Below are 72,089 nucleotides of genomic sequence, written 5' to 3' on the forward strand. Positions count from 1 at the left end.
CATATGTGTATATGTGCATATTTAACTGATTTTTTGGTATAATTCAGTTGTCATCACTCATTGTCATGAGTTCTCTGCAATACTGTTATGGCTTACCAAGGCCCTTATTGGGTTGCGGCTGCTTTGGCACATCTGTATTTCTTTGTAATACTGTAGTAAATGATAAAAATGGTTGGAAAAAGCAGGATGCTTCCAGAAAATGGGGTCTTTGCACTACCCGTATTTTCTCTGATGATGAAAAAACGGACAACCAGGCATCGGCTTGATCTTGCATGGATCCCAGTCCATTAACCCCTCCCAACCTATTAATCCCTCCCAGTGCCACTCTGCAGTGCTGGGACCCAAATACCTCTCTGGTGTATGAACCATTTGCTTGATCTGCAGAGAAGACAATATTCTGTGCAGTACATAGTTTCCCAATGAGTCACTCTGCCCCAAATTTAACCTCCTAGATTTTATGGATTTTTTAAAGAAGTTTCTTTACAAAATATAATAGCACAGCCAAAGCTTTCATGAAGTATTTTCCAGCTGCTTAGTGGCCAAGCCTTCTGCCTAGTGTGTATTTCAGCCTAGCATACATTTGATAATCTATGCCAGTATCCAGTGTTGGTGGTCTTAAAATTCAACAACTGAGTGGAAAACTGTTAAATGCTTGGGCCTCAGAGCATGCCTAATTAATTCTTTGCAGGGTTTTAGTCCTTTAAAAAGTGTTTAAAACATGGATTCGCTGTATCATTGAATATTGCATGCTTCTGTGGAAATAAATTGCATCAGCTTGATTCCTTTGGTAGTTCAGAGAGTTATGGCTCTGCGCTCACTTGGGAAGTTTGCAGGAGTCTTTTGAAAGTTCAGGTTAAAACAGGGAAAAGTTGCTAATGATGTGGAGTAGCTCAGTGGCAAAGGGAGAGCCCAGACTGGCACCTGGGCACAGCGATCGGCCACGCTCAGAAGCAAGCTGTAAATCTGCCTTGCTCTCACCCCTACAAAAAGAATTTGCATTCAGCGTGTGGATTTTTTTTTTTAAACTTTAACCAGAAAATCATGCTTGTGTTTATTTTATTTCATGACTGCTTAAAGTGATTATAACAGCTTAATCCTGGAAAGCGCTACTAACTCCTGAGAAGCAGGTGAGGCAAGCTGAGCTTTCTTCTCTCCTGCCATCAAGCTCTGGGGTATCCCCAGAAACACCAAGCATCTTTCAACGTCTGGGCTTATGTGCTTCTTCCAAGAGAAATGTAGACGTGGATGGAGACAAACCAATGACTATGTTCTTAATGCAGAATTAAAGGGGCAAATGTCAATGCAAATATTTATTCCTCTCAGTCCATACCAGGACTTCTCCAGAAATCCCAAAGCAAGCTGGAAAGGGCAGCCACCATCTCACCTGTGTTTCCAACCTTGCAGGGTGTGGTGTGGTGTGCGTGGGTCTTGCCCATTAACAAGACTGTCTGTTGCGTTGTATAAAATATGAACAAAGCACTTCTACAAAAGGAAACGAAAAAAACGAATTCAACCTTCAAAACCAGAGTAGATCTGAACCTTAAAACTAATAAGCATGCTTTTCCTGAAGAGCAAAGGTACTACTTTTTCTATTAGTACAGTTCACAATACTTAAAAAAAAAAAAAAAGCGTTCCTATTATAAGAATTTTAATATTATCTACTGCTTTTCTGCAGAGGTGAGGAACACATCCATGGAGTTGAGCTGAGGAGGAAGAAAGTCACTGGAGAGGCACTCTGACCTTGCAAACTCCACAGCTGAAGAATTTGGAAAATGTTTGGCTGGGCACAGAGCAGCCCATCGGGAGCCAGGGCTGGGCATGGTGATGCTCTGCTGCAGCCACACAACGTTTTGCTGCCAATGGGACTGAGAATTGCACAGGATGCCTTCCAAATGGCAAACCACACTAACGTGCAAACATGCATTAGCATAAACGCAGCACTGCCAAATACAGCTAGCTAAAAAGCACACACCTAAATGTGGAATTGTGCATTAATCCCCCCTCTTCTTTTCTTTTCTTTCTTTTTTTTTTTTTTTTTTTTTTGAATATGCAAGTGCCCACTTTGTGTTGTAATTCCATGTGGTTGCACTGCGATCTGCAAGCAGTCCTCGCTGCTGGTATGTCATGCTGTGGTTTCATGGGGCACCCTCAGGCAGAACATCCCCACTGATGGACTCAGTTCTGACCTACACATCGCAAAAATAGAGGGCAACCGATTTTCTTGGCCACTCCATACAGGTTTCACTGGTATTCCATGTTTGTTAAATGGAAACCAATTGAAATTGCACTTATTGGAGATTAATTATGTGATAGATATATTGCACTTTGTATTTAATTAACCGTTTTGTGTTCAATAGAAGGAGGTCACTTTGCTACAGTAGTTGTGTACCGCTAACCCGCTGTGACAGTGAGGAAGAGAGAACTGCTGTATTATTTAACAGCCACACCAGCCTGCAATGTTTAAGAAACAGCAATACGGAAGATATAATCGCTTATTGTAATTTGAAGTACTTTATACTCAGGTTCATCAGTCCACGTGCACTGGCAGTTGCTTGAAAGTATAGTTAGAATTTCACCCAACTCTCTCCAGTTCCCTCGGCTGTGGGCGGCTTCTCTGCTATACCCATATGTGCACAGTTGCCTTCATAACACTGGTTTAGAAATTAATTTGCCAATGTGGTTGAGGAAATCAGCGTTTTCCTCTATCCTCCTTTTAGGTGGGTCATGGCTAAGGCTGAGGTCTAAAAATCGGCACTTGAATTTTCACTGTAGTTTAAATTTCCTCCCCTAGACTGCTGGCATGCCACAGGAATATAGTTATTGCCCTACAGAAATTGCAGTTTTACTGGTCTGGCATCCTGTTGCTGGCAGTGATCTACAGCAGATGCTCCAGCAGCAGACAAAAGCATTGGGAGCCAAATGGCAACAGAATTCTGCGCAGGGTTGTCCTCATGCCCCAGGACACTGGAAGGGGACTGAGTGCCATATACTGCCTGCCTTTGTGCAGCAGTAAGGAGATCCCCATTCCAGGTGTGTAGGAAGGATGTGCAGGTGCTGACAGCTGAGCTCTGTGCCTTGCTGGATGCGGACATGCTGATGTAACTGTGTGTGTGTGGGATGATCGCATTGCTCTGAGAGCACCGGGGTTTTGAAAGGGTCACCAATATTTTAATACATCGCTTGGACCCCCGGGGTTTGTATGGGCTTTATTCTGCACGGTGCTTTGGCAGACACAACTGAAGATAGCACAGAGCCATGGGCTCTGGAATGGTGATATCTGTGGGCTCAGGTTTGCTCGTCCCATGCACAGCATGCTTTAAGCTCTCTCTCGGCACCACGAGTGCCCATGACCCGTGCTCGCTGCTCACCGCACTGAAGTGAGCAGCCATGTGTTTTTTTTGAAGCTGTCCTTCTCTGTCTCAATAGCTGTTTGTCATGTTCCCTTAATGCCACAGCTGTTTGGCTACTCCAGGTCATCTGCTTTTATTAGTCCCTTTTCTGCCACCCCCTGAAACTCACACCGGCCGCCCGAAGATCCTTATCTGCGTCCCAGAATAGCACTTCTCTCCCTTCTCTTCTCTCAGTGACTGGGAAGCCGCAGTGTTTACCCCTTTTTCCCCAAATTCTGCTGGGCCATGAAGGCTGGCATTGCTGCCCTGACAGCGGGCATCCTGGGCAGCACGGCCATGCTGCTCTTCCTGCTCGCCTTTGGGACGGACTACTGGCTGCTGGCTGCGGACATGTGTGGGGTCATCGGGGATGGAAACAACACGCACCAGTCCAGAGAGGTAAATACACAACCAGGTTATTCTAGGGAAGAGAGAGCTTTCGTTTAAATAATTTGCTCTACAACTGTCGAAAAGCGGCACAGCTACCTTCAATTTAGGTGTTGGCAGCTTTAGATCCATGCTTATTTAAAGTGACCTGTTAATGCAAAAAGTCATCCTGAGCTCCCTTGGATGCCCCGTCTCTGGAGGTGCTCAGGGCCAGGTTGCATGGGCCTGATCCAATGGGGGGCAGCCAGGCCACGGCGCGGGGTTGGGACAGGATGGGCTTTGAGGTTCCTTCCAACTCAAGCCATTCTATGATTCTGTGAGTGTTTTGACACTAAAAATGTCTGGAAAACATGAAAACAGTGCTTCTGTATTCTGGCAGATATGAATGTTAGGGAATGAAAGGCAAAAATGTAAGAGCTTTACTTGTTGACAGCCTTTGCCTCGAAAAACAAAAGATATCTCCTGATATTTTCTATTAAAAGATTTCTCCACCTCATTTGTTCATTTAAAAGTAGCTCATATTTTAAAGTGTAGAGCTTGGCAAGCATTTACATCTGAAGTGAGAGAGCTGTGTTACAGACAGCAAACAGGAGCGAGCAGCAGGTGCATGGCAGAGCCAGCAGTGGTTCCTGCCCATCTCACGTGGAGAGGTCTATTGTCAAATTAGGATTTGTGTAGGGTTTCTGTTAGCAAGAAAGATGATTTTGAATGTTTCCTGTTTTTATGACAGGTGTTCTAGTGCTTAGTACTCCTATCACATGTTTATAGATCCTTTTGAAAGTGTGCTGTGAGCTGAACTTGCTGCTGTCTGCCTGCCCAAGCAATCGAAGCCGGCTGCATTCCCGGAGCCATCCGCTCTTCTGAAATATTTCTGAGCTGATCAATGCGTGGCCGCAATTAAAAAATGACAGGAGGTTCCTTGTTGCGTGCAGACTTTTTGTTACTCCAAAGTTCAATCCAATTAGGTTTGATGTTTTCTGGTGTGGTGAGTCACACTGGGTAAGCATCATGATGCCAGCAAGAAATGCTGTCATTTCAGAATCCCATTGTCAATTGTGGGGCACTGTTTGAGTCATGTTTCCAAATGACTTTTTCCACTACTAATACTACAGGAAAAAAAAAAAGAAATAGATAAAACTGCCTGGCAAAAGACAGCGTCTTTTTTGTCTAAAGCAGTGCAATAGAACCCCAAAGGAGACAGAGCCACAGCCAGAGGAGTGCAGCTCTGGTTCCCTGCTAAGGAAATGACAGTGTTAATTGTTTTGGATTTTGTTAGTGCTGCTGTCCTTTAGAGCGAAAGGCAGGGATGGCATGCAGCATGACACAGACACCTCAGAGGTGTCAGGAATGATCTTGGCCGTATGTTTCTTTGCTGGTTGCTGAGGCATGATGATTCCAGTACCATCAGGAAGAAGTGGGCATTGCTCCTCTTCTTTCCTCTGAGCTGTTTGTTTCTATTTCAGATGCTATTTCTATGATTCTTAGTTTAGGCACTGGTGGGTTTTACCTTATCTGTCTTTTTCTAAACTGGCAAACTCTATCCCTAATGGATAAGAAGGGTTGTTATCTGCCATGCAGCAGTTAAATGTGCACCAAGTCTGCAGAAAGCCAGTGGGGTCTGCATGACACCATTGCCATAGCTGGCATTTTATCCTGAAAGTAAAAGGAGAATCAGAACTCTGAAAGTGGTCATAACTTGATCTATGAGGACTTCAAGGTGAGGGAGCATCTCCCAATACCTCCTTGCTGAGTCCCATCTCCTTTCCCCAGTGCACTGCCATTCCTATGCAGAGCTTCTCCATCCTCTACAAAATAGAACTTTCTAACAGCTGTGTCTTTTTAACCAAACTGAGCATGAGAAAGATAAAATGGATTTTGGATATGGCTTCAATAATTTGGTTTTCGGTAATTAGTTTATGACTCAGCACTGCAATATTCTCCCTTCTGGAACGACCCAGACCTTGCATTTGCAGTCTGGTCTGTGGTTTGCACTTAGACCAAAAAAAGAGAACATTTGTCAGCATACTGAACTGGGCCATGCGAAAACTGGTGCGGTGAAAGAGTAATTCCCATCTGACATCAGGTTATCATAATCTCTGCAGGTTCAGCAGCAGGAGGAAAGCAGGAAACTTTTGGAGTGGTGAGCAGGGGCTGGGTGTGAGTGACAGCACCGGGCTGCCTTCTGAGGTCAGGTGAGACCTTGCATGGATCCTGCAGAGTGTGATGGCATCTGACCTGTTGTGTTGGTCACCTCTGAAATAGCTTACCTGGATCCACCTGCTTCCAACTGGTTACAACAGCAATAGTGCTTCCTTAGGGAAATTATTTAAGAAGTGGTATCCTTGGCATACTTTTCCAGCTCCGGCAATCAGTGCTTTAATGTCTTTGGAGTGAGAAGATTGTCTGCGAGGATCTGCGGGATCCTTTTTATCAGGATAGCTGTGATTATAGAAATTATTTCAAGGGACTAAAGTATTTGTTTTGTAGCTGTGATACGGAAGAAAATTGAGGGCAGCAGCTATTCCTTGACTCCTCCAAAACCAACTTAAACAGCAGCAATGAACCCACAACCATCCGAGCTAAACACACGTGCTGTGACCAACCTCACATCAGCTTTTCCTCCACTCCCCACAGGCAGACACACTGACAGAGGCTGGGACGCAGATCCTCACTTTCCATCACGAGGGCTTCTTCTGGCGGTGCTGGTTCTTCGGCGAGGGCCAGTCCACGACCATCTGGACCTTCTGGTACAGTGAGTACCACGCTGTGCCTCTTGGTGCTGCTGCCAGTCTGATGCCTCTGCACTGTGTTTTGTTCCACACTTTTTTTTTTCTTTTCATTCTCATCATCTCTCCAAAAACAACTAACTTGGGGCATTCTTCATGGGTTCTTTTTTTGGACTTGGATTTTGCTCTCATTGGACACCATCACACAGGAACACCATGGTGCCAATTAAAATATCATCCATGAAGATCATCCACCAGCAGGGTTGACTTTGCTCCCATGCACCATGATATTTATATCAAGCTAAGGTGTGATGAATTTGAACCCATGCTCACCTTGTCCTTAGCACTGCTCTTCAATTCCTGTTTTTTACAGAAAATCTGTTTTACCCCCACTAGATCAGGCTGCCCAGGGCCCCATCCAACCATGAGACCTCTAGGTGCTCCCCTTTTGGTTGAGCATTCCCCCTCCTACTGTTTTCAAGCTAGAAGAAGTCAGGAAGCACCCAGGAGTGGGCAGGGGTAGCCCATACAGAACCAAGTGGGTCTGTGCTCCTGGGCACACAAGACCTTTGCTTTCAGATCTTGCCTGTTTTGCTTTTTAAGGTCATAGAAGTCACAAACGTGAGGATTTCACTGCAAAGAAGCAGAGTGATGCAAAATCATTATTTTCTGAAAGCATGTTCATGTTTAAGAAAAAATCGAAGAAGGTGAAACATATTAAGAGGCAAAAAAAAAAAAAAAAATGTCTGCCAAGGTTTTCAACATTGCAAAGGCCCTGACCCTCTGCTCGCTCTGCTCAGAGATGCTTACAGGCTCATGGAGCAGCAGGATAACCCTACTGAGGGATGTGGCTGAAAATAATGCAGGTTCCCACAATCTGTTTATTCCCCGGTGGTTAAAATTTCAGATGGTTTTGCTGTCCCTCTGCCCCTGACCTCTGTTTTCTGTAGAACTGTTACTGCCACTGTTCAGTAGAACAGCGCAGAGTTTTTCACACGGAATTTTTTTGATGAAAAAGGCTGAGAGAGGGAGCTTGCTATCTAACATTATACAGGAATACATTATACAATACAGTGTTACCTGAAGTAAAATGACTCTTTCTGATAGCTGGCAAATTTTTATTACTTCTTTAGGTATTTATTATAATAGGATTGATCATGGCAAATTAATTTGCTGCTCTCGTGGATGTAATAATTAATTCAATAGGTATTCCATAGTCAATTTAGCATGAACTAATGTCCACCTATTATAAAGTGTTCCTTTGAGCTGGGGAACATATTTAAATAAGTGTCCAATCATTAATTAATTCATTTAACATTCATTCTATTACTGTTAATCACGATAAGTCTCAGTGGTATTAATATTGATGGGGCACGTCCATTCTAATTGTGCTTTCCTTTCTTACCAACCGAGGAAAGGAAAGGTACCCTGGCTCTGGTACCCAAACCCCTTCTCCCCTTGCAGGTGGTTTCTGGAGCAAAATAGCAATGGGAATATTGATGTCAGTTTGCCATCTGAACAGCTTAACTGTAGTTTTGCACAAAATTAAAGCAAATCTTTTGTTGTTTTGCAGCCAGCCAAGCACACCCCAAGCATTGCATGCACGGCTACCTGTTCCCCATGCCCATCGTCCTGGGGCCTTTCCCACATCCCTCCTATGACACGACTGCAGGTGGGTCACTTCCCAGCTCCATTTTCAAGCCGTGGGGCCGGGAAGCATGTTGTGTGCTATGTGTGTCCTATTGCCAATCCTCATGGCCAACCATGACCAGGGAAGCCCCTTGCAAAGTGGCCTCGAGTGGCTTCCTGGGAGAGCGCCAGCATTGATTTGTTGCGAGACAAAATAAACAAACACTGGAAAATCAGTTAAAGACCAAATTGTCGGAAGATCCATCGCACTTATTTTTAATACCTCGAATACGACACAGTTGGAAAGCTCTCCTTTCAACTGGTTCCCTTTTTATTTATGTTTCTCTGTATTTTCAGAGTTCTTTAATGAATCAGCTGCTGCTAGGAATTTTAATTTGCTAAATTGGTGGCAGCAGCTAGAATTAATTCCATGATCTTTTTGGAAATGAATTGATTTCTTTAAATAGTGTGCATCACTCTGCATTGCCTCTGGGGATCCGGGGCAGGCATACTGCACAAACAAACATCTTGACCTTTTCCTTAGCCTTTAGCAGTACCTTTTTTTTTTTATTTTTTATACTTTTTTTTTTTACGAGAAATTAATTAAAAAAAAAATATTTGTCAGTAGGAGCATGTGAGGGAGAGCATCTCACTCCTTTGCTGTGCCGGATCCCTGCCTCCAGGAGCAAGCTGAAATGTGAAATAGATGGCAGAAAGAGAAGCCCATTGTGGGCTGTGTATGGCAGGCACATGGGCAAATGTTGGCTTATTTTTCTGCTTAGGAGGGAGTGGTACAACTCCAGTTTTTGAATGATCTCAATGGTAAACACAGGGATTTTTCTGTGCTAAATAAAGAGCCCTTCAGCCATCTGTCGCTGCCCATCAGACTGTGCTATGCAGCCTCTGCAGCTGCCTCCAAAATGCCTTTTGGGGACAGCCCCGGTGCTGAGGCTGCTGCGGTCCTGCTGCTGAACTGGTCTTGATGAGCTCATCCCTGGGGAGATGGGGACACGTTGGCACCAGATGAGGACGTGATGGCATGGACATGGGGACATGTCGGTATGGAGCTGGGGATATCTCAGCACCCTCATTCTGGGAATTGGGATCTGCACCAACCACACTGCAAAGTGTTGGGCAGTGCGCATGGAGCAGGCTTTTCTGACATACACTTTTATTTTATTCCCAGCCAGTCCATACTCAGATGCAAATTATGACAAAACAGGAGGCCGTCCAAGAAGTGGGTCCTCCAGCTATTACCTGCGCCAGAGATAATTCTGCCTTATCTGCATCCTCTTAGGCTTCCCTGAGAGAAATGGGTGACGGGAGGTTAAACATTAAAATGAATTCTGTGGTTTCGGAGAGTTCAAGATACTTATCTCTCCCTAAGTGGCTCTCCTGACAAAATGGCTTAAAATGAGCAAAACGCATCTTCTCTGTGTCATTTTTCTTTCAAGTGTGAGTCATTTCAGCATTGCTGTTTGCTCATGCTCAGCTCAAATCTCTCTAACTTGAGCTTCTGAGCAACAAAAAGCAATAGGAGCAGTGGGAGGTGGTGGTCTGAGCAGACCGGACAAACTGGGGGAAATGGGAGAAGGTTTGGAGAGTTTGTACCTGAAGAGCCCTCACTGCCCACACCTGGGGCTGTCCTCCCTTCTCACATACTCTCTGGTGTGGTCTCCTTGCAAACACTTTCAGCTCCATGTTCTCATTCCAATCTCATGTCAGATCGTGACACACAGCCTGAACTTGCATTCTGCAACCACACAACAACATACTGGCTACAGCCCTGCTCAACACCAGCAGCAGCTCCCCGCTGGAGAAACTGCTCATGACCCCAGTGCTCACCATCATTTTGTTGCCCAAGCTGGCATTGATGGAGGAGTTCCTCACAGCCTTCTAAAAGCCCAGCTGAGCTTCCCTTCCTTTTTCTCTGACTCTTCTTTTTGGCTTTCATGCAGTGTACAGAGGCTTCTGGACGGCGTTCATCATACTGGCCGTTGCTGCTGGCCTGGTGGGAGGGCTGCTGCTGGTGTGTGGTGTGCCCTTTGTCAGCGCCAGGTCCTACAAAGTGGGCGGCGGGTTCCTGATAGCCTCAGGTAAGCCAACAGTGGAAATCAGAAAGGAGTGTGCGCAGCCTACTGCACGCAAAGGAATGGGGTGGTACCCAATGATGGGGAGGCACACAGCGATGAGTGGCAAACAGTGATGCGGTGGTCTCCAGGGATGCTGGGGAGGGATTGGTTTTCTGATGGCAGCAGTGGTGAATTGGAGTAAATGTTCCCCTTCCCCAAGTGGAAATAAATTTCTATGCTGAGCCAAGCTTTAGAAAGATAGTTCTTAGTCCTAAGGAGCCTGGGAATTGGGAAACATACTACTTTTTTTTTTTTTTCCTACAGCCTTGTACGATATCCAGAGCCTTTTTATTTGGGTAATGTTAGTAGTTGCATTTATCCCAGGCAGTGATCAGCCACAATCTTCTCTGCCAATGTGCCTTCATATTTGAGCCTCTTCTGTTCTTGCTCTGCTAGAACCTGGAGAACCACCATGCAATGAAAGGCATACCCAGCAGTTCAAAACTGGAGGCCTGGTTTTTAATAAAATCTGTAAAGATAAAGCAGTATCACAGCAGGAAATGAATTAAAAATAGGCATTGATTCATAATCCCCACTACCACTACAAATTAGTCCAGTGAATTATCACTTGGGCCTTTTCTGTATTTGAGAGGGAATAACTGGAGAAGTACTTGATTTATAACTGTGACTCAAACTTAGAAAAAAAGCTTTTTTTTTTTCTCCCCACAATGCAAGCAGTTAAAGGTTGGAGCTCTGATGAGTGCTGCCAAGTGAATAACTTTGTAATGAACTCAAGCCTTCCTCTGAAATTAATTTTGCTTAATTATGGGCCCTGCACCAGGTTCTGATTCCTCAAGCACTGAATGAATCAAACACAAGCTAGCATCTTTTCTGCCATTTTGGGCTTTTTGTGAGCTTAAGCTTTTTGGACTCAAAAACATTCATGAAAATGACTTAACAAGAGAAGTCCCAAAATGAAGTCTGGAAGAACTCCACTCACATTCCCCTTATTATCCCCTTATTTTCTTTTACTTTTTTCCCCCAGTTATTTAGCTTCCTTTCTGTTTCACAGGCTCTTTCCCAGTCTCCATTTTCTCCAGATGTACTAATAATTAACCATGTGATTCTACCTGAGATGGTTGTTAACATGAAGCTAGATTGCATCTATCTATTTGACTAAAAAATCTGGGAGGCACTAAATCAATGTGGCCCTACCTGCCTCTGCTAATTTGCTTTGCATTTTGTCCAATTTTCCATTTGCCTCTGGGTCCTCAGTTATTGAAGCAAGCCCAGCAAGCCTGTGGGTATCCGCTTATCTCTCTCTTATACAGTTTAATAAATGCTCAGTTGGGTTTAATTTTTTTTCTAAAGGTAAATTTTATGTGGTTGCACATGTAGAAATTTCATTTGGGAATGCAAGATATCTTGCTCTCAGACCTTCATTAGGTGCCAGTGCCTTCTGGTGATCAGTGCTGGCAATCTGATGTGTGCATGAGCTGAAGTGGCTGAGATAGGGCTCAAGCACCCAAATCCTCCCCAAGTTATGTTTTTGATCTAAATGAAAGCTAGAATTATGCAATATCTTTTCAGGAGTGTTCACTTAGGGTTTCAGCTGTTTATTGTAATTTTTCTTTTTTGTTACTGAACTCAAGCTTATCAATCGTGCTTGAAAATAATGTCCAAATGGATGCAGGATGCACCCCTCATTATTTCCTCATCACCCCTTCTAAAAACTGCCAGGTGACAATACACTTAACTAGCATCACAATGACATTAGGGAAATGCTGCATCGCATCTGTATTGAAATTCCTGGCTTGTATTCCCTTGTGCTTCTTGGTTTCCTTTGGGTGTTTTAGCAGCCATGCTTACAAGTGAGAATAGGCATCACCAGTGTTGGGGCAGCTCAGCTGCTAGAGGGAGGAATTGTCCTGCTGTGTCCTGGGTGATGCTAAGGAACACCAACAGGAGCTCATCACCAGCTCCCCTGGAAAGGCAGAAATACTGGTAAATATGCAGTCTATGCTTCTTCCAGCCACTGTGGTCCCCATGCTAGTTCTCCAGCACACCTGGCCCCAAATCATTTCAGAAAGTCTCAGGCCCTCTGTGAGCAGCACAAACTGATGGATGGGAAAAGGCAGCTGAAGGTCATTCCTCCATTTCCTTATTATGAACATCCCAAAGAGGCAAACGAGTTGCTGATTGTCAAAGTTCATTTTTCTCACAATTAGGAGATTACACGCAAGTTCAGGAGCTTCCACAGAATAAGACTGAGTTCACTCACCTGTCCCTACACTTAAGGGCTATAAAGGTATCATAAGGATAAGAAGTGAGAGAAAGCAGAAGGCAGACTTCCATTCACCCACCAGTAGGAAGCAGCTCTCCAAGGTTCAGGTGGCTTGTAATTAGCCCTGGATGGAGGAGAGATTGAATGCCCCACTCCAGTCCACCCGCAATTTGCTCCTTCCTGCAAGGTGCTACTGATCTCATCAGTCTGGAGACTGAGTTTTGCAGTTAATTTTTTCTGTACCTGCCTAATGAACGGAATCAAAGAGGCATGCTGGGTTTGCTGCTTGACAGAGTGGTACTGAAAAAAAACAGTTTCTTTCAGTTTGCTGACCAAGATTCCAAGAAATCTCTTCCTGCACTTAGGAAGCTGTTTGGGGCAAGTGTGAAATGAAGATGTCTTTCTGCTACAGCTGCTACAAAAAGCATCCAAAGGTGGTGGCTTTTGGTTTCCTGTGGAAGACTCTCTCACTGTGGAGACTGTATAAATTCCAGGGACTCCTTGCAACTCCGGAGTGATTATCCTAGGAAAGAAATCACTTTGTGTTTTCTTGTCGTAATGTTCTGAATTTTGGTGCCAAGTCTGTGGCTGTGCCTTCACCTCCACCACCTGTTTAATGACAAAGCAGTGACATTCTTTGAAGATTCCCCAGCAGCTGCACAGGTGCAGGTAGGCTTTGGTCAGAAAATGAGCCTCAGATAATCTGGTTTGCCCAGGGATAAAACAGCAACAACAACAACAAAATGTTACTTAAAGAAAAACGGAAAATTCTGGAAAAAAAAAAAATGCCATACCCATGTCCTCTGTTCCTCTGGGACTACTTTTTTTTTTTTTATTTGTGTCTTTTACGGTAGGTATTATAAGTTAATGAAATATAAATTGATCTTTAAAAGAGCACTTTTCAAGGTTCAGTTGCTATCTAATTAATTTAATTTTAAATTACATCAGTAATAAAGGCTTAATTGCCTTCTTATCAATATATTGTATTTTGTAAAGAACATGTGACTATTTAAGCATTCAATCATTTTCTTAAAGTAGAATAATTGGTATTTTAAACATACAACTATCATATTAAGTGTAAAATATTTATTTGTGCATGTAATTTCAAGTGGTATCACAATCTCAATGAACATGCAAATGTTACACCAGCTGCTGTTTAACTCCTAGCCTGCCTTTGCAGTGCCCATGAGGACTTGTCTATGGGAGGGAGAACGGTCTGAGATAGCAGAGTGTGGTGATGTGAAGTGTGTTGATCCAGTTACACAAATTTTTGATTTTTAAGATTCAATTCCCAGTCCTAGGGCACAGGATGCAGTTTAATAAATATGACAGCTCAGTATGAGTAGCTTCAGCTTCTATACAACTGCTAGTGAGGATTGAGGAATGTTTTGGACCCTCATTCCAGGCTACAAGATGTGAAGCAGGATGTTGTAGCAATATGTGCTTATATCACCATGAGCAGAAACACAGCCCAACACTGCTGTGTTTCCTTCAAGCAAAGTTTCACTAAGCTCCGTTCCTAAGCAGATAGATCAATGCCAAGCCATACCCACAGCCTTTGCCTAGCATGAAGGCTGGATTTTGTAGTGCATAAGCTGCTGGGGGGAATAATTAAATATAGTACAAGCTACCTTTAGTTTAAAAATTGCAAGGGGAGGAATGAAACGCCAGAACGCGTCCACAGAACTGTGCAATGACTTGTCAACTGTATTAATTTCAAACTGTTCACTTCTATTATGGACATACCATCATCTCTGACGTATTTCTTCCATATATGTATGCATGTGCGTGTCCGTCTATATGTTATATAGCACTGTTAAAAAATGGCAAGTTTCTAGCTGTGATGTGGTGAGATAAGATATTACTGATGTAGCTTCAGATCTTTCGTCACACCGTCACCATTTAATGTTAACATATGTTGACTTTTAAATGCATTATATATATTCTTTAATGCAATGAAACAAGTAACATTGCGACCACACTGGTTTTTTGTTGTCTGCTTCATGCAGATCCTCATCACTGTGAGTTATGGGGTGTTGCAATCAGAATAGCAAAATGAGGTGCCCACCCTCCACGTGCTTTTCAGACGTGAGAGGGTTGACCTCCAAGGCCTTCTATGGGGTATGTACAGAAATAAAAAGCACTGGGTCTGATGGGAGAGCTGCTGAGGGAGATTTTGACCTTGAGGCCTGGAGTGTCCTCAGTCCTTCACCACCTGGCTCATGGAGGTTTCACATGCTAACGCTGGGTCGTGAAAAGACTCCATGGCCTCTGGAATGAGCTGTTTGACTTTGGTATTGAGTTGCTCACCTGAGGCTGATGTATCGTGGCCATTAGGACATGAAGGGGCACTTCTGTGAGCTGGGGCAACCAGCCGAAGTCTGTGGGGCACTGCTTGCAGTAGGTTCAGCAAACAGATAGTGCTTGCCACCAGTAGGACCAGTCCACAGGTCTTGTATTTCTGCTGAAAAAAGGATCTGATATTTGAAAGAGCATCTCTTCTCTTTTCCTCTTTTCCTGCCTTCTTTGTCAGGGAAAACCTGACAAATGTCACCATTCTGGAACACTAGCCTGAAAAAATAAATGGGAACCTGTTGCAATTTTTTCTCACTTTTAACCTTTCTGAATTTCATACACTGGCTGTAATTGGAGAATAACCACCTTTGTCTCTCTTCTCAGGAAGTTTATTTCTCCTGCTCATTTTCCTCTTTGTGCTGTGGAAGGAGCTTGTGGCCGATTTCCAGAAGTACATCCTCCTGGAGAGGAGCGAGGTGTGCCTGCAGGAGGCTCCCGTACACGTGTTATATGGCTGGTCCTTCTTCCTTGCTGCCGCCGGCGTGCCCCTGTCGCTGCTCTCTGGGCTCCTCTTCTTCCTGATTGGCAGAGAAATGACAGAGTCACTTGAGTAAGAAAAGGTGCTGAGAAACTCTTGGAGAAAACTGTTGATGCTCCTTGTAATGAAACATACACAAGTTTTGAAGATTATGTCCTTTTTGTAGCTGTAACTATTGGCGTAGGTGCGTGATTGAAGTCAGCGTTATTTGGAGGCAGGGGTGGAGCACTTAGCATGCAAACACTCTCAGTCCTGTAGGCATCTCTCTGGACTGTGCAGCAGTTTCAGGTGGGAGGACCAGCCTCCGCTGTGGCCAGCAGTCACCATGGCTCAGCACTGCCAGCGCGGCCCATCCATGTTCAGCAGCACTGGAGGTTCCCAGCATTCCCAGCATCCTCGTTTCCTCTAAGAGGTAATCGAATGTGGCTGTGGGGGTGTATGCTCTGACATCTTTTCTGAGAAGCAATTAAGGATGATTTTTTTTTAGCTAGCTCTAATTGACGTCAAAGGACAACCATTTTAATGGAATGTCTGGAAACATGAGAGTTTTTTTTCATTAAAAGCCTTGATTCTGAAGATACAAATGTACCTGTGCCTAACCTAACTCTTAATAATGACTAAACTAATTTCTGTGGTATGCAACATGAGATGTATTAATTAGTATTTCTTTAAAGCACTGTGCTACAATGCATTTAAGATTTTGCCTGAACAGAGAGCTGTGGAAATTTGCAATCCAAAACTGAAAATTAGAGCTGGGGGAAAGAAAACGGGAACAATGATGCTATGATTTTTTTGTTTGTTTGTTTGTTTTTATGGTAGAGTTTGTCAGCCAGCTCACCATGGGACCCTGTTGTATTCCACCTAGCATAAGAGCCAGCTCTGAAAAGACTTATTATATACAATTTATATATTTTTTAATTCTTGCAATTGCTCAAGTGTACATTGTCTGACAGGTTAAAGTGGTCCCACTAAGAGTAATGCATACTAATGCTATGTAAAACGATCTAAATTCAGGAGGTGATGTCATTTATTCTGTGTATGTGAAGGCTTGTAGACACTTGAGAAATGACAAAGAGTTGATCTTGTATTTTTCAGTCAAGATCTTGCTATTTTGAAGTAGTTTGTTGGGCCCTTGCTTGCTGAATTCATCTGCATAAATTTTAAATTAAACTTACTAAAAATACATGCTTTTCTCATGGATGTCAAAGTTTATGGTAAACATATATTTCCAAAGCTTTATGTCATACTACTGACTCAGTATATTTAATTAATAATGTAATGTAAACCTCTTCTAGAAAGCAGCGAAGACTCTTGGCAGTATAAAAATGTTTGTTAATGCTCTTCCTAAAATATTATTCAAGTCTGGTGTTTCTTTCCTTTTGGAGTTCTAATTGCTCTTTTACAAGACTCATTGCATACACAGAGTGAGAAATTGTAGTTCCCACATGTAAAGATTAGTTCTTTCGTATGAATAGCAAGCTTGTTCTATGGTTCTTAAGTAAAACTCACACTAATTGCCATTAAGGGGAATTTCGTTTGACTGGAATTGTTATATACAGGTGAAAATCGAGCATTTTTCCCCAGTGAGTAGATGCTTCATGACATTACAAACACACTGATACTTCAGTGTTTTAGCTGGCATTTTTAAACTTTTTCTTTTTTTCTTTTTTTTTTTTTTTTTTAATTTCTCTCTCTTTGGGTTATGCCTGTGCCCCATCAGTTCCTCAAGTGATAATTTCTCACTATAAATTCTCTTTGAATAATTTTTGTCATGTAATTATCTATTCGGTGTAGAGATGAACACTTACGGTCACAAAGAATAAAAGTATATAATCCAGGAGCAGAAGAGGTCAAGATTTACAGTCACTTGCCTTTCACTGATCCCATAAAACAATCCAAGCATGCAGAAATGATGATCCCATAAGAGACACCAGGGCAGAAGTATGAGAATGCAGCAAGAAATCCATCAGACTTATTGATATCTGTGAAGCTGAGGATCCCTGAAGTTGTGAATACAGAAGTGAGTTTTATATTACAGAATGAAATATTTATTAACTTTCTCCATCTGTTCTTTAAAAAATTTAGTTTAATGTCATCAAGGCATTTATGGAATACATTTAGCTTAATTATGCATTCATGCCTTAGGGAGTAAACCATCCCTGGAGACTTGCTCCTTCTGGATCAGCTCTAGAACAAGCAATAGTTTAAAACTCAATCATTCTTTTCAAAATCATGACTTTGAATCATTCTTGAATGGAAGATGTTGGGTTTTTTTGTTGTTTAAACTCTAATATTGAGCAGATTCTAATAATCACAACAATAAGGATATAGCAAATGACATTATACACTGGCACAATTAAATTAACTAGCACCTGTAATAAAATGCAACATCTGTAGTCAGCACAAGATTGAACACAAGATAGTCCATCATATTGGTGGACTATAAGGTCTTTTGGCCTCATGTTTTTCTTGTGGCAAGTATGCCTTATACAGACAAAATTTTGTGTGGGAATCATTATTTCTGAGGAGAAGCTTAAAAAAAATAAGTTGATGGAGTCAGCAGCAGGGTTTGAAATTGTGGAAACCACGGCCTCTTTCATCTGTTGCATGTAAAGAAGTCTGATGAAAGGATATTATAGAGTACTGACAAGGACCTAATTCTGATCCAAGTTTTGTCATTATAAATCATGAGTAATTCCAGAGACTGCAGTAGACTCTTATCACTGTTAAACATCTGTAAGTCAGATCAGTACTGAGACTAATAAATACATTCAAAAATGCATAATTAAAACAGTGATTTCACATCACTGATGAATTTTAGTCAAGGATTTCTTCAAGGATGCTTTTCTCACATTAGCATTTGACGTTAGTAAGCAATGAATTATTCCATTTTTTCTTCCCAACATCTGGGACACTTCCTGCTTTATTTGCTACTTGCTGAGCACTCTGCAGGAAATATTAATGAATCTTGGGTGTTAAAGTATAGGCCTTGTGGATCACACACACAGGCAGTGTTACACAGTAGACTCTATGTGCCTTGAAATTAAGAGACTTGATTTTGGTGAAGTAAGATAATGGGAGATCTGTCAAATAGGTGGGAGAGAGACATGGGGAGTTGGGATGCTACCCAAAGATGAATTCTCTGCAACTCCCTCATTCAAATTGTTCCTCTGCATCACTTTCTCCCAGGGGAGGCAAAAAAAAAAAATAATGATAACAGAATTTTCCTTGGTCAGATCCACACTTTTGGTGACTGAGAAAACTAGCAACCAGGAATTCCTTAAGGTAAGGGGCTAGGTGAGGGGCAAGAGGGATGCACCAAATCTTCCCAGCATGACAGTAGCACTGCTGTGCTCTGCAGCTTTCTGTCACCACTGGCAGACTGGGATTGTGTCATCTTTCTTGACAAATCCTGTGGTAAAACTCACAGGTCTGCAGCTCTTTGGAGCAACCTGCAAAGACCTGGTTTGAGCAGTAGAGGCAGGAGATCTTCCTTTGATGTTCCACATCTGGCCAGAAAGGTGAGAGTAGTGTCTCTACTTCAGAAAACAGCTGTTGCCTTCTTTGTGCGAACAGGTATGAACAGAGAGTCTCCATTCTGAGAGCGAAGGTGTGAGCCCAACTATGAGCCCATCACAGACAATGCCAAGGTGCATCCTTCCTTTCCCTCCCTGCCTTCTCCAACTGCCAGGGTTGGGGTTTGTGGGCTCAGGAGGGGACGTGATGCAGGATGAGACCAATGGAACACACTGACACCCAAGCAGAAGGCTGAGGATAGGCCTTCATTGTGCTTGTGACATGTCTGTAAGCACCAGCTCGTATCAGGAGATGGTTTTTCTCTTTAGTAACGATGGAGATTGAGGATATTAACTGTAAGATAACCAAAATGCACTTAGGTGTATAATTTCACTCTGGAATGGCTTGCTTTCACCCAGCAGGACTTACAAAACTTTCTACTTGTTCTGCATGCCCAGAAGAATCCAACAGGGAGTGCTTTCACCTTAGTTATGCATACTTCCAACACTTTGATGGATGCATGTACGTCTGCAGAGAGAATGTCTCTGTACGCTCTGCCCCTTGTGTCAACTAGGCATCACCAGTGCTCGGGGTCCCAACCTTGCAGCCAGCCCATGGCATACAAGGAAAGAATGAGGTGCTCAGGCTTTACCTTCCTCTGGGTGGGGATGTAACAGGAGGAAGTTCCCACAGACTCTTCCCTGTCAGCTCCTGCTTGGCAGCACAGCTCTTATCATGCTGAGTCAGTGTGTTTGGAGGCACCTCAGCACTTATGCTGAGTGCTGCCTGGGAATGAGAGGGCACAGATGTGGTGCAGCAAATGAAGGCAGGGACAAAATTAAAATAAACAAGAAAATATAAGCTAGCTCCATGCTTGGTGTGCAGGGCTGTATGCTGTACGTTACCACAGGATTAAGTTGTATCAGCCGGAGTACATTTTACAAGAGTGCACAGCACCTCAATCCTATAATCAATAAGCTGTACATGCTGCAGCACAAAGAGCTCTTATCTGGAATACCACTTTGAATTTAGTGAATTTATTTAATCCCTGATGCCTGCAGAGAATCAGTCCTCTCTTCTGGGTTAATTTATTTATTCCGGTGATCTATTTTTAGTCTTTCAAGTACTTGACATTTGAGAAGTACATTTTTCTCCCCTACTTCCTTAAAAAAGCATCTGAATTGAAAAAAATACATCACCTACAGAAATGCATTTGTTTCCTCATTCACTTCACCACTCTTTCTCTTGGGACACAGAGCCCTGTCACCATGCACTGAAAGGATCAGAGAAGGCTCCTTGCAACCCTGCTTGGCTCCACGTCAATGCTGAGTATTCAGAGGATCTTCTTTCTTCCTTCTCATCTCTTTCCCATGAATACTCTCCACCTCTTCAAAACAATTATCTATTTTTAAGGTGTATTGAAGTGCTGCATTTATCTCCAGAGCTGTAATGAGTACATATGATGCTCTCATCTTCTAGAACTTCATATTTCTTAGTCGCACAAACTCTTTCCTGAATCCAAAAGATGCTATGTATGATGGTACAATACTGATTGTTATCAGAGCTGTAAAGGATGCACTCTAATTAACCCAAATGGTAGATACAGAACATTTGGTTGTGCAAGAGTAGACCGAAGTTTGATAAGCGTTAGGGTCTGCAAAAAAGAGAAAATATTCTTGCGCGACATTCACTGATTAGATTAATGATGGCTTCATAAAAGCAAGAAAATAAATAGATAGATAAATAAATAAATAAATAAAAGAGCAAGCGACGAATGCCGAGAAGAAAAACAGTCTGTTGGAGGAGTCATTCACCAGAGCACACGGCACTGTTGCTCTGATGGCATGCAATGAGATGGTTGAGGAGCTGGAGCTGAAACCTTGTCCTTTACAGGCTGGAATGATCGTGGTGTGTGGTGAATAAATGGTGTTGATTCTGAAATAGAGGCATCAATTTTGAATCTCTCCTTGAAAAAAAAATAATAAATAAACCGTAGGGAAATTTATCAATTTAGACAAATCAACCACTGAATTAGTGCCAGTGATTGCTGAGGTGGGTCCTTCGCTCACATACAACTATATATCAGATCATCTCTCACACACAGTCTGCCTCCCAAGCCACACACAGCGCTCCTAGGATCAAGGTCATTACCAAGTGAGCCCAGTAATTAGCTCCAAAAACCAACCATTAATCACATTTATTGCATTGTTCTTGCATCACATCCCAACAGCATTCTTTCCACTAAAAGTAAATCCCGATGCTGGAAGAAATGTTTCAGTCTCTCGCTCTTATAAACAATAAATTCATCTATAAAATGAGCACCAAAGAAGCACTTTTCATGCTTTCATCTGCAGCTGTCTGGCTACACTTACCCAATTTACACAATTTGGGGTGGGAAGGACCCATCCTACCATGACCGCTGGGGGTTTTTTCTGCAATTTGGTTCTGCAGGTCAAGAACTCTTCCACAACATTCTCTGTGCATTGTAAGAATCGGTTATGCTAACACAAACACCCACACTTTACACATTAAATATATATAAAATGACTGCCTTTCTCCACAGAGAGCCTTGCCTGTGCCACAGCCACTTCAAAGGCTTCAAAGCAGAGGTGCCTGCAGCGAGGGCTGCAGCTGGGAGCAGGAATGCTGCTTTCAGCTGACACCAGAGCTTTCAGGATCTTAGGGCATGACGCATTTTTTCATTCATTTTAAATTAATTTAATTGGAAAAAAAAGATTTGAAGGAGAAATAGGGGACTGGGTGCCGGGCAGCAGCTCCAGCGATTCTTGTTGGTGCCACTCCTCCATGTTAATGCATTGGTTCTGCAGGCAAAAATAGACAGCTTTGCTCTGAGATGAGCCACAAAGCTGTCTGCTGGATGGAAAGATCCTCTACATATCACAGGCAGGAGATGAGGGCTGTGCTGTGGATGTGAATACGGTTTTATACTGGGATGCAGCATCACATCCTGCCTAACACATACGGAGGATATTCTCCTTTTTATACATGAGAGTAGATCTTCCCTATCCCATCCCATAAAAGAAGGAGAGAAGATTTGCAAGCTTAATACCACATTTTACATCAAAATATAACCACTGATATACACCGATGTAGGTGCCTCATACCTGGAGGTGCTCAAGGCCAGGTTGGATGGAGCTCCAAGCAGACTGATCTGGTGGGGGCATCCTATGATGCCAGCTGCAGGGAATCTTGCATTTCTCTCTGCCTGGCTGGCAGCCCTGTTGCCTCCTGGCTGCATGCCCTCTGCAAGGCTGCTTTCTCTGTCATTTAGCCAAAACACTGGTTAGTTTGAATCAGTGGAGCATCACGATTGCAATGATTTCATCAACTGCGTGTCCTGGGCTCTTCCCAGCCTCAAGTGCCTGCAGCACTGTGAGGAGCTGTTGTGCTTCACGTTCTCCCATTGGCCAGGCTACAGCAGATTTTGACAAAAACATTCTACAGAAATACAAAAAATTCATACAAAAATTAAATGGAAAGTTGTGGACAAGTCTGCAGCCATGGCCATCACTGATAAAATAGATGTAAAGACATAAAAAAGCTGAGCTTGGGATGGAGTGTTGGGAGCATCCTCAGCAGGAAGAGGGCTTGTGTCTTGCTTCACTGGAATGTGGTTCTGACCTAAATTATAATAAAACTCAGGGCAAAAGCTGAATCAGTCATTTAATTTCGCAGTGAAATCATAAGCGAAGCACTACACTACCTGGTGAAGGGTGCAGTGATTTCTAATTATGGATTATACAGCTAATCAGCACCAATCAACATTTTATGATCTTGACTTAATATTTAATATAATGTTAATTATAATTGCTTTTGCCATAAACTGTGTCAAACACTGGTCGTGCTCTGCTCCCGGCGTGCCGTGCGGCCGGGGCTGGTGGGGAGGGAGCAGCTCCCCCAGACCTGGCAGCCCCCGCCCGCTGCCTCTGCCATCAGTCCTGGTGCTAATTAAGTGGCAGTGAGGCTCAGCCTTATTAGAATGGAGTTTTTATCTCACATAAGTACCTTCCAGCTACAAACAGGGGAAGTTCATTTAATTAAAAATAATTTTAGTGTAAGTTAATGTGAGCACAGTTCAATGACTCTGAAATATGTTTAATTTTTTTTTTTTTCTTGCAAAGCATGGCAAGAGGCTGCAGGAAAGAAAAACAAAACAAACCAACAACAACAACAGATAACCTGGACAATACATTTGGACCAGCTTTCTGCATTTAGAACCCCACAGCTTCCTATTCAAATTCCTGCCCCAATGCTGGATATCACGTTTGGAAGCTTTGTCTTCACTGCACAGAACCTGGAAGACTGTGGTCAATGAGAATTTGCTTTAAAGATTTTCTTCAGCATTGCTCTTTTCAGATAATCTTTTTATGACCCGGAGAGAAAGAACCATGTAATCATTAAGGTTGGAAAAGGCATCTAAGATCATCTGATCCAACCACCCACCTATCACCAATATTGCCCACTAAACCCTGTCCCTAAGCACCGTATCTCCACAATTCTTGAATACCTGCAGGGACGTTGACTCCCCCACCTCCCTGGGCAGTCTGTTCTAGTGCACAACCACTCTTTGGAGAAGAAATGTTTTCCTAATGTTCAAGCTCCTGTCCCCAGTGACCATTTATAAATGATTTTCAGCATCCCTAAGAAAGATATATCAGGAGGAGCATGGCTCGCTTAAAGCACACCCAAATTTTACAGCAAAGGACTTTTAGGCAAAATATAGCACTAGAAATCTCTTCCAACTTTGAACCTTTCACCATCCCATTGGATAAATCAGGAACATTTATGAAATTTGGAGCTTCTGATTACAACAGAAGCAAGGGGTACTGAGTGGGTATTTTATAGATGACTGTGCTTTGGCAAAGGGACATTGTCTCTAAAAAGAACAGATGTTTTTCTTGCACATTACTTCATCAAAGTTTTTCATGTTTTTTAAACTCATCCTCTTTTAACATGAAGCTCATCAGATACACAAAACTGTCTGAGGAGTGAAATCCCGTAACAGCCAAGCCAACATCACACACATCTCTGGGGGCACTGGGCTCATCACAAATTAAATTGATGTAGTTGAGTCAAACTGCTTTATATGCTTACAACACAAATGGCTTCAAGGAGATGACTTGGAAATACATTCTCCTCTCCATCTCGTTATCAAGCACCAAAAAGTATATAAAGGCCATTTAAGCTGTATGTCACAGAACACGTGCATACTTACACCCAGAAGTTCAGCCCGGCACCCGGATGCATCACAAGTGAACAAGTTCCTCCCCAGCCCTGGGGCTACTTTAAATTCTCTTGCCATTTTACACTGTCCCTGTGTCTTCCCATGCCCTCTGAAGTCCTTATTTCTACTCTTTAGTAGTTGGCTGAACAAATAAATTGAAGTGAATAATTCATCTACTGGATTTCACACCTTTTTCAGTATGCAATTTCCTTTGATGGAATCATTATTCACAATTATTTACTGAATAGTTTTAGTAAGCAATTCTCTGGGTGTAGACAGGCGTTGAGCATTTTGCTGCAATTATTTAATGGCTGAAATGTAAGCTCTGCAGGTAAGTCTGCACTTTTTTGCTGGCAGGTATGTGCCTAAGTTCTCCTCCCTGAGGCAATAGACCACTAATTGGAGTACAAAGTATATCAGTTTCTCCTTAAAAAATGGGTATGTTTGGTTTACGTTGGTGTGACTACTTAGCCAAACCTGCAATGAAGATGCAAAGCCCCTTATAACTGGGACACTGCTTCTCACCTTGCTCAAAACTTCAACAAGGAGGAAAGATCCTCGCAGCTAATAGCTAAACCCATCAACTTCAAATGTAGTGTATCAGACTTCTTAATACATATAAATCTCTTGTACTGCTTTACTGTCTACCTTCTCACAGCTCCCAGTAACATAATATTACCTTCAAGGAAATTATTCCCACCCCTCTCCCCACCCCATAGCAATACCCCCATCACCGTAATTTGCCATCACTCACACAGTTATGTAAAGTAGTTATACCACCATAATATCTCCGGTACTGCTATATCAGGCCCCAAGACGTAAAGTCTTTTCACAGAATCACAGAATCACTAAGGTTGGAAAAGACCTTCAAGATCATCCAGTCCAACCATCCTCCTATCACAAGAGTACTCACTAAAATCCATTATCACCAATAGTACTCACTTTCATCCATTAAAGAACTTCACTCATCATGTATGTAGTTTCATATGAAATCCAGTTTCCAGAAAAAGTCAATTAAAGCCCATAACTGGTGTGAGTTGAACCTGGCTGGGATCAGGCAGGAATTTCATCTGTGCACAGCACCATGAATTCTCTTAAGCTTTGCTTAAAAACAAGAACTGACCTCCCTGGATGGCTCGGAATCTCAAGTTCTCATTTTGAAAGGGGATATTTATCAACCAGCCACTCTCCATCGTTGTGCTTGCATGGCACAGACTCAACTCACCCTGTGACTGCTGGGACAGTGCTGTGCCACGCGCGCTGGCACTGTGTATGAAAGCCCTACTGCCAACGGGGCTGTTCCGATGGGAAGGGTTTCACCTGTTTGTTTGGAGAAACGAAGGCGGGAATTCTCGAAGAGGAGAGTTCTCAGCAATATCTGCATGCAGGCGGGCACGGTGCGAAATACTGGAGCCAGAGGAGCCCAACACGCTGGGAGCACAGTGTGTGCAGCTGCTGGTGGCAGAGGGAATGTGCAGCGCGTGCGATAAGCGTGGCCGTGCAGTATGCCATCAGTGCTACCTAAAAGCAAATGAAACTGGCATAAATAATTGTGCTGTAGAAAGCCTTTCTGTTGCACCTTGCCTATCACTGACAATTTACATATCTTAGGAAAACCTTTGTCAGCTTCTGTCATTTCTGCACTATTATGTGCCTTTCTGGATAATTACCAGTTAATGTGAAAAAGCAGATGGAAAAAACCTTGAAATTTCTGATAGAGAATCCTCAAACCTCTCCCCTTATCTGTGCACAGCAGCTTCCTGATTTCAAAAGAAGTTTGAAAACCTTTGTTAAAAATGTCCCTGATTCCCAGTTTGAATGAACCAAATGACATTCAGCTAAAATTATTCAGCTTTTTCCACAATTAAATTCCATTATCGTGAACTGCCAAAGTAAAATGGAAGGTCTCTTAACTAATGTGGTGGTTGTTTGCTTGTATTTTTCCTGGTGCGTATTGTATAAAACTGTGTAAAGTAGGCATAGGAGGATAAACAATAACTGTAATTTTGCATCAGTGAGTGGGGCATTTTTAGACCCATCATTATGGGAATGCACTGGGGTTGGTTTTCTCTCTTCCTCTTTTCTTTTTTTTTTTTTTTCTTAACCCCTTTTCCTGAAAAACCTCACTGAGACTGATTGGATATTGCACCAATCGTAGGGAGCTGTGAGTGGTCATGGTTTGTGCTTCAGTCTCATATGTGATTTCTTTATGCCATTTCTGGCGCCGAGCAGACATTCACTTCCCCTCTCCCTGTTAATAAAGTCAGTACTTAAGGGAAAGAACTTTGTTTAAAAAATAGTGCTCCCATGGGCAAGGGAATGGTTCTCATGATTCCTCCATTGGCTTTTCCCTCTTTTTTCTCAATGGAAGACTGTGCTAGAAGGTCCTCATAGCCTTTTTTTAAGAACAGAAATATATATTAGATGATCTGAGCAAAAAGCCTTCTCAGAACTGTGTCCTTCAGCTAGGGCAGAGAATGGAAGTAAAGAAGTGCCAATGAGGCAGTGGGAGATAAAACAACCTGGTGCCATGATGTTGTCTCAGGGAGCCTCTTGGACAAAAGCCTATGGCTGCCTGACAATCCTGCTGGTTTGTGCTGGTGGTGCTTCTCTTCCTGCCCGGCATGCTTTATCCCCACAGAACGACAATTCATATACTGATTAAAATCGTTGTCTTTCATGATGGGAAAAGTTTGTTCTTCAAAGTAAAAAAGATTAAAAAAAATGCTGTTGCAAAAAGTGATGTAAAGCAGATGACTAAAAACAAAAACAAAAACAACAAAAAAAAAAGGTTTTAATTCCATTATTTTCAATTAGCTCTTTAATTTGATTTAAGTCATTTGCACTTGTTGCCTGTTTTACATCTCTTATTGTCCAGCATTTTATTTCACACATCTAACAGTTTTAAATCAAACTGTTTTCAAGTCTTTGCCTTCTTTTGAAGCCTCTTGAAAGTCTAAAGCAGACTTAAAAAAAAAAAAAAAAAGAAAAAACAAACCATATTAAAAGCAAACTTTCATCTCTCTGCAGGTTATTTGTAATCAGACCTTTCTCATCAAGGGCTCATTTCATATATGTTTGTGATCGGGGAATTATTAAGACCACCAGAGCGTCTTGTTCAAAACATCACCCAGGTTTTTTTTTCAAATCTTCCCATATTTTGCTTTCCTGGCTCTACAGCCTACCAGTCTGGCTCAGTTTTTGGGCTAGGCTTGGTGCAGTTCCTCTTCTGCTCAGCACCTCAGCATTGCCCCAAGTAGGACTGGCAACTCATAGAGCACTGCAGTGTGCTGAGCTCTGCAGCAACATGGTTTAGTGGGACCAGTGCCGATGAGAAGGTGTTTGGACTAGATAATCTTAGTGGTCTTTTCCAACCTTAATGATTCTATGAGTCAGCTATTTTGTGTCCTGAATTCATGCCTAGATAGCGCTTCAACATTTGCATTGTTACAACTTTATAATAAGGAACTCAAGAGCTTTTCTGAGCGGAAGGGAAAAAAGAACATGTTTCTCAATGGCTGGACTTGAAGTTTGGCCTGGATCCCACAAAACAGATTTCCCAGCACTCTACCTGACCCATTACACTGAGGGATTTGGCCTGTAGCAATGACAATTTTGCCCAGCAGCAACCAGCCCCCAGCCCTGTGCAATGATGGCTGGAACTGATTTGTGAACATGCAGCGAACATGCCTGAAATTGCACTTTTCCATTTTTCTTTTTTGTCCTAGAGAGGCATGCAAAATAAAGGAGAAAGAAGAAATGCATTTAGGCTGTTTAGAAATGAAGATGTTTCTTTTTATGCTCAGTTACTTGAAAACTCTCCATGGATTTTCAGACCTGCAGCTGATAAGCTCAGAGGTGCAGAGCCTCCATATTTGATTATCATTTTGCACGTGACAAAATGAAAATGCACATTTTGTAGGTAGTAGAAAGGTATTTTTCTTTTTTTTTTTTTCTTTTTAAGTGAGTGTGGGAGTGTTAAGAAAGGCTCAGAATACTCTGCCTGTGGGAGAGATGGAAACTTTCCTTTTATAACTGAGAACTTGCTGAAAGAAAGTTTGCCATTGAAAGTGGCTGTGCGTTCTCATCTGAGTAACACGTATGGAGATTCAGCTTAATAACTATTGATAAAAAGGCATTTCTCTCAGTCCTAACAGCAGCTTAACCTTTGGGAAGCAGCAGCATCAAGCCACCAAGCTTCAATAATGCTCTCAAGAGTCTCAGGGAGTGCTGGGTGCTCCTCAGCACCAGCTGTTTGAAACATATGTAAGCTAGAACTAAAATATCTTTGGTGATACTGATTGGTATCATTAGTGCGGTTTTATGTTTGAAACTTCTGATCCCAAATGGGATTCCTTTTTCCAGCACTGGTTTACAGACCCCACCAAAACATCTTGCACCATGTATGTGCCTCTTCCTCTCGGGATGCAGTTGCATTTGTTTGTACGCTTAAAAGACCAGCAAATATATTGTGTTGTGAACTGCTAATGAGACTCTCGAAAAGGCTATATTAAAAAGCAAAAACAAACCCAACCAAACATGATACTCCTCATCACAGTCTTCCTTTTGCCTTAGCGGTGCTGTAAAAGAAAGGTTTGTTCTGAGTGTTTTGAAGTTCCAGCACAAACTGATTTAATTATCCTTCTATGGAAACCCTCAGCAGCCTAAAGACATTCATGTAGGTTTTCCTCCTCTGCATGCCAGGACATCACCCCTCTTACTAGGAATGATTTTGATTGTGCTAACTGATGCAGATGGGAAGAGTTTGCCTCCCGTATCATCAGATTTTACCAAAGTGCCCACAACTATATTGAAGTACAAAAGGTTTTCACCACCTTGATGCATCAATCCTGGAAAGCAGAGTGAGACAAACCTGTTTATGGGATCCAGCCATGACAGATCTGGCACAAAGAATCACCTTGACACAACCATCCATAAATCCAGCCTTTCCCCCACACAACTCTGTGAGAGTGGACAGTGGGGGCTTTTCCTTCTGTGTCCCTCTCAGGAGGTGGCCCAGGGAGACATCCCCCAGCAGGTGGATATTCCCACCACAGAATTCTTACACAAAGGAGAAGCCCTTCAAAGCAGAGCCTGCTTATCTCAAAGGCAGCATTCCCTCTCTGATCTCCCATCAGCAATGCTTTATCAGGCCAGCTTTGCTCTTATGAATGCCTCTCGCCATGACAGGTGCATCTGAATAGATACAAGAGTTTCCCTGGCCAGAGTAACATTAGGTATTTTACACAAGAGGAAGAAATACTCAGGTGCCCACCTCAGACACTGCAATTCTCTCAGATCGTGCAGATGAATTTATATTTTTATATATATATATATATTTTTTTCCCTGTGATGTGAGGAAAATGTCAGCAACTACAGAAGCCATCATACTACTGCAAAGAAAACTGTGTAGTATCTCAGTGGGCTCACCAATTCCACCAGAAGCAAAGCATAAATGTTACTTTCTCCCAAGACATCCCCACTCCTTCTGCTTCATTACTGCCATCTATAAAAGGACCCTGATTAGAACTGTGGCCTGTTGTTTGATGAACCAGGAATGCACACTTCCTGTAATTTTCCTTTCTTCATCCTCTTTCCCCGTGTTTATATGTCATATTCAGTAAAGTCTCTCTTTTATTGAACATCTGTTTCGTACATAGCAAGCTTATTCAAACTCGGCAGGAAAGCACCTTTACTCCAAAATAAATTAAAACAATGTATGTGCCTCTGGCCAATAGATCACTGGATGGGAATCGTGAATGTACGTTTGTGGATATTTGATGGGAAGTTTATCATTTAAATGATGAAAATACAGTACTTCAACATATGGATCATTCAGAGCTGCACTTTTTCCTTTCCAGTTGAAGAATCATTGTGCATTTAGAGGAATTAGATAAAATTAAGACTTTAAACTGGGCTGCTAGTAAAAGCCATTATCAAAAAGTGAGAATGTAAAAGCAAGATTGAGGGATGCAATCTGACTTTGAGATGTTTGTGTATGTCCACACTAGATTAGACTGGCTTAGATTTAGATGGTGCAAACAATAAGAAGAATTGCATAATAACTGAGAATTAAGGAATTAAAATAAAAATTAAAGTACTGAGAGGCCCTCTGCAAAGTACACCAGTGACCATATATACTTGGGATCTTATGATTTCATGCTTTCCCCGCTGTTTTTTTCTGATTGACAAAAAGAATCTAGTTGGCTTCGTTGGTGATCCAGAGTGGACCATTTCCATGGCACTGTAACGTTTTTTCCCCCCTTTCCCACTCACCAGCAATAACAGTTTCCATCACAAGAGATGTTCTCAGCTCTGGAGATGTTTGAGGTATTCTGGCAGGGGAGTCCTTCTCCAAAGCAGATCCTAATTCGTGAAGCAGTTTAACATCGAACTAAGTACAATAATCAGGGAATAAACACAAGTATATTGAATTCCAAAAGGCCGTTTAGAGTAACAAAGGGATTACAGATTACACTTCTGCTTGATTTCCAGTTATTAACACATCTTTCAGTACTTGGCAGCATGAAAGAAACCTGCCACTCCTCACCCAACTAGCTCATGCCAGTGTCAGCATCGCAATGCCGAAACACAAAACACGACTGCTGAATTGACACCATGAGTTTTAAAGCAGACACATTCAGGAGTTATTCACTAGCCTGAATTTTCTGCTGAACACATTTTACAGACATCAGATCCAGACTGCTTGCAAAAACTTGGAGATTCATGATCCTTGAGGTCCCTTCCAACCCCGGCCATTCTGTGATTCTGTGAACTCCGTAAAACATACCCCTTTCTCAGAACCAGTTCCCAGCAATTTTTCCACAAACACCCTGTAATGTGAGATTTATGAACTATATTTTGCAGCCACATTTGAAGTATAAATTATTACCCTGTGTTCTTTCAGTGAACTTAGTCCATTAAGGAAGCAAGTTCACCGCAGAGTACGTCTACTATGGATAAATATATACTTATATATGTAAGTGTAAATTAAATTGTTACCATGGAAAGAGAAGTAATAGTACAATGGGCTCATAAAATCACACATCTGTGTTATGAACAGTGCTGCTAATGACAGAAAACAATATTGGAGACAGGAGCAGAAAATACACATTGTATTGCATCTTTCCCCTTAATGTGCTATAATTTCCAAGAGACAATATGTCAAGATTATTTTTTGCTCTGCAAGAACATGGGGCCAGAGGTCCTCCATATTTTGCCACCCCTGTATGCACTGGGGCAGGACCCCAGGCCAGCAGGTTGGGGATACAAAGGGGCATCCAGTACTGCAGCCCCTGCTGGGAAAATGTTCATTGTGTCTGTAGTGAAACAAGAGTTTTTCCTGGCAAAGTACAGCAATTTCTGGCCATGTGTCATTAACGCTCTGCTGTAAATTTGTGTTTGTCTCCCACATACAGCTCTGCCACAGCTGGCACCATGGAAAGCTGCCTTGCTGGCATGGCTTTCCAATTGGATTTATTGTCAGAGGCAAAAGCTACCAGCAGCCTTGTAAAGAGGACCTTGCCTGGTAGACATCTCCACTGTAATCACTTGCATGAGAGCAATCACACCTCCGTGGGGCAGACATTTAACAATCTATTATATCATAATTAAGTTTGGCCATGTTTACACTGCTTGATGATGATGCATAAAGATTAATTTACCTCTCCACCCCCACTGCAAGAATGTACTGCTGCAGCACCCCATTAAAAATGGAAAGAGCAATAAAGTCTCCAATTATTTTTTATACTGCCTTAAGTCTATCAGAATTCATCACTTTACGCACCATTACTTTAATTTATTGGTTTATCATGTATTGATGTAGTAGCAATTATCGCAAGTCATTCTATATATGTTTTTAAATATGATGATGATGCTTTCTATGGAGAAGCAAGCCATGATAAGACCTTATTTACAGTTTGTCAATTTAAGGAAGATAAAGAAAGCTAAGGAATTGCTTTTGGCTAGAAAAGGTGCAGAGAGACAACTAAAATTGGGTTCCTCTAGCACTTATTAGAGTTCAAAATTAAAGAAGCCTGAACATATCAGCTCCTGAACATTGCAATTAGAACAAAAGCACAAATGCACAGGTTGATCTTCATAGTTGGATTTTCTTTAAATATTGATTAGAGATCTGAATATTAAAAGTCTTGGCTCTTATTCAGGAAGAGACTGAAATTCATAACCAGCTTTTGAGCACATTCATTTCCTCATCGATTTTTGAGGGTTTGTTGATTGCAAACTGTGCACAGGTCGCTTCAACCAAGTGTCGTGGCAAGAAAAGGCGACAGTCACATCTGCTGTCGCGAGCTCCTGAAGGAAGTGCTGTTCCAGATGAATCCTTCAGCTTGCAATTGCTGAGGAACAAATAATAAGTTCACCTTGACACAATTACAATGCTGAGATGATCTTATTTATGCCTGAGTTTCCTGAGAGGTTAAAGAAACTGCTCCTGAAAGATGCGGAATCTTCTTTCTCACTCACGGCATTTTGAGGGTTTTTGAGCTCTTTGTTTCTGGTCTGGGAAATTTCAGCAGAGTTCAGCAGGGTCCAGCTTGGGAGATTTAAAGCCACAGAAGGATGGAGGCTGTGGGGCATTTTTCCTGCCCCGCTGAGGTGGTCTTAACTCCTTAAGTACAGAATAAAAGGGATGCTGCCATGTCCAATGGTGTAGTCCCATGTAGTTAAGCAAGAGCAATGAACATGCCAGTTCAGCTGTGTGAACTGTCAGTGGGTTTAAACCTTCTGTGCTTAGCAGGAAGGACAAAACCCTTGGAAAAAGGAGCACCATCAGCTCATATATTTGAATTCTCACTGGTCTTTCCCTTTATGCCTTCATCTCTCATCTAACAGCACTCGAGCTTCCTTCTCCTGTGATTTTGCAAACTTAGGTTGCTCAGAGAAAAGGCTCAAAAACTGTCACTTCTGAGTCCTCCTGTTATTCTCCCATGAAACCCACATTTGTTCCACACCATTCTGTGCTCTCTGTAATGGAGATTTCCAGCTTTGTCCCACTTCTAAAAAATCTGATTAACAATTGTGCTGAGTGTCATAATGGTGATTGGCAAAGTGTTGGAGAGGAGAAAATTACACAATACAATGCAGGCTGATTATGAAGAAACATTTACACCACACACACAAATTCTGTTATCCAGACAACTATCTCACCTCATACACCAGTCTGAGTTCAGGAACTTCTGTAGCAACTGTTTGTGAAATTGGGATGCATAGTATTGAAATACAATTAAACTTAAGAAAGATGTACTTGGTTTCAAAGCATGTTTTCCTCCTTGACTGGAAACCTGGAGAAGGAGTCCATCTCCTTGGTGTTAGCAGAGTGAAGCAAATGCTCACTATTTTGGAATCAGCATTCCTAGAGGGACAGGTTTCTTCTCCCATTCATCACCTTGTGCTTGTATGCATAATTCTTCTGCTGGAAAACGTACGAGAAAACTGAAGATTTAAGGCCCTTTCAAGGCTGAAGCAACCAAGGTTGCCCACTGCAGATAAAGCTGAAAGAGCCTTATTGATGGAAAAGAAGAAAGGAAGATGTCTGTGTCTAATGGAAGATAGCACTAGCAAGATATCCTAGGGACATCAGACAGTCATCTTGACAATCTCTATTGCTTACCTGCATGAAATATGGGGCTTGATGTCAAGGTAAGGGTTTCCATGGCCTTTAGAATATAACATTTATATATCCTAATATAAAACAAAGAAAAGTATGCACATTGGTTGCTTATTTTTAGGGTTCTGCTCACTACAACCTCCCCTTTTAGGCCACAGGATTCCAACTATGAGATTTCAAAGCAGGTCATGTTATTCAATAAGAAAACACCCTAACCAACAGCCTGTGCTTTTATACATTATCCCCATTGCTTTATGGGGTCAACATAAAGTCCATACATACATGGACAATAAACTTTTTGACCATTTCTCACAGATTTTATGGACTGGTACCATCAAGTGCAATCCAGCAGCTTACTACTACCCTAGAAAAATTAAAGCATCCCTCTGTTTATCCAGCCCATACATTTTCACCATTAAGTTAGAAGTCTTCCTGCCCATCATGTGTGCAAAAGGGCACTTCAGGAATGTGGACTGGGAACATTCCCAGTCCCACTGCTCCTATAGCATCACTGGATGAATAATGACAGCCTCATCCAGGAGTTTCTGCACCCACACCCATTGGCAATGGGCAGGCGAGGGTTCAGCAGCACGTTCCTCACCATGATTACAGCTGGGAACTGCCATCATATAATGAACAGAGCGGTGAAGAAAACATAAAATGCCATCTACAGCATGCACAGTGGGGTAATAAATCCAAGGTGAAATAGTAAATCTCCAAGGAGTTACAGGAACCCAGATAGATACCCCAGTGGAGGTGCATTTATTCTGAAGCACTACAAGGTTTTTCTCTTATCTCCAATTTTATAGATCTGTGCAGCTGCAGCAGTCCTTGGATAGGGCACATATTTGAAAATACTATAAATTTCACCACCATTTTATTTCAGATTCATTGGCGCTCCCTGTCTTTACTATCTCCTGGTGTTTTATGCCTCAGTACTTGAAGAAAAAATGCTTTGTTTGCACTAGATCTAATATGAAACTCTCTCTGACATTTAAACTTTAGTATCAGTTTGCCTACAGTGTTAATATCACTGAAACTGCTTATATGGATTAAATTGCCTACAGTATATAATGCCAAAATATGAACATAGCACATTTACAGATTCAAGCCCTTGAAAGAATTATTACCATTAAAATATTTAAGGTCACCTTTACAAATGCAATAAATCAGGAGGATGTCAAACAGCGAGCATTTAAAGCTCCCTGACTGGAATAGACCAGTGGGAAAACAACAGTATGATTCATCGTTGCATGCAAAGCAGGGCTGGGGACCATCACTGTCCAACTCTGGTCAATCCAACACCACCACCCAAAGCCTGCTGTTGAAATCAGGGGGCTGTGAATGGCTTATGTTGGAAGGGACATGAAAGATCATGTTATTCCATAGGCTGGCTCCCCTTACCAGATCAGGCTGTTCAGAACCCCATCTAACCAGGTCTTGGAATGGGGCAAGGGATGAGGTACTCATCACCTCTCTGGTCAGCCTGAGTCAGGGCCTCGGTGCTCTCTCTGTTCCCCCTGACATCTAACCTAAACCTCCACTCCTTTACTTTAAAACCATTTCCCCTTGTCCTATGGGCAGGACAACATGGGGTAACACAAATCACAGAAAAGCTGAACTATCAAAGGGGGGCCTCCAAGCTATCACAGGGTTAGAATTCTTGGGTTTTCCTCTCTCAGTGTCTTAATATCATATTTTCTTGTCTTATAAACCAAAATATTTCTTTTCCAAGTGTTACCAGGCAGAGGCAACCTGGCACCTGAAAGCAAGCAGTTGTGTTGACTGTTACTGGGCACAGTCACCAAGAAGCAGCATAGAATCATAGAATCACAGAGTCACAAAGGTAGGAAAAGACCTCGAAGATCATCTAGTCCAACCATCCGACTACCACCAATACTGCCCACTCACTACATCCCTTAGTGCCACATCTCCATGATTCTTAAGTACCTCCAGGGATGGTGACTTCCCCACTTCCCTAGGCAGCCCATGCCAGCACCTCACCAGTCTTTTGCATGAGGCAACCCCAGCTTCTCATCTTGTTGCTTTGCACAAATTCTCTCTCTGGTTATGAAAAGCTTTTGCAGGAGGAAAGAATAGCATAACCTCATTTTTGTCATTAAAGTCAGATGCTGCAGCTCAGTATGCCCCCAGGAGGCAGAACTGATGAGTAAGAAGATGCCATTTTCATGCAGTGCCTTTTCTGTACAGAACAGCCTATTCATGCTATGGGCCCAGTTCTGCAAAAATCCTTATTGAGGTCAACACAATTTACTGATAATTGAAGTCAGTAGAAAGTTTTGCTTCAGTGAAAACTGGCAAATCAAATCTATCAGCCAATTCTTTAAAAAAAAAAAAAAATCACCCTTTATTATGCTTTCATCTTTAATATTAGGATTCAGCAAATTTCCTGAGAACAACCACTGTGTAAAACTTTAATCTTTTGAGAATGGATTGTGACTGTAATTGCAAAAACCAGTGTCCTCCTCCCAGACCACATTCCCTGCCTCTGAATGTCAGCATTTACTAGCACCTTATGTATGGCAGATATATTTACATTTGGTTAGCACTCATACTTTTATTTATTTTTCACCAGGTGACTGTTCTTAACATTCAGCACAACATTTGTATCTAGAGCAGCCCATTCCAACTTACAGCATGAGACAGACAAACCCATCATCATTTTTTAAGCAGTAGACTTAAAGCTACAACTGTTAAAAAAAATCCATACAAGCAATTGAATGTAATAAATTGATTAATACCTCATATATAAAGGTTCAGCAAGACCAATTGGTGGAAGGTACCTTGGAGCTTTCTAAGCCAGCAGCTGGTGCCAGTTCTGCAGACATTTTTTTTTTTTGAGTACTTTTATACAGTCACACAGAAAAAAGCTGCAAGAATTTCTGACAAGGACTTATAGCTTAAGTTCATAATTTTTTGTTTGTGCTGGTTGGCAGTTTCATTATGCATTCAGCAGAGTGCAGCAGTCTGCATCACTGACTGTCCTGGTGCTCCCACTCCACTTGACAGGCGATCCCTTTCTTCTTCCTGCTGCTGCTAACGTCTGTAATGGTGGCAATTAAACTAACAGTGCTTATTAAGGGCAGGCGCTCCTGTTAGTAGGTATTTCCACCCACCTCGCTACTGCAGCTCCACAAGCAGAGGTGCTGGAGGTTGTCATCACATAACTCTTTCATTTTATGCTGTAATGCTAGAGGTGTTCTCCACTAGCATTAACAAAAAATATTCTCAAAATTCTGTTTTTTGTTGTTTGGAAGGGAGAACAGGCAACCCTCCCTTACTGCACTGCAGATTTCTTACCAACGTTGAGCCCATTCCCACTGCCAAGGGATGCCACCAATCTCTGGTGGCCTCTTCAATACAGTCCCATCTCCTTCCAGTTGGGCAACAATTCTTTCTGCTTTTCTCATAGAAACAGACAGGAATCCCTCAGCAAGGATTTCCTAGAAAGCACCAAACCTCTAAACAACTCAGCTGTCACAGGCCAGCAAAGAACAGCTGAGCAGCTCCTGAGTTTTAGCAGATGCTCTGCAACATGAGCATGAGCAGCCTAAGTGAGCCACGGCATCCCTGGACTTATGACTGCACCCACTGTTAGAGTGAACAGTTGGCTAACACATCTGATAATCAGATGTGTTAATATTTTGCAAGAGTGACTGACAAGCAGATTGTTGTCAAATCACAGATCCATCAGACTGAGGATATTGAAGTTGACAGTGCCCAATAATTTGCAGCTTTCTCCTTCAGCTTCTCGTAATTTACATTCCAGCCACTGAAGGGAAACCTACAACCAAAGAAAATTGATGGACTCATCATCCCGACATGACATTCCTGGAACTTCAGATTGCTCTTTTATACACGTGTTGCAAAAAGGAATGATCAATGGGAGGTTATAAACTCCTCGTTCACAGGAATCCTGCCAACCCTGGAACACTGCACCTGAGCTGTCGCTTTCTGTGCTCTACAGAAACTCAGTGGAACACTGTGGAGATGAGGGATGCGGTTTTGTGGGTTGATAATTGGACTAGATCATCTCAGCAGTCTTTTCCAACCTTAATGATTCCATAACGCTCAGAATAATTTCCATACATTGGTATTTTCCTTAACCTGGAGACCTAATGATATTGTAGCTACTAAGTATAGGCTACTGTTTTACATTTCTTCAAGTCATTAGTCCCAAGTGGGTAGTATCTTGGTAAATACACTGAGTTACTCATTAGTTGTATGGTCTCACCAAATGGAACACCTCAGATGCTTATTCTCAGGCTTGTGCTCCTGTTTCTTACTAAAGCTGTGCTATGACTAATTATTTGGAAGTTTTTCTGTTGCGCATCATGACCTCTAGTTGTGCATAGGTGCTGTTGAGGGCATATGTGGAAAAAAAACTTCTAGATACAGAATGTGGTTCAAGGCACACAGCAGCATCGTATCAAAAGCAAAACATGGCCAGAAGTGATGTTTCTCCACCGAGCAGAGATCAATTTCAAAGGCTTAAGGTTAGTCCACAGATTTAGTTAAGCTCTGAGTAGAAATCTATCTTAAATGAAGAGAAATTTTTTGTTGACACCAGTTGGGATAGGACATGGCAACTCACTGTTCTCCAGAACCATGACAGAAACTAAAGAAAAATACTGCTGGAAATATTTTCCTAAGAAAGGAAGTACAGAGAGAGGCAGAAGAATCACTCATTCTTTTCAACAGTAAAATAGAGATAATCAAGGCTTAGCTTTGCTTGCCAATGGTCACCTGGGCATGGTATTGCCATTGACAGTGGTAGGACAGCATACATGTTAAAATAACCTCAGGCACAAACACCTTACTGAACCAAGATTTAACAGGTATTTGGGTTTGTTCACACTGCTTGAGGCTTGTGTCAGGTTTTGGGGGTATTCATTCTCATCACACAGAGCAGACTGAACCTGTTGAAATGAGATTATTTTTTTTACATATTTGCATCATATTAACTGCACTACACACAGTGAGCAGCAATATGGTAAAATTATCACTTATTTAATGGGAATTTTCACTCCCAGTCAAGGTGATGTAGGATGGAAAGCCCAGCCCATGCAAGAGAATAAGGATTCTTACAATACAAACACAAAATCAGCAGAAGTTATCAAGTGGAACATGTTTCTATGAAATGGCAGAATCGCTCCCAGCTTGACAGTACAGCCCTGAGTCAGACTGGCACCATACACTGTGAAAACAACATGAGGAGTTTGGAAGCAATGTGAATGCACTTGGAAATAATAGCCACTTAACCCTTATTTCTTGGAGCAGTTTCCATTTTACTGCAGTGATTTACACCAACAGCTGAACTCAATCCAGCTGACTTCAAACTTACAGTGTTGCATATTTCAACTATGTTTGTAATACACACCATCCTGCATTATTGCAATGCTTCAAAAGGAACAGAAGATATATTTTTGAATTTTTAAGAGAGCAACTGAAGTGAACCTTCTTCAAAAACGTAGTAAGCTTCAAATCAAATACTGCGCTTCTAAGAAATCCATTAACTGTTCATATCTAAAACTCATCCTTCAACGCTTCACCCTATAATGCACATTGTTGTTAATTTTTGTCTTATTTACCCCCTGCTAATAACTGGGCTGAATTCCAAGGAACTTAAGACAATTGTGGAAAGATGCAGATCTAACATTTTTCAAGTTGAAAGCCAATAGTTCTGAGCATTTAATCCAGAGATGGAAGAATCTCCAAATCCTGCTTTTATAATTCACCCAGGAAAATACATCAGAGCCAAACAGTTTCTATGCAGCCCAACTAAAAATGTTATTGTTTGATCCAAATTGTATCTTTCTTGGCAGATTTGTAGGGATTGGTCCTGCCTGACACTTGTATTTTAATATGAAGCTGAGAATTCAACAGTTCTTGATAAATTAGCATCTGTATCATAACCGTAGGCATTCTGTCCTCAGCAGTATAACTTAGGTAAAGGTTCATTTAATTTACCCCTTGTTAAAATTTAAACAGCTATGCCAAATTCCACCAGACTTGGCATGTATGACATGACTAATGACTCTGCTAAACTTAGAGTCAGAAGCTTCAATTTTGAAATACATCATCTTTATGTATTTGCCCCTAAGCAGCAGCTCATGGTAAAAAATAAAAAAATAAAAAAATGAAAAAATAAAAATTATTTGGTTTACTCACGCTTGAAATTTAAGCAGCCAAAGACAACTCTAGAAATTTCACAATATTTATGCATGAATTTGATATGCACTTTCTGCTCAAAGCAGGAGGCAGAGAGGGTCAAGGGTACAGGTGGTATTAGAGATTGTACAATCAATAAACATACAGAGGTTAGGTTTAAGTAAGATTATCACAGCGGAAAGATAATCAGAATAAATGGAAATGCTTACCAGTATGGTAGGCTTGCAAAAAAATCCACAAGGAGCAATCTCCAGAAAGAGAGCCATCCTCAGTGGCAGTCAGCACTTAAATGGGATCTAGGAGAGGTGCAGCCAGGCTCCACCCCTTCCTGGTAGGACAGGTGAATTGCCTTCACCTGTGCTCCCACAGCTGACTCATTGTTTGTCTCAGGTGGTCAATCAGAGGTTCAGGCCCTGATCAATAGTTCCCATACAGAGATCTTTTTGCTCTGTTAAAACAGACAGCAACATTGCAATAGCATGCACTCCGTGGCTGAGTTTTAGGTGGTATGGATAAGGGTAGGATCACCGCAATCTTGTGTGTTCTGCCTCTTTTTCTCTCCCTCCTTGCCCTCCTGTAGGTCTTTTCAAATAAACATAGAATTGTTTGAGCTGGAAAGGACCCTTAAAGATCACCACATCCAACCCCCCCTGCAACAAGCAGGGACACCTACAGCTCCATCAGGTGCTCAGAGCCCCATCCAGCCTGACCTTGAGTGTCTCCAGGAATGGGGCACCACCACCTCTGGGCAACCTGTGTCAGTGCATCACCACCCTGACTGTAAAAAACTTCCTTACATCCAGTGTAAATCTCCCCTCTTTTAGTTTGAAACCATTTCCCCTTGTCCTGTCACCATGGATCCTGCTGAAGTCTGTTTCCTTCTTTCTCATAGCCTCCCTTTAGATACTGACAGGCTGTTCTCAGGTCTCCTCAAGCCTTCCCTCCCACACATTGCACAGCCCAACTCTCTCATCCTGTCCTCATCAGAGGGTGTTCAATCCCTGGGATCATTCCTCTGGACAAGCTCCATCAGATCCGTCTCTCCCTTGAGCCACCTATTCTTATTCAGTGTGATATGACCAGAACTCTGTCATTCTTCTCCAACTGGGTATATGAGTACCAGGTCACTGTGAAAAACACAACATACCATCTGCAGCCCTGTGTTTCATCTCATGTTGAAGCTGACTTTTGTGCAGCAATTACACAGATGTGTCCCAGCCCATTGCTAGAACTCCACATGATGTCATACTACAAAATAACTAATAGCACCATTCTGCAAGGGAGTCAGGTGCTGACACAGATTTTAGTTGAAGTCCTGTCTTCCTAGGATACTTCATATCAGCACTTGGAGATTTTGATTGGCATTTTCCTTATTTCAATATCATGAGCTGTATTAATTTTGCATGCTTTACTCCTTGTACAATTCAGTATCTGGAGAAATTGGACAGGCTTTTTGCTGTGTTTATGCGGGACCAGGGTTGTCTGAAACATCTGTGCAGTGCTCTCATCACACTGGCAAACACAAAGGTACAGTAACTCCTCAAGGAGCATGAAATGCTGGCTTTCATTTCTATTATACAGTAAAAGTAAAATATTTTTTTAAATTACCTAGATTAGGGAAAGATTTTATAATGAAAGGTTCAGAGTCTGAAAATGAAGCAAAATTCTTTGCTTTGAATAGAGACAAACACTCATAATCAAATCAATCCTTTGGTTTGGGGATGGGGAAGGAGAAAGGATAAATCCATTTGAGAGCAGAATATGGCCCGTTGTGTTTATCTCTGAGAAACTTGTCTTTACCCCTGGCCTTTGCTATAGACCCTGTCTTCAACAGCTCCTGACACTTGCTAACTGCACAGCTTGGAGATGAGTGTACAAAATTTAACATTCTGTTGAAAACCTGCCAGCTGGATTCCAAGCCCATCTCTGGGACTTCCTTCCTTTGAAGAATAATAAATATTTACAGTTAAATAAAACCTTAAATGCTTTTTGAATAGTGCATTTGAACAGCAGCTCTCCTGTGTGGTGAGCGGACTCCAAAATCTGCTTTGTTTTCTAACTTCAACATTTCTCAGCTATATTTGAAGTCCAAGACAAAGCCCATTCAGGGCAAAAGGTTTGAAAGGTGATCTCTGATCTTAGTGCAATTCTCCATCATCAGTTCATAAAACTACTTGGCAAGGTATTAGGTATCTCAGTCTGTTCCTTTCCAGATAACTGCCTTGATGGGACTGATGCATTTCCTAATAAAATCCTAAGGGAATTTGGTGCCATCTTATTGCAAATTTGTGGATGAAGTAGGACAGAAAGAGGTGAGAGTTCCAACTGGTGCAAACCAGCATCATTCCATCAAAGTCAGTGTTTGTAATTTGTTCTTGAGTTTTGGGAGTTTTTCAAATAAACTCTTCATTTCCTTAAGAAATGCCAGGACTTCAAGCCAAATAAAAATAAATCTGGTTCCTACTGAAAGCCAACATTTGTCAAAATCATTCTTAAAACTCTGCATTGCAAGGTGCAAAGATACTTCAGTATCATCAGTTCTGCCTTGGCTTACACCATGCCACAGAAAATATAAGCAATCCAATTAATATCTTGATGTAATGAAATATATTGCTGAAAAAGAGGTTGTATGTACACTTGAGCTGTAGATTTGTTGGCATAAAATCAAGAAGATTAATTTCTGCATAAACAACTCATTTAAGAAGTTAAAATCCTTAATAAACCAAACTGTACTGAATAGTTTCCTGTGTTCTTCAGCAAATCAGGCTCTACCAAACCTTTACTAAAACACAGAATCATAGAACATTGAGGTTGGAAAGACCACCAAGATCATCTAGTTATCAACCCATACCTGTGACTGCTCTATCCCACATCCCTCAGTGCCACATCTCCATGGGTCTTGGGACAATGACCCCCCCACATCCCTGGGTAGCCCATTCCAGTGCCTCACCACTCTTTCAGAGAAGAATTTTTTCCTAATATCCAACCTGTACCTCCCCTGGTACAACTGAAAGCCATTACCTCTCCTCCTATCTGTGGTAGACTTTCTCTTTAAGCATATGAATGCTGAACCTAGAAATGTTTCTTGCTGTTACAGACAGACTCCCCTTCCTTATTTCACTGTACTGTATTCTCACAGCAGAATAATCATTAAATGAATGCTGAGTATGAATCATGGAGACAAGGTCAATTTCACTTCCTGGAGAATTTGGGAACTTATGTATTTCTTACTGTTGGGTTAATTGATCAAATATTGCACAGGTGGTTTCTGAGCAGCATTTATGGATCTATGAAAGGTAATTAGACTCACAGGTTACTTGGTATCTGGATAGTTTGGGAAATAATTGTTCAAAGAATACAAAGATTCTCCTGATCAGGAGAAGAGCCAGACTGGAGGTGCTGGTATTACACCCAGCCATGGCACCTTCAGCAGAACTGGAGCTGATAGGAATGATAGCCACAGGACAGAGCTTTGCTTCTCACCCCCCTCACAGCTGAGGGGGACTTTGGGTTTCTTTTTCGGACACTGGTGAGTTTGCCTTCCTAACAATGGCATCCACAGTGAGGAACCCAAATTTCTAGCTCTTATTACCAGGATAAAAGGCGTGGAATATCTCCACATCTAATTAAATTTATTGAATACTTGCCTTATATCTTGTGCAGAAAAACATGACAACAATGCATTATCTAGAATGAGAACATCACAGGGGTCTTGGATCAAATCTGCTGTCCTAACTCATAAATGCTGTATGCTTGCTCCCACGTGGGTAAGCGTGGCTTTGGTACTCAATCACATCCCTCACACTGCAGCTTCAGTCTCAGTGTGCATTGGGTACAGAGACATCTACAAGACACTGGCAGCGGAATAATAAATATTAGGCACTTTCACACGTTATCTGAGAGCTAAAAGAAAGAAAGGAAGGAGCTGACCACTTGCTCATCATGTCAATATCATGCAACAGTGTCCCTGCAGGATACAGCCCTGCTGGTGACAAACAATTCTGATGTTAAATGCCAGCTGAGCATCACACCTATGGCTGAGGTTCCTTTACATCCTATTGTCCGGACATTTCCCCTCCTTTGGGGTTTTGCTGTGGTTCTCCCTCCCTCAGGTTCAAGCAACTGGATCAAACACACGTAAATAAATTTAAAATACATTTTCAGCTTGTGTGTATATAAAGATAGGCATATGTACAGGGAAACCACATATTCTACAAGTGTATATTTGTGCACTGGAGACCAAAGACACTTACAAAATATGTGTAGAGTTCAATGCTCTCTTGCACAAAAAAAAGAAATTTCCTGAAACAACACATCTGAAATACCCTTACAGATGTTTCCCTGCACTACCAACAAAAAAAACCCGTCCCTGAGCTAAAATGAAAATTGATTTTGAAAAAAGCTGAAGGATATGAGTGGATCATCATAATTGGATCAACATGCTCCAAAAGCTTCAGGCTACTTCGACTTCATTTCTTAGCTGACAGCTTTCTTTTGGAATTCTTCAAACCAAACACAAATGGTTTGATTGCAATATGTGAAACATTTGACCATCATATCCTTGACAGTCAGTCCGCTGCAGGGGAGATTTGATAACTGTTGTCAAATTCATAACAGCCAGTCTAATCCAAAGAACCAACAAAAAGCACAGGAGCTGCTTCAACAGAAACAGAGTCTGTATTAATGTAAAATGACACCATTTACAGGGCAAGTACAGAAAAAGGCTGCACTGGGTTTTTTCCAAGCAGCGTTGCAACCACATGGACAGATTGGATTGGTATTAATTGCTAAATACAAATTAGAGATAATAAAAATCCACTTGGTTTTCTATTCAACAATCACACGAGAAATCAATCCAGTGAAAAAATAAAAAAGCAAGTTTCTTGAACTGAGCACGCATGATTTTCAGGCAGTACCATCTGGGGAGGTGAGAGATCAGTTCCACCAAATACTGCAACCACCCCAGCTATGAGAGCAGGGGGCACTGAAACACCATTTGCATGGCACCACCAGGGAACTGGTACTGCAGAACCTGTATTTCTCAGCCACGGGAGGTTCTGGAGGCCTGTGCATGTCCCCATTCCTTGTCCCAGACAAGTGGGTAGGTGAATGGGAGGAGTGGAAGAGATGAGAGGAACGCATCTCTGAAGCCACCTGTGATGTTGTGAGGCTGTTGCAAGGCATTTGCTGTGGCAAATGGTGAATTTCCACAGCTTAGTACAGCATTCAGCATAGAATGGATGAAAAAAAAAAAAGCGAAAACCACATAAAAAGAGAATAAAATCTAATGGTATCTTCTCCATTTATTTCTAAGACTGGCAAAAATGAATACTGCAGCATTAATTGGCAGAAAAAAATTGAATGCTATCATGGATAAATTAATTACCGGATGTCAATATTATATTAAACATCTAGTAAGAGGAGTTTTAATAAGTACATGCTGTCTGAAGTTGAAGCTTCAAGATATTTATCAAAATTTTATGGAAGATTTAATTCATAGTCTTGACAACTGCAGAAAATACACTTGAGTATCACTGTAGATATGTAGGATTAGAAAGAACAGCTACTCAGAAGCTTGTTCTTCAGCAAGTAAAATTTAATTTTAAAAGCAAAAAATGTTTTGCTGAAAATATTTCTCATGATCTCTGTCTCGCAATCTCGATCAGAGCCAGCTATAGGGAAAGCAGTAACCACTTAAGAAATGCATCTGTCCAGGGAGGCTTCTAATGGTTAATTTTACCAATACCGAGCTTCTACAAGACACGCGTCGAGTCTTGCTCTTCGATGCAGTGATGTGACTCCCAGGACTTCATAGAATCACACAACGCTTGGATTGGAAGGAACCTTACAGCCCCCCTAGCCCCAACCCCTGCCATGGGCTGGCTGCCCCCACCAGCTCAGGCTGCCCATGCCCCATCCTACCTGGCCTTGGGCACCTCCAGAAATGGGGCACCCACAGCTCTCAGGGCAGCTGTGCCAGGATCTCATCGCCCTCTGAGTAAAGAATGTATTCTTAACATCTAATCTAAATTTCCCGTTTTTTACTGTAAAGCCATTCCCTCTTTTTCTATCACTGTCAGGCCATGCTAAATGTCACTCCCCCTCCTGCTTATACGCTCCTCATCAAGTATCAGAAAGATTTGCTCTTGCATTGAGCCTGGCACACACAGATGCTCAAGGTGCGTGTGTGACCTGCAGTGCTGTGCAGGTCTTCCCAGAGCCTTGAGCCACAGCCCTTCAGCTGACAGTTTTCTCCCACTTTTCCCATAGTTGCTCGCTTTGTGCTAATTTCATCCTTCACAACTGCAAATTTCCATTTGCAAACTCCTGCGCTCTCTGGCAATACCTACAATAAATATATTTAGTCCAGAGTTTCCTCTTACACAAGCATTGCTCAGCAGCGGAACCATTTTCTTTTTCTTTTTTTTCCCCACATTCTTTTATCTGTTTCTCTCTCTGAAAACTCAGGAAGCAAAAGGGATAAAGTTTAACGACTGTTCACAGTTCCATGTCCCACAAAATTAGAGAAACATCTGGAAGTTGTTTCACTTCAGAATGATTTTTAACTGAACAAATGATATCGTCTGTGGTTCTGCATAGGCTTGTCAAGTGTGTGAGGAGTGTCAAGTGTGTGGGGAGTGAGCATCAGGACCCCCTCCTACCTAAAATACACAACAAATCAATTTCTAGGGGCTTTTCTCGCTCCCTAAATACTCTGATTTTTTTCCCCCTCCATTTAGGTATAGCATTCGTTAAACAGCCATAAAACTAAATTAAGAGAAAGCAATACCATCTGATTACAGCCAAGAAAATAATCAATAGCTCAGCATGAGCAACTAAGTAATAGAAAAATATTCTGAAAGAGGAGTTTTAGCTTAAAAATCCTAGCTTATGGGAAAAGAGATGTTATCTGAGCTGGAGTTTGGTTTGAACAATTGGGATTAACAAATCTGCATTCTTTAATTCCATCCCTAACTCTAACTTTCAGGCTTTTTATTTATTTATTTATTTCTAGCATTACTCTGTTCTCTGGCTTAGTGGTACAACAGTACCTGTTGTGCTTCTCTGCACATCACTGAGGCTGCATTGCTCCCTGGTATTTTTTCAGGTACTGAGGATGGGATGCCCTGCGGGACGCAGCTTGCTGTAAGGGCCCCTCTCATTGCTGCCAGAAACACTCAATCTGGGGATTCAGCATCACAGTTGGAACATTGGGACTACAAAGTATAAATGTGATTAAATTTTGACATGGGGAACTCCAGCCAAGAATACCACCTAGGATGGAGGATGGTAAGGCAACTGATAAGGCAAAAACTGATTTTCTTTAGAAGGCTGCCTGTTCTTTGTTTAGAAAAGTTTAGCCAAAAATGTTTGAGGTTCCGTCACAATTCATTTGAGACTGCAGTGCAAAGCATTTGGAGATAGGAGTTTGATGCAATTATCTTAGATGCAATAATACTGAGAAATAATTTTATTTTGGGTGTAAAAATATTGGAGGAGGAGCAGAAATGTCTTCTAAGCACCAGGCCACAGGGCTGGAAAGCTATGCACGCAGATTCAAGTCTAGTATTTTCATAGTCCACTTCCATCTGCTTTACGGGATATATTTGCCCTCCTTTATGCATGTTCCTAGTAAAATCATCTTCCCTCTTCGCCCAATTTCTTTGCTCTTTTCTCAAGTTACCATGGAATCAAAATAACACTTACTGGCTTGTCTGCACGTGTTTGAAATCTATTTGATGGCCATTACAGGAGACATGTTTTCAGGTACAATAAGGTGGGAACTTCTGCTTGGACATGTAGGGACAATAGGTTTACTCTGCTGCAGAGTTTATTCTTAACAGATGGAACTGGAAAGGATGATGATGTGTTTCTGCTCTGGAAAGGAGTTTTCTCCCTAAGCAAATGTGATGGCTATGTGAAAAGCCTCAATTTAGACCATGTGCAGAACACATTGCCATGCCACCTGAAAACGGTTAGTGTTTGAAAGCCTGCTATCCTAGACAACTTCAGGAAGCAGATGTAGCACATGACTGGGACTGACTGCAGAGTATGCATCATGCCTGAGACATGCTCCTTGTCCTGCTCAAAGTGTATTGATTTCATGGTCAACAGAGAGCATCAACAGGTACCTGGAAAAAACCAGGAGAGCAAGGAGAACAAAGGAAAAACAGAGGATTCTTTTTGTTGGAAGTTCCAAAGAACAGCAATGCACATAGTGAGATTGACTTACCAGTGATGGTAGAGCCTTTCTGAACAACAAAATGGCACGAGCTAGCCATTGGGCACCATTTAGCTCAAAGCATGCTTTGGCTGATGGATGAGAAAGCTGATTTGCCTTTCAAAGATAGCATAGATTTACTGCTAGAGAATAGATAACACTCAGAGGGAGTAGAAGATTAGATCAAGGCATGCTATGATGTGATGGCATCACCTGTGTTGAGTGATGTTCACCTGATATTCCAGAATTCAGCACAGTGTGAGATCCCCTGCAGCTGGAGCAGGCCAGCCAGGGCAAGGTGACAGCAGGAATTGCTAATAGGACACGAACTAAAACACATCCAATGACTTTGAGAAGCAGTAAGATTCCCAGTGCCCTCACACCCCCGTAGGGCTGTTCTGGTACCAACAGCACAGATTGATGACTGTTTACCCAGAAAAATTTGCCTCTTGCATTCTGAGGAAAATTAATACTTTCAGTGATAAACTCTGCTATGAAATTAATGATGCTAAATCTCAGACATTAAATGTAGACCTCCAGAATCCATAACTAAAAAGCTGTGAGGTATCTATATTTTGATAGCCTAACAGAGATACATTGTTATCTACATTTCCTCTAACCTAAATCAGTTTTTTTTTCCCGCTCAAATCATAAAATTGATTTGCTACTTAGGGAAATAAATAACAAAAAATGATCTTGGTTTGGTTATATGGTCATGATAAAAATTAATTGGTCACCCCAAATTAGTATTTCATACAAGTAACATTCATTATGAAGAAAGATTGGTAAAACGCACGTTTGCAAATCTTATTCTAGAAAGACAATTCACAGCTCTGAGTTTACTAAAATCTGATTGAGATACCTGATGGAGGTGGAGATGAGGTCAGGTATCTTGGGAGCCTGAGCAAACACAGAGTGAAATTTCAGAGAATAACTTCAGGTATGAACTCAGTACTCTTCTGTTTTTTGCTTAAACTGTATGCTCCAATGCAAAATGAGCTTGGGGTCATTATGATATTTCACATGTGGGATTTCAGAAATACAAAGACTCCTCCTCATCGCTACTGTTCTCCAGCCCTCAAAAGGGATTTGTTCCTCTCATCTCCCTCACTCATATATTTAACACCCAGATGTCGTGATAAAATGAAAGAAATTAACACCAATATAATAATTCCTCTTAAGTGTTAATGTACCTGCTTAGCAGTTTTGCTTGTTTCCAAACTAAAATGATATTTAAATTTTACATAAAATATCCACATTTTAGGATACTTCTGACTAGAAGAGAAACAAGTTCATATGAGAAGAGCCTCCCCAAAGATCCATATTTTTGTTCAGTGCTTCAAGTGTAGACAAAAATATCTTTACAGATCACAGGAGAAGAACTGAAAGCAGACGTCACTTGGGGGTGGGAGGAAAAGAAAATATCCAGAAACTGGTCAAAATCTTCATTAGTCATGTAGCTAGGGAGAAATTATCACTGCAGATACCAGTGATGGAGCCCTCCAATTAAGAGAGTACACCAAAATGGTGTTCTTCATACATAGAAGGAAGATCTTAAAAATTTAAATAACAGAGTTTTGAAACCACAGAGATTCAACATCTCTGGAGAAAGCCATGATGGCTCCAGAGGATTTCATGCCTTACAGAAAGATACAGGGACACTGCACGTGAGTTGATCACCTTGTAAGGAATTGCACCGTTTTAGAAAAGCAGAGCTCTCTGCTATATGTAACACAGAGAAATGATTTATTGAAAGCAGTTTCAGAAAAAAATGATGGACTGCTGTATATTAGCATCAAGTAGATTTTAGTCTAGGATTACTTGTTATGGAATGTGAACAAAAACAAAGACTGAAAATAATGACAGGATAATCCCAACTGAGTCTCTTGAAAAGGAAAGCTAATTCTTGCTAAAAAAAAAAAAAAAAAAAAAAAAAAGATAAAATTTCTGTGAACTGTTTGTACATAGCTAACATACATATGCAATGATATCTAAAGAGAGAAAAGACATCAGCGATTGGACAGAATTCAAGTGCATGGTACTCTCAGCAAGCCTAAGCCCTAGCGCCCACACAGAACAGTACTTCTGCACAGGGAAAAGACTTTTCTCTCCTATTTTCAACAGCTTTTTTGATTTTGGTCCTCATTTGGAACTCATCCATTTGCTTTCTGTAAGGCAATTGCTGATACAAATGCTTTTATTTAAAATTACAGTATGGGAATCCAGCCCTTTGTTGCCCTTTCAGCTGCTCAACAACTTGAGTTTTTGTTATTAATCTTCCATGATTCTTCATGTTTGTGGCAATATATCCAGTATTAGAACTACTCTTTTAGGTCATCAAAGAAAGATCACCCAGAAGCCTGGTCTTATTCTCAAATCTGTTCATTTAAAACTTAATATTGAAGAACATTATTTAATGAGTATTACTTAATACAAAGCAAACATTAATTTTTTGCCTCGAGCCTAAGTTTCTTACACATATACAATCATAATTATCTATTTTGACATTTCAATCTTGTAATCCCTCACTGCTCTGTGAACCACAGAGTAAAGGATTGCTATGAGTTACAAAGACTCAGCATGAGGGACAGAAGATGCACGGTTCATGAACAGTGTGAAAAAAACACACATTTATATGCGGAACCAATGTGTTTGCCATGTCATCAGAAAAAAAAAATGAGGAAAAAGAAAGAAGGATGAGTTAGAACAGCTGCAGTTTCAAGGGGAAACATTAAAAGCCATCAACGCTGACACCCATCAGATGACTTTGCCTCTGCTGAATCCTATCCTATAATCATCCTGCCCTGCTCTCTTGCTGGGGCTGGGAAAACTATGCTTCTTCACACAGAGTATCATCACAACTAAATAGGCAACACCTTGCACCTTGCTATGCTGGTAAAATAGCTGCAAATTTCAGATTTTAGGCTTCAGGAGATCTCATATGAGATCTAGCTGCATCGAATGATATACAGGGATAATGGGAATGTCATTTGGCAGGTGCACAAATGCACATTTTTTGATGAAGGACATTTGTTAGATGCTTAGAAGCAATAACGGCAATGGAGCTCAGAATTCTGTATAGGGGGAATATGCAGAGTTCCTTGTCACACTGTGTATTTTTCCCCAGCTGTCATCCTCTCTACACAGGAAATGTTAAAGTATAAAAAGATCCATTTAATTATGGAGATGGAGACACACACATAGAATTGCAGAATCTTAGAGTCATTAATGTGGGAAAAGACCACTAAGATCATTCAGTCCAACCGTTCACCTACCACCAATATTGTCCAAAAGCAATGTTCCTTGGTATCACATCTATCCTTTTCTTGAATAACTCCGGGGTAGCGACTCCCCCATCTCCCTGGCCAGCCCGTTCCAGTGCCTCACCACTCTTCCAGAGAAGAAATTTTTCCTAATATACAAATTGACCCTTTCCTGGCACAACCTGAGGCCATTTCCTCTTGTTCTATTGCTGTTACTCATTAAAAGAGGCCAACTCCCACCTCTCTACTTTCAGGAACTGTAGAGAGCAATAAAGTCTCACATATGTACATATATGATATTTTGTAGTTTTATAAATGTGTTTTCTTGGTACTTTATTAAGAATATTCTAGTCAATCTTAATCCAAAGAAAGAATTCCCTAATCCAGATTAACATCAAAAAGCAAGAACAAACAGAGCCTAAAGATGTGATTTGGAAGGTCATTTGCCAAAGTGAAGGCGCACAGAGAGAACAAAGTGAAGGGCCTCTCTATAAATGATAACAGTGGGATTAGGCCCACAGAAAGTATTGCTATAGCAACAAAATAATTTATAAGAATATATATAATAAATTCAGAGCCACAGAAGTGCGACGGGAAGAGGCTCATACCCACTGTAATAATGCCACACTTCCCTTTTCAATAACACGTAGAAAGGAATAAGCACACTTCCATTTCATGGCTTTGTTTTAAAACAAGCTTTGTCAACACCACTTGGCAGCTCCCAGTTGCTGAGAACACTGTATGCCTCCTGGTTGGGAACAGGCAATGTAATTAACAGGCTCGATCACACTGAAAGGCATCTCACTGCTAAATGGGGGCTGCCCAAGTTTGTGCTGATGATTCCCAAATAGCTCTGATATGAACCCACGTGCAGCCATTAATCACAGCCATTTTGTAGTGGGTGCCTCGATGGATGCTTTGCACACTGAAAGTCACGGTGCTGGCTCGATGTCCCAGCTGAGCAGCACTAGCCACGTACAGCACTGCACACAAAAAGCTTTCTGCCTTCTCCTTTGGATGATCAGTTAAAAAGTTGGAAAAATTTATTATCATCACCATTTATTCTTTAAGGCTATAAAAATATGCCAGTGAAACCCCCCCAAAAGGCATAACACATTGCCAAAGTGCTAATTTTAGTCCTCATTATTCCCCCAAACCTGCACTCGAAACCAAAGCTTCTGATCTACAGAGAGCTGTTGTTTAATGTATTTCTGTATGTAGATTCTTGACAGAGACCGTTTTTCTTGCCTCTCTGGTGGCTCGTATAGCAAGATTTATGTCCATTATGCATACATTCCTTGCAATATTGGACTAGCATAATCAGCAGAAAATCTGAGAAAGAGACTGCAGCAGCCACAAAGCACCGCTAGAGATGTATGGGCTCCGGCCACCTCCTCCTGTCCCCAGGAGCTCTGCTCCCAGCAGGAGGACCACAGGATCACCCATCACCAGTGCAGGTCCCACCTTGCCCAACCCCAGTGTAGAGCAGAATGACTGCAGGTAGCAGTTTACTCAAAACTCGGTTTAGATATTGTTCCTTTTATTACAGCAGGCCCTACATAAATAAAAATAATTAAAAAAACCCCCAACATTACTTATAGTATAGTATTTTATTGCTGCTCCACAGCATCCTTTGCAGTGAGAGGACTAAAACTTCACACAGCATTCTGATCAGGATGCCACCACCAACCACATCCCTAGCACAACACCAGCACCATTCTCTCTGCCTGTTGTATACCACCTCTGATGTACACATCCCTGCATCTCCTCTTGTTCTGACTGCTGCTGGCTGACCTGCTCATTCATCTGCCCCTGTTCTGCCAGGCATAAACCATTGTTACTTCAACAATTTTTCCCTCATCACTGCCTGCACCAAGATCTGCAGCTGTCTCCTTCAAACATTCCATAATGAACAAAGGAACAAGTCTTATAGGGAGCAGGTAAGGGAACGGGTTGTTCAGTCTGAAGAAGGGGATGCTCTGGCAAGAACTTATTGCTGTCTACAACTCCCTGAATGGAAGTTGTGCTGAGGTGGGAGTTGGCCTCTTCTCCCAGCTAACAGGGATAGGATGAGAAAGGTTGGACTCAAGTTTTGTCAAGGGAGGCTCCAGTTAGGAAAAATTTTATTCTCCAAAAAAGTAGTCAGGTAGAAGAGGTTGCCTAGGAGGGTGGTGCAGTAGCCATTCCTGGAGGTGTCCAAAAATCTTGTAGATGTAGCACTAAGGGACTCATTTTAGTGGGCATGGTGGGGATGGGTTGGACCTTAAAGGTATTTTCCTATCTTAATGATTCTATGATTGCAATGCATTACTGACAATTGTCAGGGTGCAGCATGAAGTCTGGTAGTCTCAAGGGACACTCGGGTTGAGACTTCATGATCAAAGCCCATCCCATGCCACAGCAAAGGAACAAAGGAACCAAAGCATCCACACAGAGAGGAGGTAAAGTGAATGAAAGAAAAGATTCAGTGCTATACACTCAACCTTCCAATGGGAAAGACAAAAAAGAGATAAGAATCTTGTTAAGGCACATCTCTGCCTTTCCCTTTGGGTTGCTAAAACAGAGGCTTTCATTTTGCAGCAGAGATATGGACACAACACCCTCAGCGCCCCATATCAGCTAATTTCTTCACCTGTAGTCTTCATTTAGACTTGATGCAGGAAGCAGGTAAGTATTATTATGTAGGCTTGACAGCTATTGGACATATCTTGGTTTCAGAGCATTGGTGAAGCTGACGTCGAGGCATTCAGGATCAGGTTGGATGAAGCCCTGAGAAGCATATTCAAGTGGTTGTCAACCCTGCCCATGGCACTGGATTTGGAACCAGATGGGCTTTAAGATCCCCTCCAACTTAAGACGTTCTATGACCTGCAGAAGCCAGTGGCTCATAAGTTACCTATGCAAGCTGGGTGTTCAGGAGCTGTTCCTGATTTACATCGCAGTCGATGGAAAAATAACTGTGCCCAAATTGTTTTTGGCTTTTTCAAAAATTAGTTAGATTATTTACCAGCAACGCTACCACTACATCTTTACAGAAAGCCTCAGTTTTGCTGACTGAACAACCATAATTTAAAAAAAGATGAATTACTCTCAGGCAACGGGAAATCATCTCAGTGTAAATAACTGCTGTGGCAAACAGGATTCTTTGTTATTCAAGAGTGGCTGCATGAAGCGATCCTCAGAGATATGAGCTGAGCTGCACCTAACCCAGCCACCCAAAAACTCAGCACCTACAGCCCAGATGCACTCCTTTGTAGCACAGCTCCAGTTTCTGCAGGAGGTGACTCATCCCCTTGCTCAGCTGACTGAAGCTGTAGGATAAGTTTTTAGTGATTAAAGGAGGTAAAATGGAGCTCTGCATGTCCTAATTAAAGCAAGGTCTTTGAGGACTGCAGTTGATTTCCCACACAAGACCAGCAGTCACTCACATCTCATGGAGTGACTTTCCATTTCTGCACCACTAGGAAGACTACCCCTTCTATTTTGATTGAGTTCATTGATTTGTATTTATTTATTAAACCTCCTTCCTTTGCAGAGCTTTGGATCAATACTGGGTCTGTGGTGGCACGGAGCGATCCCCACTGCCCACTGGACAGATTGAAATGTCCGCTGCTCAGGAGGCGCAAACTACCCAAAAATGCCACAAATGTGCCAAATTAATCTGCAAATCAAGAACTCATTTTGATGAGTTCTGCTTACATACTGCATGCTTCCAGTTTTCTGTTTCAACAAAATACTGAAATAAAGCCCTGAAGTTCTGTCTGGTTTTCTTTTACTCTCTCTGCTTTGGGTGACTGTGACCATATCCCCATACTCTCCCCCTCTCCCTGTGCTGGGGCACACATTACAGATCCCACATATCTCAACACCCTTTCCCTGCAACATAGGATTGCAGCCAAAAATCAGGCTTGCAATGCCTTTAAAGCCTCCTTTATCAGCAGAAGGTGGGGTTTATCCTCTGCAGGATCCCCTAGAGGGAGACATGACCCGTACTTTGGGAGCTTGGGATGGAGGTGGTGGGGCTGAGCAGGTCAGCCCCAGGGGAAGTCACACCCCAGGCTCTGCAAGGCTACAGCTTGCCTCTTTTTTAGCTAAGTGCATGATTGTCCCCTTTATCTCCTTGATTGTGATGACAATAACATCCAAATAAGAAGAAAAATTATTTTAAGAGTGATGGAGAAATATCAGGACTGGATTATCAGCACATTTGCATGGACAATAAAAATACCACCAATTCACAAAGATAAACTACATGGAAGATTAGCCTGAACTGCCAATTTCTTAAAATGTTTCTCATTTCTTGGTTATGGCTATTTTTGCAAATTTCCCTTTCAGAAATCACATTTCTTTCAAATCAGATCATTGCCCTAGGGTTGTTGACCTTTATTTCGCCCATCTGGAAAACAAATGAAGCAGGAAGGATAACAATATGAGATACTAATCAGAAGTGCTGTTTGTTTTTTGGAAGCTTGATTTCCAACTTATGTATTTCCCCCTAAAGGCACTGCCAGCAGTACGCTGGATAACCTTTCCGTAAGGAAAACCAGCAGCTTGGCCAAAGGCCTTTTTGTGGCATCTTGTGAGTGGTGAAAGGAATAATAATAATAAAAAAGCCAAACGAATAGTAAAACTGAATGCAGCTATAGGTGCAGTATTGCCTCGGCAGCCAAGTAAGGTACCTCACTATTTGTGCCCCATGCATCCAGATTTGACTTATGCTATAGTGGAAGGTTAACTGGAGTGATGGAAAAGGACAAAACAACCTACTGTCATTAGTTTTGATAAAAGGATGCAACGTATCATTATTTGTGAATGGAGTGATGAAAATAAATCTGCAAGGGAGGGGCTCCTTGAGTTGAATGCAACAGTAAAAGAAGAGCTTGCAAACACCGAAGTGAGGAGATCAGCTTCCATTTGTTTTTCTTGCTGAGCAACACCAGCCCCCAGGATGTGGGTGCAGCTGAGCAACGCGTTTTGTTGCATTTGAAGAGGAATTTGTTAATTTGGAGATCTGAGTCCCATAGTTCTAACTCATGACTTTATGAGTTCATTCAAGCTGGAAATAAACTAGATCTGGGGAATGATAGCAAGACTTTAAATTTTTTATTATTAGAAAACTGTGGGTAGGGAAATCAATAGTTTTTAAGCAGCTCTGTTAAGGAGGGAACACATGTTTTAGTGTTCATCAAAAGCTATTCTCTTTTCAACAATCTTATTGTTTTCCTCACCCCTACTTCTCACACAGCTCCTGGTTCAGCCTTCAAGAAGCTCTTTGTTGGAAACATGGCACTTGGCTGCGCTGGTGGGATCTCCCCTCTCCTGGCGAGACAAGGAAAAGATCTGGCAATATCAGCATTCTCTGGACCTCTTGCTAACTTGGCCAGAGCATGAAGTACCAGAGGTCGGGGAGCTCTGAGGAGGAGATCCGTAGAATTAAATGTGTTGTGCTCAGGCTGCGGCAGCAAACAGCAGAGGCATTATGTATGCAGCTCCTGTGCCTGCACACAACCTTGAATATCAGAATCTTCTTTGATGATAAATAGTATAAATGGTGGCTAGGACACTGAACTACCATGGGATCGTTAGCGTACCCCTGTACGAGGCACTGAAGATGAGCAGAAGGGATATTGGTGCTGAGTCTCCTCTGAAGGACAGACTGCTCGTATCCCATAATAGTAGATTCCATTTAAAAATAGCAAATGATAGTCAGAGGAATAATAAAACCTAGAAAATCATACCAAAACCCTGCAATACATCAAAGCCATTTTAATAGCTCTTAATACAGTCACTGACACAGCTACTGTACTTGCAGGGCTGGATGATGGAACAAGCAGAGGTTTCTGGTTTTTACATTCATTTCATCCTAAAAGTTTCTGTTGCTTCTTGCATGCAAATTATGGATAATGATTGTGCTGACAAGAGGTTGCACTTAGCTGACTCTGCTGTGAGGCAAAATTGGAAGAAAATACCTGGCTAAAGGAACTTTCTTCTTTTACTCCATTGAAGAAAAAAAGAAAAAGGGAAAAAGAAGATGCAAGAAGTTAATTGTATGAGGCTTCTTATATCTCTTGGCTGGCTACTGAGCCATAACTCAGTGCTTCTGGATACCGAGGAAACATTATTTGATGTACTGGGGACAATCCTATGCTTATCAAATCATCTTGCTTGCCTGTAAAGCTAAGCTCCAATTTATGATGTTTTATGAAGCTACAAATTGAGCTAAGGCTATAAAAATTGGGCCTTAATATTCAAGAATAAAAATGTGTAGAGTACTACTGAAGTGACTTTTTTTTTTTAGGACCTGCACCATCCTTGCATTAAATATAACCAGAAAGCCCTGACAATAATGGTGCCTACTGAAAAAAAAACCAAAAACCCAACAAAAAACAAACAAACAAACAGGAGACAAACAGCGCAGCTTTGTGATTTCTAAAACATAGGTACTTTCTGCTGCACATGTATTAAGGTAGAATGATGGGTTGTATAACACAACAACGACTGATAAAGCACTGTGTATTGTGTAGTGCTTAGTGAGTATATTTGTATTTTTGAACATTCTCCCTTGGAGAAAGCAGAGAAGGCTCTCAGAGCACATCTGCCTGCCAGACTGATTTTGTTGTTGTTCAAGTGTGACCACGTGTACAGACAGAAATTGAACATTTACAGGCAGTTGTTTAGAAAACAGTCCTTTCATTCATTTTCAGCCTGGTGAGGCTGGACAAGACTGAGCACCTGATGGAGCTGTAGGTGTCCATGCTCATTGCAGGGGAGTTGGACTGATGGCCTTTAAGGGTCCCTTCCAACTCAAACCATTCTGTGATTCTATGATCTACTCATGAAGAAAAGGCTGAGATTACTTTTTCTTGTGTTTGAAAAAGGAAAGTAGAAGAGAGAGAAATGTTTCTAATCCATACCTGTACCCTCCAGAAACATCACTGTATTTGACACTTTCTGACCAGCTTCTACTCACTGTTCTGTTATCAGAATCATTAGGAGAAGACAACCATCTACTTAGACTGTATCTTTGAGGCCCTGATGGAAGAAAGCACATAAATACCCATTCAGTGTTAGAACTACTGAGCAAAACATTTAAACATCCCTCTGACTTCCAGAGGTATCAGTACGACTGAACAGCAGCTGAAATTATTGCTGTGGAGAGCTGGGGTTATTTACATGCTTAATGTTAAGTGCAGAATCAATGTAATATTCTGAAATGCAGTTGGAATCCTTAGGAAAAAAAAATAAGTTAGACAGCAATTACACCAGAATTGTTTAAATTATCACTTGATTTTTACTTTGAGATTTTGGGATCTAATTAAGAAGCAGGACTGATGTGCTCAAATCTGTCCTGCTGGCTGCCCACGGGATTTGAGTGTTAACATCCTTAAGCTCGTTTGAACAGTTCAGCCTTGATCATTAAAGACATGTGCTAATGGCAGATGTGGGCACCACATAGTCTTAAGGAATCAAATGACTTAAAGCAGTGCAATACCTGAAGTCACTTTTAATACAATTTAAAGATAGTTCAGTCTCTTAAAGCATCTTATAGATACACACAGTTATCCTCTCCAGAAGCTGCCTGTGCCAGGCAGAAGTTGCTCCCCCAGCTGCTCATTAAAATCCTCTATGCTGGAGGTTTTGAACTGATCTGTTTGCAAAGCAGTTCAAATGAGCACTTCAATTCTCTCCAGGCAATAAATAAATAGATAAATAAATCTGCAGGGGTAGCTGGGACCAGTCACTCAAGCAGCCCAATCAGCCCGGCTGAGGAGCTGGAAGCCAGCATGGACCGCATCCCTGCTGGGCTGGGAGGGGTGGGACCAAGGCTGTGCTCCCAGTCCTGTCTCACAGGCTTTGTGTACTTAAACTAAAGTTATTTACTACAACATAGGCCCAGAAACACTATATTATTTTCAATATTTTGTTTTCATTAGATTATTATAACAGAAACTTCACAAAGCGTGGGAATGTAACACCAGAACTCAGAAGAAAGCATCCTTTATGTAAAGCTCTGTTCTGCAGGATTCATTATATATAAGCATAATATTCATTATTATAAGCAAAACTGGATGAGCTCCTTGATTTATCATTATGCATCTGCAAAAAAAAACTTCATACGCATCATAGAATCATAAAGGCTGGAAAAGACCTCTAAGATCTCCATGTCCACCCATCAACACACCCCCACCATGCCCACTAACCATGTCTCCCAATGCCACATCTGCCCTTTTCTTGAACACCCCTAGGGACTCCACCACCTTCCTGGGCAGCCTGTGCCAATGCATTATCACTCTTTCTGAGAATAATTTTTTCCTAATATCCAACCTGAACCTCCTCTGGTGCAAATTAAAGCCATCACCTCTCATCCAATCACTGTTACCTGGGAGAAGAGGCAGAGCCCAACTCGCTACCACCTCCTTTCAGGGAGTTGTAGAGAACAATAAGGTCTTCTCTGAGCCTCCTTTCCTCCAGACCAAACAACCCCAGTTCCCATAACTGCTCCACCTGCAGAAGCCGGACCTATGTATGGTGCAAGAGGCATCTGGGGCCTGAGAATTATTTCTCAACAAACAGGTATCATGAAAATGTACTTCTCTGGATCTGACAGGGCTGATATAAAAAAAGCCACAACAAAAATCTAATCCATGCTGAGGCAGAAAAACCACTCACTAAAACACCATCTAAAACAGGAGCTTTGAACTCATTGAAACTCTATTATATGCTTGAATAACTCCTGGAACAATAGAAAGCTCTGCATGATTATGTAGGCAAGTAGAAATATGCAAAGCAGATGTTGTCCCTACTGCCACGCACTGAAATCTCATCACTGGGCTGGACACCATCTCCTCTGTGGTCATTCATCTAAGGCGGTCACACCAGGGTATGATGGCAGCAGCACATCTTTCAGCCGGATAGTGCTGCCTGTTACACATTCCATGTGAGTCCACATCAACTTGGTAGAAAAGCAAAATTATCTGTGATTGAGTATCACTGCAGAAACTAAAGCCCCAGGGCTAACTCCAATCTGCAAAGTGAAATATTTAAGATGAGAAAGTAGGCTACTGGCTTTAGCCTCCTGCCAAAGGACATCTCATCTCATTTCCATTGGATATGGTTTGCTTTAGATCTCCAGAAGCCTAATCATACATTAAGCACTTCCATCCCATTTAATTGATTATTTTTGTGTATTTTGTTCTTCAGTCTACTACTGCAATAAGAGAAGAAGGCTTCCAATAACAGCTCTTCACCACTTGCTCTTCTGAGCAGATTTTCAGCCCGTGTAGCCTAGCATCATCAGATAGCAGTTCCTGGTTTCTGTGGAGGTATGGCTGAGACCCTGAGATGTCAGTGCAGTGCCTGGGAAACAGGATGGCAGAAAGCCAGCGGGCAGAGAGCCACGTCCACAGCCAATAAGCAGCACCACCTGGCCACTGCCCACCTTCCTGCTGGCTTCTCCCAGCTATGTTTGGTCTTTGGCCTTTTCTTGAGGCAGGGGCAAATACCTGTTCCTTTGCTGCTAAAGCAAATAGAGAAGGCTGTGGAGAAATGAAACAAACAAACCAAGTAGAGCTGGAACAGAGTTAGAAAGAGTGGAGAAAGCCCTAAGAGTGAGTAGAAGAGCTTTGGTTTTAAAATGTGGTTTCTCTGCTGTTTTCAAAACTACCTTATCGCTGACACTTCACAGTTTTCTAGCAAGCACACTGCATTGTCAGCCTTGATAGCTATATCAAAGTTATGATCATTACTATTTTTCTTAGTCTCAGCTCTCTTGAGACAGTTATTTATAAGATGTCTATTAATCTCAGCTTTTACTTTTTTAAAAGTTATGGCCCTCAGATTTTCAGAGAAAAGCATTAAAACATGAACCTTTAAGGACAAGGAAAAGAAAGCAAGTAACTTGACTTTTCTTTTTAAACCAGAGCCTTAATCTGAGGGAGACCTAACTAATCATTTCTAATCTCTTGATGATGGGGATTTCTTACATGCTGTAGCAAGAGCAGCAATGGAAAGGCAAAGGGGGTCCTGGGGTGGTTTTGTGTTTAATCACTCTCATGCCTTTTAATTCGGTTGAGGACTGAGGCACAGCTGCTCATAAATATACACACCGCCGGGTTACACCACCGCCTGCCTGCAACTGCTCACTAAACCAGAAAGCACTACCTTCATTCAGGTAGTGTATCATTTCAGAAACCCAAGGACTTTATAGAGATGATTGTCAAAGACCCCGCCATTTTGTAGTATAATTAATAAGGTGTGCATTAAGTCTAAAAGTGCTTTAACACGTTTGCAGTTGAACTGTATTGTTGTTATGCTATATAAAAGAGAGCCACGTGTTAACAGAACACCGGGGACCTGATCTGTTGCAACTGCTGAACATCAATAAGAAAATAAAACGGAAATGTCAAGTTTCCTTTAAAATCTTTTTGGTTTTCTGGAGCTGTGACTTTTATACAGTAGATTTTGTGAGAGAGCTTTGTTTATAAAAATTATTGGGTAGTGTTGGCTGTCAGAAACACAAACAGGCAATTAGTGCAATAAGCAGAATGATGCAACAAACTCCTCCTTGCAGCTCCCTAGATGGGGCCAAGCAAGTCTCCAATCCAACAAGCACGTGCTCAAGTTAACACACTGTCCTAGGAGTCTCCTGAGACACACTTTAAAGTGCAGAAATATACTGGGGAAATGGGATAGCAAGAATGGTCAGTGATTTTATTGCGATGTGGTACCAACTAAAATCCACTTTAGGAAGCTTCCTGGAGGCATAAAAAGATTCTTCTCAGATTGGATTAATTTTAATGGCTACAGCCCACTTAGTAGCCTAAAAAGAACAGTTTCTGAGTTCTGACTTTCCACCTGAATTCTGCATTGAATTTCTTTACTGAGTGGTAGTAGCCTGCCTGCCTACAATGTAAACAGAGTGCCAGCCTTTGTAGGGAACATGGGTTTATGGACTGTGGAAATATATGCAGGACAAAACAACCCTCACAAGAGAAATGCAATTAATTGCACAATGTCATCCAGTTATCTTTATTTCTTCCAGTCTATTAAAAAAAATAAAAATCAATGGACCTAATTTCTTGCATGACAACCTGACCATTGGCCTATTCTGAAACCACTCTCGTTATTTTTACTCCAGAACTGCAATCTCCTCCTGTACATGTTCTATCATTATACTTAGGCTGATGAACACAAAAGTAGCAAAAACATGCAGAAGTGTGATGCTTTAACAGCTTTAACACGTCTTAGGATTTTCTGGGGGAATGACTGAGTGTGACCCACAGACAGCAGCTGCCCAAATATTAGAATCATAGATTGGCTTGGGTTGGAAGGGACCTCAGAGAACATCTATGATGTTATTAACCCCAAAGCGTAGAGCTTGAGTGTGCTCTACAAAATGGATGCTGTTATGGGAGGCACATATGAAGATTAATGAAATGAAGCTTTTTGGATGGGTTATTCTGAAGTGGTGTTGTTCTTGGGAAGTACTCACAACGGAGAAAAATTCTGGAGGAAGCTCTTCTCCTATTGATTAAGAAATGGGTAAAATTCGTAATTAGAAGAATAAATGCTGTCAAAAGGGAATGTCCCTTCCTTACCCCTCTCAAAATGATGCATGCATTACGATATGCATCTTCTGACACAGTTCCCCACCAACACAGGGGAATCGTTCCTCCTGACACCTGTGTGCCAACATAGGTTCAGATTCAGAGTAGAAGGGAAGTACTGATGATTGAATATGGCTGGATGAGAGGAAATGCAATTAATACCACTAATAACGGCAGACTTATTGCTTCAGTGATTCCTAGCTCACTTGAAGCACCAAGTCATCTTAAATCTCTTTGATCAGAGAGCTGCTGGAGAACACAGGAGTGAGGTTCTCACTGCACAACCTTCATTAGCTGGAAGCAGAAGACGGGCTGACTTTTGCCACCCCGTTCCTTCCCATCCCTGTTTCGTACATACTAGAAGTTGACCTAACAGGTTCATCCCAATTTTAATTGGAGCCTTTATGTTAAATGCAAAAGTACTTGTAACCTACAGTTAAAAAGGATTCGAGTCATGCAATGAGGCACAACACTTAAACCCTGCTCATCTATAATATATATCCCTATGTACAGAAAGCATGGACAGTGTCAAATGAAACACGCAATTAGTCCCCCTCTAACAGTGAACAGTTCAAACTGTAACATCATGCCAACCGTGATTAAGAGTGATACAGCACATCATCATTGTCAACACTATTCAGCCAATGTAAACCTTAGTTAGAAATGTACTTGTCAGAGAAAAATGTGCCTTTGATTTCTATTACACTTTCCCCAGTAATTGCTGTCATCAGTGGCAGGTTATTATTACAGTTGAATAGAGTTTCAGTAATTACTTTTGCACAGATTCTAACAGCTTTTAGATTGAATGATATTCTGACAGTTTGAATACTCTTGACAACAATTACCTTTTTCCTGGTTAACACTGATTCAGGAAAATTAAAAATTAAATCTGTTCAGAGGAAACACTTATGTATGGCACTAGTAAGTGGGTTGATACAAAAATGTGTAAATTGCAGAATGACTTAGAATAAAAAGTTCTTTTGCTCTTCCTCTTACGCTTTAAAAAAAAAATCAACACTTGGGGTACATGCAGTACATGCTGGTTAGATTACCAGCAAACGAAGTGAAATAATTTAAAGCACTTCTAAATCCACTTCCTACTGATCAGTCTGAAATGAAGAAAACACTACTGTGGGGAAAGGCTTGTTGCTCCCACCCTAATTTTTGGAACAGTCAGATAACAGCTCGTGGCTTTCAAACCATTATTCTTAATTTCACATCACCAGATTATGTGAGGAAAAAAACCAACACAAACCCAAGAAAGTGTATTACAGAGGTAATCTAGAGAAAACCAGCATGTTTGTTATTTCTGAAAAATTTATCTAATATTAGAAGGGTCATAACTCAAATGGCTTGATTAAAAAAAAATTGCATACACACAAAGCTCTCCCATTTAATTTCCCTCTTTGACAGGATAACCGGCCTTGTGGATAAGGGAGACAGGAAGTGTGATACATTTTTTTATTAGTAAGCTTTTTGATACTGTTTCATACAACGCCCTTATAATAAAACTAAGAAAATACGGTCTAGAACTAGATAAAATTACCATAAGGTGAGCAAACAATTGGATGAAAAACTGCTCTCAAAGAGCAGTTATCAATGGTTCACTGTCTAACCAGGAGGAAATTCAAGATGAGATTCCTCAGGGATCTGTCCTTGCTCCAGCTGTGCTCAATATTTTCATAATGACTCAGTTAAAGGGAAAGAGATTACATTTAGAAAATTTGCAACATTGAGGAGCTGGGATAGTGGGAACCCTTGGGAGGTCAAAATCCAGAAGATATTAACAGTTTGGAGTGATAGTCTGAAATTAAGATGAAATTCAATAAAGCCAAGTGTAAAATGTTACACTTAGAGAAGAAAAATCAAACATTAATGGAAAACTGCTAGTAAGGGAGCTGTATTATAGGAAAGAATTTCCAAGTTTTAGTGGCCTACAAGCTTAGCATGAAACAAAGGAACAAAGCTGTTCCAAAAAAAGTTCATTTCAGGGATTTGTAACACAGTGACATACCATGAGAAGACACAGCTCTCCACCTCTCCTTCCTGCAGACCAGCAGGGTACTAACACACTCTGGTGTACTAACACACCACTTGTGTTTTTCAGATAGCAGTGGGTTAGTTCCTATGTTGCTGGTCACTGGATGTCAATTAGTCTCATAGAAATGAGACCAAAACCAGTGGGTTTAAACTCCTCCTTCACACCCATCCCAGCCAACGTATATGGGATGTGCATCCTGCAAGGCATGGGACAGGCACTACTCCATGTATGGAGTCCATTGCAAAGCTGCAACTGAGCCTTTAGTGTTCAGTGCTACCACCTAATTCTCATCTACATGTATATTAAAATATCATTGCTTTTTTTCCCCACTCATTAGAATTATAGATTTAGTTTATTGTTACACTTCCCATAGAGTCTTCTCTTTTTATTAGCACTGTACAATCCATACAAAAGCAAAATTTAGTCCTTTCAGGAAGCTGAAAGGAAGCAATCTTTTACATGACAAATCCAACATTATCATATGTAAACCTCATTTACTATGTAATGTCTTCCTGTTTCCAGTTCATTAATTGAATGAAACCTATTTTCACATTCTGATAGGCAGCACTGTTCTCCAACTAACATAAATGGTGCTTTTAAGGTGAGAAAAGAAAAGAAAGATGTAACACCAGAAAATATTTCACATAATGATTGGTTGAAAAAATATATGGATTTCTGAGATGTTTTGAGAAGTGTAGTGAAAATATACATACAAAAGAATAGCGGATGAATTCTGAAGCTAAAAATAAAATGTATTTATCAGATCAGCAACTAGAAAGTAACTATTTAACTTTTTATGAAGTGAGAATTCTGGCTTAAGCTAATGCTAGTGCACAGGTAGGCAGAGCCCACCTCGTACATGGAGGAATCCCTTTGCCTGTGCTATGGCTCTGGATATACTCCAAATTACCAACTGAGACATGTGAGGTTTTGGACAAAGCTACCACTGAACTGGACACTATGCAGCTGTGAATTGCTAGTGATAAATATGGTCTCCTGTTTAGGGACAACATGCTGATATCTCCATCACAATGCTTCTCCTTTTAGAAGAATCTATTTGGATGCTCCATGTGGCCATATCAATGAAAACATTTCAATATGCTTGCTGCAGATTTCAAGGAAACATCCCAACCGTTTCTGCCATACATGCAGAAATTTTTGTAAGTTAATAAAAAAGGTTTCTCCAGGGGTGCAAAAGAACAGGTAACCCAGGTGATCATTTGGAAATGATACTAAAAATATCTTCCTATGTTAATTAAAATCAGTCCACACATCTTTTAAAATATTTCATTATTGTGTTTTATATATGAAAATCCTTTAATACATATTTACTGTTTTAAGGTATCTGGGATGGCATCACATAGGAAGTAGGGCGAAGGATCGAGCAGCAGCTGAAACACTGAGACGTCTGGGCTGGAAACCAGGAGCTGAGCATCCTGCAGCACAGATGAGCAGTGGTTAGGGGATCTGCCCAGCTCCATGACAGCCAGCTGCCAGAACAACAACCAAACATGCTATGGCAGCCCTAGGACATGTCTCCTTCTGCACAGAGGAAGGATTAACACCTGTGCCCATGAGTGAACCACTCCACAGCAGCAGACAGCTGACCCACAGTCCCTATTGATGTTCAAGAAACACTAAATGTAGTACTTAGGGAACACAGGTACTTAGGTTTAGTGGGCAGTGCTGGTGGTAGGTGGACAGTTGGACTAGATTATCTTGGAGGCTTTTTCCAACCTTAGTGATTCTATGATTTTTCAGTCCATACTGTTGGTGTTTTAGAGACCACAGTTTCATTTGCATGAAGCCGAAGAGACAAACAAAACCAATATTACAATGAGAAAAAAATTGGCCATTTAAAATTGCCTACTACGTTCTTTGCCATTTTGACCCCAGTCCAAAGCCTTTATAAGCCAAAGAAAAGACAAGCTCCTAATTAGTGAATATGACCAGTTAACGGGTTTATTTTGAATGAGCTTTTAAATAAAACAATAAGCAAGCTGGGGAAAAAGCACCTCCCTGGACTACCTGAGGCCAATTTTTTTCAAGTACAGGTCTTGTTATTTTAAAATCAATTCCTTTAAGCAATTACTTCCTCAGGACTATGTCATTCCAGAGGGAACGGATCCAAAACTACTCAGCTCCAAATAATTTAATCTCAGTGCATCTATACTATATTTTCTTCCTATGACCAATTCATAATATGGGTTGATTTCTTATTGTTCTTAGTAGAAACATTCCACAGCAACGTCATAAACAAAACACACAGAGGAAAAGAGAAAAATCTCAGTTACAAAGATTTTTTTAAAATCCCTATAGACATAATAGTCTAGAACAGCTCATTTAGAAAAATAAAACTGCAGCTGAGGAGTTGGAGAGGAAAAATAGGCAACTCCAGAAGTTATGACTAGCCAGGTTTGTTAGGACAACACCCAACCCAACCCACAGAACTTCCTCATGCAATAGCTTCATAACTCCTTAATTTCTCATAGCCTCACCTGAATTCAAAATGGGTGCCATCCAACACTGTAATAAGAACTTTAATCCCATTTGCATTAGAACTGCTGTTTTTAATACCCAAAGTCATTGCTGATTAAAAACAGAAGTTTCTATTTTTCTCCTGAAAGTTACCTCTCCTTTCTTGTATTACAAGGACATTTCAGGCTTCCAAAGGCAAAGGCAGCTTGCCCTGAAAAGCCATGCTTCAGCATGAAAAAACTAAAAACTGATGGACTCAGGAAACAGAAACATTTTCTAAAAGCTTTTAGCTTTACAGCAAAAAAACACACACTGTAAGATACCACCAGACACACAGATACCATACTTACAGCCCCCAGGTATGGACCACACTGCCATCCCTCTGCCCCCTACATCCTTCCCTGCAGAGCCCAGCAGGAGGCACATCCCTCTCCCCATCCTGCAGCTGAAACAAGCAAGGTTCCCCCAGGTGCTTGCGATGAGACTGGTTAAACCAGTTGCACATGTAACCTTTTGACATGCATCAAAAACAAATACAAAGAGTGATAGTAACACTTCTAAGGCCCCTTAGTTACCAAACCATCACCTGGCCCACGGCATAGCTGAAGTGAAGGCACTGTGTGTGCTGATCATTTTAGTTTAGCATCCAGTCTGCCAGGAGAGTCTGATTAACAGCTTTCCATTCCTATTCAAGCATCTTTGTTAGGAGTAAGTCTTTGCTCTTTTAGATCCTGATCCAAAGCCTTTCAAAGCCATTGAAAAGTCTCCCATTGATGGGAAGGGGTGTGTGCCCTCACTAATTGTTCCTTTCACATTAGAGTGAAAACAAATTCTTCAGCTTTCATTTTAAATCCATGAAGCTCGGTCCCTTGATATTCTGGACCCTGATTTTAAGCATGTTGATGAGGAGAGGAGGGGAAAGAGAGAAACAAAGCACCGGACAGAGGGTTGTGGGGAGGCTGCAAAGATGTATGCAATACGTACCATACAGTAAGATTTGGTACATTTCATGGACTGTATTTTACTATCTAGAAATTCTCAAAACGTTGCAGGTTTCAGAAGTTCACAGTCCACTCTAAATTTAAAATATTTATTTTATTGAAGCACTGGCACAGGTCACCCAGAGAGGTGATGGATGCCCTGTCCCTGGAGACATCCAACACTGGATGGGCACTAAACCCCTGATGGAGCTGTTTGGAGGTGTCCTTGCTCACTGCAGGGTAGTTGGACTGATGGTGTTTAGGGAGTCTTTTCCGACCCAACTGACCCCATGATCGCTTGGCAGCAGATCTGAGCTAAGGAAACTAGTCTGTTTCTCCCCAGGAGCTGTTCTTTTTTCCCCTGGAAGCAAAGGTTTTGGGTTTGCTCTTCCCCCAGATTGAGGTATCATCTCTACTCCAGATAGGTGTGGATGAAGAAGAGTGGAAGGCCTGGAAAGCCTGCAAGCTTCAGGCGGGGTATATCAGTGCCAAGAAAGGTATTGAGAGGTCACAAGATGCTTCAAGACTGAAAAATATGGCTGGTGAACTGAATTATAACAGAAATGGAAAGTTAAGTGAGTGTGTAACAGTGATAATAGAATTGCAAAAGTATCTTAAACAATAACTAAATGAATGTCATTCTTTAGGAAGATGGTTTAACTGGGTATGTTTCTCTGCAGTCTCACAATGCTGTCTCCTGGGATGGAAGACCTGGAAATTAAATAACTTAGTTACTTATGTAACTTAAGACTGCCTTTAAAATGATGAGTACCTTTTCCCCTGGTAAGAAGATGAAGGGCAACTAATAGATATTTCTATCCATAAGTTAAAATAAGCCTATGAAATCATGATAGGTGGTGGAGTCACTGTCCCTGTCGGTGTTCAAGAGGCATCTAGATGATGTGCTATCAGATATGGTTTAGTAGCTTAGTGGAAGTAATGGTGATAGGAGGATGGTTGGACTAGATGATCTTGTAGGTCCTTTCCAACCTTGTGATTCTATGAAATACATATAGACCTGTAAGAAGGGGAAAAGCAGCAGTACCACACGCCTGATTTTGTAGGAGGACAGGAGTGAGGATGATTGACTAGAGCAGCCCTGAACCCATTGCTCAGAACACCATCAAGACCATCTTAAGAAGCAATGGCCCATGTCCTCAAGGACAGCAGATCTCTCTGAACCAACAACCATGGCAAAGTACTGCAGCTTTAGCAGAAGAAGGAGGATTCATAGAGAAATCCATAAAGCATAATAATAACCTGTAAACATACTTCTAAAAAAATGCCTTCTTACTATGAAATCATTTTTCTTCCCTCCACAAAGAGGGATTTCACCCTGGAGTTGTTTCTAAAAGATGGAAAACATAACAGATGAATGCTGCCTTGCATAAGGAACACACACATGCATTTAAATCACTTATATTTTACTTTTTTATGATGCAATTGTGAATTGTGTTATTTTGCATTTGTAATTAGAGGTTGAAACAGATGGTAAAGGCTTGTATTAAAGTGACTATGTACTGGAGGAGGCAGCTCTGCGCATCAGGTCTGCTACTCCATTGAATGCTGGGAATGGAAACCTGACCAGAAGGTGGTCATGCTGCACAGCAAGGCAAGATGAAAAGCACCAGAACTGGCTTTCTACAAGGTCAACAAGCATTTGTGAAAATCTATTATTTTCCAAAATAAGCACTCTTACAGCATTCTTGCTACCATACTCTATTTTTGGCAGTTGGGTTATTTACATCTCGAGAGATCTAACACTGTATAATTAATATACAGGGAAGAGAAAAAAGATAAATAGTATTCAAAAGGTGGCATAAGTGGATTTGAAAATCACATTGTTCATTGGAAACCAAGGGTTTAGAGAAGAAACTGATATGGAGACTGAAGTGCGCAAAGGTTTTAGATTTGAAGTCCACAAAATTTCCTCAGCCCAGAACCCAGCTCACGGTTGCTTCGAGCCAAGGGCTGCTACAGAAAGAATAGAAAGCTATTGTTTTCTGAAGTCTTTTCTTAGAAACAACTTTATTACTTCTATTCACTTCAATGTATTGATGCTGTCGTCACTGAGGATCTGCTGATAGGTTTTTTGATGAAGTCTAAAAAGATTACCAAAAGCCTGACAAGACATTCCATTGCAGAAATATACCACACCTGGTCCAAAGCCCCATAAGCTCAATAAAATGACCCCAAATTTACTTTTGTAGGTTTTCTTTTAGATTCTTAGATCTCCATTACATTACCCAATAGCTGAAGAGCACCATTACAAGGACAGTCCTGAAACCATCTTAAGATGCAGTAGTATTAAGACAAAAAAAAAGACAAAGGGTGAAGAAGTCAGAGAAGCACACTAGCAAGTAGCCACGCACTTCATGCGTACAACAGATTTTGCTCTGAAGAGGTGCTTTGTGCTCAATGCTTTTTGAATAGGATGGGCTAGATCCAGATTAGTGTGTGTTTCAGTGCAATCTGAATTACTATTCCTGAATTACTAATTCCTATTAAAATAAGGAAATGCCTGAGAAAGGAAAGTCTGAAATCTGCTCTGATTCAGCAGAACTGTGCGTTGTCTCCTTGTTCTTCTTGATCGTGCTCTCAACCAGTGAGCCTGTCCTTCCCTCAGTCCTGTCCCAGTGAGATGTCAGCAATAACAGGACCCAACATCAGCAATCTTTCCAAACGCAATCAGGAAAATCCCTCCAGAAGTACCCAAATTCATTATTAAGTTAACTCAATGAGATCTCACAATAATGAGCTCCTTTATCCTTTTGCTACTTTAATCTGATCATAAGATTTTACAATGAAATACCAGAGAACACACAAAAATCTCCTTTGGAAATGAAGGCCTCCACTGCCCACCTGGGGCTAAATATTAGCTAGCACATGTGTATCCTTTTTAGCTTGAATATTCAGATTCTGTGATTGTTCACAAAGAGTAACGATAAAGATCCTTTTCAGTTTAAAAGAGGATGTGAAGGGTTTCTCTGACTTCACTGTGGTCTTTGTGGCTAAGAGTCCTTCTTACAAATGCAGCCTACGCCTACTCTAAGGGGTTAAAGCCTCTTTGAATCTTCCAAAACTGACTTTTTCTAAGTAAGATCTTCAAAAATCTCAGTCAGGTTTTATAGAGGTCTTTTGTTGTACAGATATTGATAGTTCTTAAAATTGACCGTTTAAAGGATTTTGTAAGGCCAGTGTTTGAGGCTTTTAAAATCGGAGCTTAGAGGCTCTGCTCACATCTGAAGGCGGATTTAAGTTAACCTTCACTGCGATTTTCTTCCCTGCTCTCCTTTAATGTGTGACTTGTTCTGCCAGAGCACTTTGTTTTGTTTTGGAATGTGCTAATAGTTGCTCGATGATATTTAAGTACACTTGTTGCACTCAAAACACCATATAATATTCAGTTAGTAAAATTTCTAAAAAGTACATGATTGCAGCCTCAAGCCAGGAGCAACACAGGGCACATCTGCCCACTTCACATCCCTCTCAGTGAACTTCCATTGCCCAGGAGACAACACTGTTGACACTGGAGGTAAAAGCGTTTTAATATGTAAAAACAAATAAAAGACAGTGTTTATGCAGCTAATGAGTCACTC

The 72,089-nt window shown here is 41.4% G+C and overlaps 1 protein-coding gene and 1 long non-coding RNA gene across 4 annotated transcripts; one reads left to right on the forward strand and one right to left on the reverse strand.

Annotated features, from left to right (window-relative positions):
* Positions 1-3,414: 3,414 nt before the first annotated feature.
* LOC128075965 (transmembrane protein 182-like) lies at positions 3,415-16,505 on the forward strand. The gene is made up of 5 exons (XM_052673185.1): positions 3,415-3,788; positions 6,411-6,528; positions 8,076-8,174; positions 10,090-10,227; positions 15,167-16,505. Exons 1-5 carry the CDS (start codon positions 3,636-3,638, stop codon positions 15,394-15,396), a joined length of 738 nt encoding a protein of 245 aa, XP_052529145.1. The 5' UTR covers positions 3,415-3,635; the 3' UTR covers positions 15,397-16,505.
* A 686-nt stretch (positions 16,506-17,191) lies between these two features.
* Positions 17,192-40,256, reverse strand: LOC128075967 (uncharacterized). 3 transcript variants are annotated; one of them, XR_008204175.1, is made up of 4 exons: positions 40,111-40,256; positions 33,250-33,514; positions 25,402-25,602; positions 17,192-22,117 (listed from the first exon to the last, which is right to left on the reverse strand). It is a non-coding gene; the product is annotated as an uncharacterized LOC128075967 (long non-coding RNA). The 3 variants fall into 3 exon arrangements; XR_008204176.1 differs by lacking the exon at positions 40,111-40,256 and adding an exon at positions 33,713-33,877; XR_008204174.1 differs by lacking the exon at positions 33,250-33,514.
* Positions 40,257-72,089: the final 31,833 nt, after the last annotated feature.

This window comes from Tympanuchus pallidicinctus, unplaced genomic scaffold (genome assembly GCF_026119805.1).
Source record: "Tympanuchus pallidicinctus isolate F22 unplaced genomic scaffold, pur_lepc_1.0 scaffold13, whole genome shotgun sequence".
In the NCBI taxonomy this organism is placed as follows: domain Eukaryota; kingdom Metazoa; phylum Chordata; class Aves; order Galliformes; family Phasianidae; genus Tympanuchus; species Tympanuchus pallidicinctus.

What these genes read in the sequence shown, in the direction of transcription:
- LOC128075965 (XM_052673185.1), top strand. Translation starts at nt 3,636, where the DNA reads ATGAAGGCTGGCATTGCTGCCCTGACAGCGGGCATCCTGGGCAGCACG. An exon ending in CATCTGGACCTTCTGGTACA is followed by an intron (nt 6,529 to 8,075) that starts GTGAGTACCACG and finishes GTTGTTTTGCAG; the next exon opens with CCAGCCAAGCACACCCCAAG. An exon ending in CGGGTTCCTGATAGCCTCAG is followed by an intron (nt 10,228 to 15,166) that starts GTAAGCCAACAG and finishes CTCTCTTCTCAG; the next exon opens with GAAGTTTATTTCTCCTGCTC.